General features: G+C 47.7%; 6 protein-coding genes and 1 long non-coding RNA gene across 12 annotated transcripts; 4 read left to right on the top strand and 3 right to left on the bottom strand.

Annotated features, from left to right (window-relative positions):
* Positions 1 to 7,139: 7,139 nt before the first annotated feature.
* On the bottom strand, positions 7,140 to 8,778 carry LOC120677830. Its single transcript, XM_039959035.1, has 3 exons — positions 8,461 to 8,778; positions 8,165 to 8,386; positions 7,140 to 8,060 (listed from the first exon to the last, which is right to left on the bottom strand). The coding sequence occupies exons 1-3, from the start codon at positions 8,608 to 8,610 to the stop codon at positions 7,140 to 7,142; spliced, it is 1,293 nt and encodes a 430-aa protein (XP_039814969.1). The 5' UTR covers positions 8,611 to 8,778.
* A 1,603-nt stretch (positions 8,779 to 10,381) lies between these two features.
* On the top strand, positions 10,382 to 12,110 carry LOC120677273 (tryptophan decarboxylase 1-like). The gene has a single exon (XM_039958422.1). The coding sequence runs from the start codon at positions 10,511 to 10,513 to the stop codon at positions 12,059 to 12,061; it is 1,551 nt and encodes a 516-aa protein (XP_039814356.1). The 5' UTR covers positions 10,382 to 10,510; the 3' UTR covers positions 12,062 to 12,110.
* Positions 12,111 to 34,823: 22,713 nt separating this feature from the next.
* LOC120679960 lies at positions 34,824 to 36,411 on the top strand. Its single transcript, XM_039961614.1, has 4 exons — positions 34,824 to 34,937; positions 35,013 to 35,269; positions 35,352 to 35,929; positions 36,023 to 36,411. The coding sequence occupies exons 2-4, from the start codon at positions 35,138 to 35,140 to the stop codon at positions 36,342 to 36,344; spliced, it is 1,032 nt and encodes a 343-aa protein (XP_039817548.1). The 5' UTR covers positions 34,824 to 34,937; positions 35,013 to 35,137; the 3' UTR covers positions 36,345 to 36,411.
* A 692-nt stretch (positions 36,412 to 37,103) lies between these two features.
* LOC120679961 lies at positions 37,104 to 37,608 on the top strand. The gene is made up of 2 exons (XR_005677400.1): positions 37,104 to 37,226; positions 37,301 to 37,608. It is a non-coding gene; the product is annotated as an uncharacterized LOC120679961 (long non-coding RNA).
* A 5,316-nt stretch (positions 37,609 to 42,924) lies between these two features.
* Positions 42,925 to 44,752, top strand: LOC120677426 (tryptophan decarboxylase 1-like). Its single transcript, XM_039958583.1, has one exon. The coding sequence runs from the start codon at positions 43,086 to 43,088 to the stop codon at positions 44,640 to 44,642; it is 1,557 nt and encodes a 518-aa protein (XP_039814517.1). The 5' UTR covers positions 42,925 to 43,085; the 3' UTR covers positions 44,643 to 44,752.
* Positions 44,753 to 47,828: 3,076 nt separating this feature from the next.
* On the bottom strand, positions 47,829 to 50,793 carry LOC120679055 (glycine-rich protein DOT1-like). Of its 6 annotated transcripts, none has more exons than XR_005676948.1 (4): positions 50,246 to 50,792; positions 49,831 to 49,873; positions 49,069 to 49,110; positions 47,829 to 48,205 (listed from the first exon to the last, which is right to left on the bottom strand). XR_005676948.1 is itself a non-coding variant. In XM_039960546.1 (4 exons), exons 1-4 carry the CDS (start codon positions 50,684 to 50,686, stop codon positions 48,181 to 48,183), a joined length of 525 nt encoding a protein of 174 aa, XP_039816480.1. In that variant the 5' UTR covers positions 50,687 to 50,793; the 3' UTR covers positions 47,829 to 48,180. The 6 variants fall into 6 exon arrangements, 2 of the variants coding, with proteins under 2 accessions (XP_039816480.1, XP_039816481.1); XR_005676945.1 differs by having other exon boundaries at positions 49,069 to 49,754; positions 50,246 to 50,777; XR_005676946.1 differs by having other exon boundaries at positions 49,069 to 49,743; positions 50,246 to 50,777.
* Positions 50,794 to 67,969: 17,176 nt separating this feature from the next.
* On the bottom strand, positions 67,970 to 70,093 carry LOC120677403 (tryptophan decarboxylase 1-like). The gene has a single exon (XM_039958554.1). The coding sequence runs from the start codon at positions 69,930 to 69,932 to the stop codon at positions 68,376 to 68,378; it is 1,557 nt and encodes a 518-aa protein (XP_039814488.1). The 5' UTR covers positions 69,933 to 70,093; the 3' UTR covers positions 67,970 to 68,375.
* Positions 70,094 to 70,510: the final 417 nt, after the last annotated feature.

The following is a 70,510-nucleotide window of genomic DNA, read 5'->3' as shown; positions in this document are numbered from 1 at the left end:
TCAAAGGTGATATGGATGAGGCGCAAGGTCGGGCTAGTGCAGACCACGGAACCGGTGACTTTGATGAGGACAAGAGCCAGAACCGTTGCTCCAAGTGCCATAGATTTTGTTCTCAGTGCAAGTGTAAGAAGAAAAAAAAATCTAAACGAAAAAGAACGTCCACAACAAGCGTTAGAAAGAGGACTAGGCATATCACACGGAGAGAGGTACAGTAGTTTGTGCTTAGCACAAATATTAATATATACATATAGTGTTTTGCTTATCATTATTAGTTGGGTTTGTCTTGGTCTTTATTTTTGTCTTATACTCATCAAGTTTTGATTCATCATTGTAGGATGGCGCACCCCACGTTCCCCCTACTGGAGACGTTCTACGACTCCAAGCACCGAGCACACGTCCTAGTGGACCGTGCCGAGGTTAGTGTCACTGTTTCTCAATAGTTCAATTTAACGACTCATTTGTTCCCATACTAGGAGTTGGCGCCCCTCCGCGCACGTACCCACTCCCCCCTTCGGTGGGATGAGCGGTATGTGCCATACCTTCACCGGGCTGGGATGCTTCCTCTTGCTCCAGTGGTGTGTGCGGGCCTCCCAGCGATGGATGCGCCTCTGCTAACTACTTTTGTGGACCGTTGGAGGCCGGAGACACATTCTTTTCATTTACCTTGCGGGGAGGTCAGCATCACTTTGCAAGATATGGCAATGATTCTTGTGCTGCCTTTAGAGGGAATTGCAGTGACCGGCATTATACAGACTGATGGCTGGAGAGATATGGTAGAAGCACTGATTGGGATTCGGCCTCCAGAACCACTTGAGGGGGTCAAGGACAGGAAGACCTCAGGGGTTAGCTCGGCTTGGTTGAGGCAGAATTTTAACCATTGTCCTCAAGGAGCACCGCAGGAGGCTGTAGAGCGGTATGCTCGCGTATGGTTGTGGCACCTGTTTGGAGGTTTTCTATTTCCTGATGGTTCGGGAAACACGATTTCATGGATGATACTTCCAATTATGGGCCAGCAGTGGGAGAACATTGCTCAGTATAGTTGGGGGTCGGCAACTTTAGCTTGGATGTACCGGCAGCTTTGTGACGCATGTCGGCGGATTGCTAATGATTCAAACCTAGGAGGTTGTGCATACCTCCTGCAAATCTGGATTTGGAAGCGCTTTCCAATAGGCCGGCCGTACTGAGGTGAACTAGAGGTATTAATTAGCGTTGCAATCTCACTTTTCGTTGGCGGGACATTAAATGATTTTTGGATAACCATAATTTTCCTCCTTTTGCAGCCGTGGCCACACCATGATGAGGAGTCTAGGCCCACCGTTGCTTACTGTTGGAAGAACGTGGGAGCTGTAAGAGGGGATCCGGCACGCTGCTACATGCATTACATGGACGACCTAGACTGCCTCACTCAAAATCAGGTTATAACCTTCATACCGTTAGATAAATAAATGCTTCTGTCTACATGATTTCTAATGCGTACGTGGTATGTAGATCTTCTGGACACCGTACAGTAGAGCCGAGCTAGACGAGTTGGAACTGAGTGATATTTGCACACACGATGCCGAACTGTGGAGGACTTGCGTGCCTTTGATTTTTTTCTTTGTAGTCGAGATGCACTTGCCGCACCGTGTCAAGAGATAGTTCGGCAGATTGCAAGACTTCCCTCCGGAGGGAATTTCGACGTCCCAAGCTTTGCATAGGTACATTTTATGCCTTCAAATTCATTTCTCTTTACCAATATTATTTCACTAATACACCGCTCTTATGTCAGTATTGACAGGAAAAAACGGTACACTGAGAATGATTGGCATGTCAAACACGCACAGCCTCTAGCACAGTGGGAACAAAGGCAAAGGATGCATCTGGAAAGTGGACCGGCACATAGGCACAACCATCACAAGGAGTACCTTCGGTGGCTTCATTCAGTGGCTAGAGTTTCAGTCAAGCCACCACAATCCACTGAACCTATAGAAGACCACGCGGACACTAACGATGATGATGACATCATCGATGCGTACGATGATATCACTCGTGGAGGAGTTCATCCCGAACGGGGCCCTTTGCAGAACTACATGGTACATCACACTCTTTGTTTGACATTTCCTTACATTTGCACATTTTCAATTATTTTTGGACTAACTGAATTGAAATAGGCACAACAACTCGGATGCCTCGCTAACGAGGTTGGCGTGGCAATGGCTCATGCAAACGAAGGAGACAATGCCGGGGGGCACTTTAGGGCATTTTTTGAGGTTTATATCTTTCCTTGAATCCGAATGTAACTGGTTATCTGAAATATAGTTCAACGGGTAATGACTCACATATTGCTCTTTGATACAGAGAGTCCGTCGGAGCTGCAGGCGGATGGCTGCTAGGCTCAATTGCGTGCCTCGGCCAGACGAGGTGTTTGGTCCACAGTCCTCTGGTGCGCAAACTTCAAGTGCACGTGGCCCCACTTCCAGCATATGGACACCGATTCACTACGGTGCCGCAACCGCTACAACTCCTGGGCATTCGGTTCGAGAAGCCGTTCAAGGACCACTTCCAGGACTGGTTCACGTGCCTTGTCAAGGGGTAAAGCTATCCACTCATCCGAAGGCAGTGAAAAGTCCGACCGCCAAGGCGACTCAGAAGATGAGGACCCAAGCTTTCAGGTGCTTAGGATGTCGCAGATGTTTGATGCTCCCCTAGGAACGCAGACTCAGGGTGAATCAAGTCAGGTAAGCATGTGTAATTCAAATGTTCTAACTTAGAGGTAATACTGCATCATTATAAAAGAAAACGTGATATTGTACACATTTTTGGTCTTCAACATGCCTCCATGTTATATATTTTTGTGCAGGCACCTCAGGATGCACCCGCTTCTCCTCCGCGTCGCCGACAAAGGCGTTCTCGTGACCACACCGACGTTGGTAGCGTGAACGTGCTCGCAACAGTTCCTGGAAGGCAAAGGCGGCCCACCGTCCCTTTCAGCCCTGCCGAGCGTGGACGGCGCCGTAGATGAAGGAGCACCGACACTTTGTGCTTGTCATGAACTATTTGTGCTTGTCATGGACTACTTTAGGTTGAGATGGACAAGATCCATGTAATGGACTACTGTAGGTTCGGATTGGTTGGTTTGAATTTATGTTCGTACAAGCCCCTGTTGCTGCAACAAGTTTTATTTTTATGGGGTGGGGCAGTTTTGGTTCGGTTATTGAACCATTAGCAGCTTGAGCACCAGCAGCAGAAGCAAGCAGCAGCGAGAGAGCAGCAAAAGCAAGCACCAGCAGCAGAAGGAAGGCAGAGCAGCAAGGTAGCTAGTTGGCGAATTCTGTGCTTGTCGCGCCACTCCGGGTGGCGCTACAAAGCTAATTTGTCGCGCCACTGGGAGTGGCGCGACCAAAAGGAAATGTCACGCCACCAAATGAAAAATGCAGTCCTTACTGGGCTTGGGCACACAATGGCGCGGCAGAGTAGGCTTGTCGCGCCAACACCACTGGCGCGATAGATGCCCTGCGGCCCGACAGTGTGGCCACGCTGGCGGCGACGTGGCCCTCCCTGTCGCGCCACATGCACTGGCGCGACAAGCCTGTCGCGCCATGCGGGCTGGCGCGACAAGGCCAATATCCTGGGCCCGCGCCGGCCTCTTCTCCCCCACCCTCCCTTTCTTTCCCTCACTCCTCCCCGACCAGAACAACAGCAGGTCGTCGTCGCCGGCCGCCCCAACCCCCAGATCCCTCCAAATCCGGTCTTTTGGGGGGGGGGGAGTTGGGGGAAATGTTCCCCGCCCTTCCCCGAAGGTATTGCTCCCATTTTTTCCTCCTTTAACCGTGCACATTTGTAGATATTAGGGATTCTTGGTGATTAGGGTTTGGTTCTTGATTTGAAAAATAATGTCGTAGTTGATAGTTTTCTCATGATTAGGGCTTTCTCATGATTAGGGCTTTCTCATGATTAGGGCTTTGGATGATTAATATGATTTCTAGGATTGAGTAGTGGGGATGTTAATATGTCTTTCACTCATGGATACGAGGCACCGTGAAGAATTGTTTTTGTAGTTCATCTAGATTGGTGTTACCAAAGCCATCTATTAGCATTGCTACGTGGTCCAAATCCTAGTATGAGGACAAGTAGAGTTTTGAGACAAAAACAATCCTAGTTCGTAAAAATCTGATCATCTTATTTTATGATTTCAATAACTGAATAATTGCATAACAAGGACAAAGGCAAAGCGCCACAAAGACACATTCAAGCACCGTAGGAAGCCCATGACACAATATAGCTAGGCAAACAAAAGTCCAGATCCAAGATGGAAGATTTAGAGGGTAAATGCAAAACAAATAAAATGACTAATCTCTGAATCGAGATATATTAGGAATTGTCCTTACAGATACGAGGAGGATAAAATATGGCAACAAATTAAGAAGATAGAAATGACTATATAGTCCCACAAGCAGTAAGCAAGGTGATCCTGAATCACTGAACTTGCTTCCACAAACAAAACCACATATTTAGACTTCGTAGCACACTGATTGAGAAGAAAGGGGGTGAAACAAATTAGTGAAATAGAACAGCAGGCTTCAGTATTTAATTTCATATTTTTCAAGTGTACAGGTGCTTTACCTAATAGGATTGCTTAGAAATTCAGCTTCTACATGCAGTTCTATTTTTTTTGAAAACTGTCATGCAGTTCCATTTCTTTTAAAACTGTCATGTAGTTCCATTATACAGAACTCCAATAATTAATTTGTGCCGGTTATTATCCCAACTCAGTTATTTTGTTCTTGGGACTCAGTTATCCTTGTCGGACCACTCATTTATTCTGGTATGCGGCCTACAACAATATCAGCAAACCCAGATCCACAGGTGAAATTTGTCTGTGTTTGCTTTGGTGGAGCCATTCAAATATCAAAGTTCTCACCAAATCCTATAACATTACGGAAGAAGTTCTCCTAGATGATTAGCTGGTTAGGTGGGTGTCTGCCCTGTAGCAACTGTGCGACCCATGTCAGCTGCTTCTCCAGCACGAACCACGACAACCCTGTCATCACCATCAACTACTATGGCAACTCCAAGGGAAGGAGAAAGTAGTGGTCACGGTAGCCAACTGGAAGGAGGAAGCCAAGGTCACGGTAGCCAGCAAGATGCTTTGCCGGATCTTATATCGATGTAATTGCTAGAAAGGTCTTGTGAGATGGATTTATGTTGCCTGATCTGTATGCATGTACATCTAGAGTATCGGTTTGCATGCTATAGAGTATGTGATTTGTTATGGACTTGTTTGGTGATACTTGTGAGCTTGGTGGTGGACTTGGTTTGATTTGTGGACTTGTGATTATATCTGTGTACTATATGTGTGATATGTGGACTTGTTTGGTGATATATGTGATATTTGAGACATTTGTGTGATATATGTGATATTTGAGCGATATGTGTGATATGTGAGGTGTTTGATTTGCAGGAGCTGAAACTAAAAACAAAAATAAAATTGAATTTTGGACAACTTTGCCGAGTGTTTTTGCCAAAACACTCGGCAAATCTGGGTGCCTAGTGCCATCACTTGGATTTTTTTTTATTTTAAACCTGGGCCCCAACCAGGACTACGTCGTGCGTCAAAATCTAGGCTCACGGCAAACCTCTCCCCTCGCAGCAGAAGCAAGCAGCAGCGAGAGAGCAGCAGAAGCAACCACCAGCAGCAGAAGGAAGGCAGAGCAGCAAGGTAGCTAGCTGGCGAATTCTGTGCTTGTCGCGCCACTGGGAGTGGCGCGACCAAAAGGACCTGCCACGCCACCAAATGAAAAATGTAGTCCTTACTGGGCTTGGGCACACAATTAAGGATGGATTCGAATGTTTATTCGAATGTCAGATTTTTGGTTATTTTTCTTCGATTATGGACAAATAAGATATAGAATTTACTATGTAAATTCATAGCCTTGTATTTAACATTGATTTTGTAAAGATTCATAAAAACTAAACCTCAAATTTATCGTATATATTCTCAAATAATAGATATAAAAATTCGAATACGGATCGGATACGGATTCGAATCTTTTTTCACCTTTTTAATTGTAGGGAGCAAATAATACATTAAAAATCTATACAAAATTTTATTCTTATGTGTAATAATATGCTTGATAATATAAAAAATATTAGCATAAAATTTTAAGCATATCTATTTTAAAATATCAAATTTCTTCTAAGAATTCGGATGTCTAGAGCCATCCCTACAATGGCGCGGCAGAGTAGGCTTGTCGCGCCAACACCACTGGCGCGACAGATGCCCGCTGTCGCGCCATTGTGTGCCCAAGCCCAGTAAGGACTGCATTTTTCACTTGGTGGCGTGGCAGCTCACTTTGGTCGCGTCACTCCCAATAGCGCGACAGAGTAGCTTTGGGAGTGGCGCGACAAGCACAGAATTCGGTCAGCTAACTACCTTGCTGCTATGCCTTGCTGCTCCCTCTCGCTGCATGCTATTTACAACAAGATTTCAAATTCAAAGTATTTTCGTAATTTGTTCGCATAAATGCTAATCGACATCTGTTGCACCTATGATTCGGACACCGAAACATATTCTAATTAAAAAACATTGAGCATGGACGTCGCTCAAAACTTCAAAACCAACAAATTCGCAATAGAGCAGTCTTGAACAAATGTTGCTCCAAATTCTGAAATCTATAACTTTCATACACAGCTAACACAATTCAATGCTATTTTCTAATTCTCTTGCATAATTTTTCAAATTTCAACAGAAGATATACTTAAAAAAAGTACTCAATATTCAAAAGATCTAAAATATTTCCACTTTCAAATTCAACGTGCTTTGGCATTCATTTAAAAATAATATTCATAAGATTACGGTGCACAATTGTTAAGTTTACACGCGGGTCATGCCACAACAATTTTTGCATCTGCAGTTGCGATTGTAATCTAAAACAGTTGTTCAATAATGGAGATGACCCATCATTAAATTGCACACGATACAAACTAAATAAATTCCTAATTTCATAACCATACAATGTTCGAACCTATAAATAAAGTCGCATACACATACGACAACCACATGAATAGGTAAAGCACATAAATAGTCAAGCAATAAAAAAAGTCCGTCACATAGATAGTCCAATCATATATAGAGTCCATACAATTATAAATAAAACAAGCTAATCAGATTCGCCTTCAATCAAAAGCTCTCCCCAACCATCATCATCATCATCTCCATCATCTTGGACTACAGCTTTCCCCTTTCTTACCACAATTTGGGACACTATGACTTCTACTTCATCTGCATTCATTGACCACCACTCGTCATCATCTCCATCATCAGAAACGTGGTCATGCTCAGAAGCACTCTTCCCTTTGTCCTGCACTGCACTATTCCCTTGGTTATCGACTACAGGTGTGTCCCCTGCTTTTCCTTTCCTGTCAGACGGGTGATCCTGGGCAGGTAAGTCTCCTACAAGTGCCTTCATTGCCTCCATTTGAGTAGCTCTAACACCCAAAACCTCTGTGCTCGCGGATGACACATCCTTCTCAACGTTGGGCACCTTGTGTGGCAGATCGGCAACTAGGGCCTGCATTGCCTCCATCTGAGCCTCCTGAGCTAAATCCTCCAACTTTTCCATTTCTTCCATCCTCTTGTTAGCCTCCAATTTCTGAAAATATTCTTCCCATGAACCCTTTGGGTATTTAGCTTCCGGATCAACAGTAAAACATTTCTTTGCTCTTTCCTCCCTTAACCTCTGCCTCTTCATCTCCTCCTCCTTCTCCTTCTTCTCATAATTTGCCAAAAGCTCCCTATCTGTGAGGGGCCGTGGGTACTTGCTTCGGTTCCTCCTCCAATAAACAATGCAATCATCAAGAGTCGCCTTTTCTGCTGCCTTCTTTCCATACTCACACCGTAGGTCTTGGAGTACAGGCCCTGACAGAAATGACTCAAGGGGCAAAGTAACTTGATAATCCTTCCTTATCTTCAGTTTTCTATTTAAAGTGTCTCGAGATTTCCAAGGCTCATTTGTTCTGCCCAATTGCAACATTAGCTCATACCGGCCTTCGAACCACTCCCAATCACATGTCATTCCCTCCTGAAAAATTATTGAGAGCCAAACATTCAGAAATGTTAATATACCAAATACTAGCACAATGACAGAATCATAAGGAGTTTCAACTTTGTGGTTAATATACGAACCCAATACTCTCCGTAGCTATTGCCACAGTAATATCCGTAGCCAAGCTCAGAAGGAACTACGCCTTTTGTAGCTAGAATACCACACTTGCATCGAAGACTAGGAGTAGTTGTACATGGCCATGGCTTCTTCTCACTCTCAAATTCTCGCACTTCCTCTTCTGTCGGCCAATGAGATCTAGGACCATAAATATACTCATTGAAGTCACATGCCGGCCATCCATCATGCATGACACATAACATTTGCCACATAATTACAGCAAAATTAAAGAATCAATGCTATGTTACATGACACTTACTCTAGTCTTTAGCGAGCATCTAAAAAAGGGAGTGAACTTTGGAGGGACACCAATATTAGGCCTTTGAAGTTTGGCACGAACACCGCAATGACATTTGGTAGGATTGTTCACACGATATATAGCAGCTTCTTGCTTCTCTTCCTTTGTCATAGGTGGTGGATTTGGTGGGGGAGGGACACATCGTCTAAACTCATTGTACGCCCACGACTCTGACCGATAATAAGGGAACAGCCGAATTCTAGGATCGAACTTATCCGGACCATCGATCCACTGAAAGAAAAAGCAGTGGTAAGAATTCAATGAATCATTCCACTTGCATATGTAGAATGCTCTACCGACCGTCTTGGGATGCCTCGATTGCTTCACCTCTGCCAGCTAATTGCCCGGTTCACAACGACAGAATGGAACTGGAATGGTAGGAGGGACTGGGGCATCCTCATCACACTCGGATGGGTACTGTCCACCACCAAGCAGCTTGTATCGGGCATCGCTCATTGCCATGTGCACTGCAGATACATAAATTCAATTGCCATGTGAAATAAAAAAACTTATAGAAACAAAAACAAAATAATTATGGAAACAAAGTATATACTAATTAAGCACAATATACCAGCACTCAAAATATAATATATACATTCCTAAAACTATGGAATAAAATTACATGTAACTCATATTAACATCCCCACCACTCAATCCTAAAAATCATATTAATCGATGCATGCACGTACTACCTCACGTCCAAATCGAGAGCAGAGTACCATCTAAGTATTATCTAAAATCCTAATCATGAGAAAACTATCAACGACACCACCATTTCTCATATCAAGAACCTAACCCTAATAAAAAAACCACCAATAACTACTAATGCACACGGTTAAACGATGAGATATTATGGGCAATACCTTCGGGGAAGGGTGGGGAACGATTCCCCATTCTTTTTCCCCTAAAAAAAATCCGATTTTGGGGGGGGGGGGATCTGGGTGGGTGGCGATGGCCGGCGGCGACCCTGGACGCGCTGTAGTCGGGGTGGAGCGAGGAAAGGAAAGGGAGAGTGGGGGAGAAGGGGCCGGCGGCCCAGGACATTGGCCTTGTCGCGCCAGACCGCATGGCGCGACAGGCTTGTTGCGCCAGTGTATGTGATGCGATAGGGAGGACCACGTCATCGCCGTCGTGGCGCAGCGCTGGCTCGGGCCGCCAGCGTGGCCACACTGTCGCGCCACATGCACTAGCGCGACAGATAACCTCTGTCGCGCCATGCGGGCTGGCGCGACCAAACAGACTACGCCCTGGAAATAAAAACCAATACCGGTTAAACTTAAAATATTATTAAAAAAGGTTAAAAATAAAAAAATTCAAATAGTACAAACGTAATTGGAAAAAAGGAAGCTCAGTTTGCCCTGTTTAGTTCTCTAAATTTTTCATGCGCTTTCGAACGTTTGATCACTAATTAAGAGTATTAAATGTGGATACATGACAAAACTCATTCCATAATCCCCGGGCAAAATCGCAATACCTAATTATGCAATGGTTAGACAATGCCGTGCTACAGTAAACAATATCTAATGATGGATTAATTAGGCTTAATAGATTCATCTCGCGATTTTCCGTCCATCCGTGTAATTAGTTTTATAATTAATCTATATTTAATACTCCTAATTAGTGTTTTACACGCCGGCCGTAGCGTGGTTTTCTTCCACGGGACTGGCACGGCGACGGCCTCCACCGCGCGTGCATACGCGTGGACACAAGGACACGGCGGCCAGCCCCCACCTACCCCCTTTTCACCGGTTAAACGCCCATCTCGCCACGCCGCTTCACAAGACAAAGACATGCTCCGTCGTCGTCGTCCCATTCCTCGATCACCGGTTCCCCCTATAAAAACCACCCGCCCCATGACACCGCAACGCACACCATCATCCAGCTTCCGAGTCCATCGATCTCACCGTTGGAGCTAGCAATAGCAGCAGCTAACTGCTTCTTCAATTCTTGCTCACAGCGTACAGCTCGATCGAGCTCAAGCTTGTCGATCTCATCTGCGATCTCTCAATCCATGGGCAGCATTGACGCCAACCCCGCCGCCTTCGAGGCGTTCGCCGTCGACGGCTTCCAGCCGCTCAACGCCGACGAGGTCCGCTCCTACCTCCACAAGTCCGTCGACTTCATCTACGACTACTACAAGTCCGTGGAGTCCCTGCCCGTGCTCCCGGCCGTCGAGCCGGGGTACCTGCGCCGCCAGCTGCAGCCCGCGCCGCCCACCTCATCGGCGCCCTTCGACGTCGTCATGAAGGAGGTCCGCGAGGCCGTGGTCCCGGGGATGACGCACTGGGCCAGCCCCAACTTCTTCGCCTTCTTCCCCTCCACCAACAGCGCAGCCGCCATCGCCGGGGAGCTCATCGCCTCCGCCATGAACACCGTCGGCTTCACCTGGCAGGCCAACCCCGCCGCCACCGAGATGGAGGTGCTCGCGCTCGACTGGCTCGCGCAGCTCCTGCGCCTGCCGGCGAGCTTCATGAACCGCAGCACCGGCGGCGCCGCCCGCGGCACCGGGGGCGGCGTCATCCTCGGCACCACCAGCGAGGCCATGCTCGTCACGCTCGTCTCGGCGCGCGACGCCGCCCTGCGCCGCGTCGGCTCCGATGGCGTCGCCGGGATCACCAGGCTCACCGTGTACGCCGCCGACCAGACGCACTCCACCTTCTTCAAGGCCTGCCGCCTCGCCGGCTTCGACCCGGCCAACATCAAGTCCATCCCGACCGGGCCAGACACCGACTACGCCCTCGATCCGGCGAAGCTGCTCGAGATCATGCAGGCCGACGTCGACGCCGGCCTCGTGCCGACCTACATCTGCGCCACGGTCGGCACTACCTCCTCCAACGCCGTCGACCCAGTGGGCGCCATTGCCGACGTCGCCGCCCGGTTCAGTGCGTGGGTGCACATCGACGCCGCCTACGCCGGCAGCGCGTGCATCTGTCCGGAGTTCCGGCACCACCTCGCCGGCGTCGAGCGCGTCGACTCCATCAGCATGAGCCCTCACAAGTGGCTCATGACGTGCCTCGACTGCACCTGCCTCTGGGTGCGCGACACGCACCGGCTCACCGGCTCGCTGGAGACGAACCCGGAGTACCTCAAGAACGACGCCAGCGAGTCCGGCACCGTCACCGACCTCAAGGACATGCAGGTCGGCGTCGGCCGCCGCTTCCGGGGCCTCAAGCTCTGGATGGTCATGCGCACCTACGGCGCCGCCAAGCTCCAGGAGCACATCCGGAGCGACGTCGCCATGGCCAAGATGTTCGAGGACAATGTCAGGTCCGACGACAGGTTCGAGGTCGTCGTGCCTAGGAACTTCGCGCTTGTCTGTTTCAGGATCAAGCCCCGTCACGGCATGACGGAGGAGGTCGCCGACGAGGCCAACCGCGAGCTCATGGAGCGCCTGAACAGGACCGGGAAGGCGTACCTAGCACACACGGTGGTCGGCGGCAAGTTCGTGCTGCGGTTCGCGGTGGGGTCGTCGCTGCAGGAGGAGAGGCACGTCCGGAGTGCGTGGGAGCTCATCAAGAAGACGACCACTGAGATCATGGAGGAGATCGTCGTTGTGGAGTAGCATATTCAAGTATATAATTAATTAAAACATACACATATATCTTAGTTGATTGCATTGAGATGCAAGTTTGATTCTTTGTTGTTTTGCTGAAATGCCCAAATATCTTTTTTTTTAATGGGAAATGCCCAAATGTCTTTGTTGAAGAGAAATGATTTTCTAAGGAGGGAGAATGTAATTCTTGGTATTATTGAAAGGGGTACGGTTAATAATGTTTCGAATAATGTGCATATATTTGCCCAATTCCTTGTCGAAGCACTAATTTTCATGCTCTTTCGCATGCGTGGACTATGCTATAGGTATTTTTAGATTATGGAAAAGTTTCGACCTTTGATCATTCGTAAGCGAATGACTATGTCCAAAAGAGTTACAAGAGTCTTGAATCCTAAATCTCAAATGAGGGGCTTCACAAATACAAGAAAGAAAACTATAAAACCAAGAAAGAAAACTACAAAAGACTAAGCTTTAATCTTCTTTTCATTCCCTCTTCAATCTTGCAACGTCTTTATGTCGCATTGAAATGCAGGTGTAGGCACACCGTGGCCGAGGCCGCCCCGACGCCTCACCAATCGAAGCTCAGCAGGGGTGAGCTGGCACTGGCAGTAGATAACGCGATGAGGGTGGGAGGGGTTAGGGGACATGATAGCCGCTGCAGCCCCATCCCGCTATCACACCGGCTCACGAGCGAGGCCGGATTCGGACTCACCGGCCCCGGATCCAGCGCCGAGCCCCTCCCCCATGCCTACGTGCCTGCAGGCGTGCGGCAGCTACCTAGCGGTCGTGCGGCCACCCACCGGGAGGGGGCGGCGGCGGGGTCATCCAGACGGGGGAGTGTCGTTATTGGCTTCCAGTCGCCGAGCATCCTTGTAAACCCGAGAAAACATGCGGAAGAGGAACTCGACGAGGATAAGCCCGTCGCCACCTTCATCGCGGCCACGCTGGCCTCCAGTGTCGAGCTCCAGCGGCAGCGTGGCAAGAAGAAGAGGGGAGGGGATGAGATAGATGGGTGGCAGCACCGTCCGAGTCGCCCTGGGGACGACACGGAGGCAAATGATAGATATACTCCCTCCATATTGGTAAAGGAAGTCGTTTAGGACAGCGACACGGTCTCCAAAACACAACTTTGACCTCTTATTTTTTTAAAATGTATTTATAGAAAAGTGATATATGTAAACTTTTATGAAAATATTTTCAAGACAAATCTATTCATATAATTTTCACATTTGTAAACTCAACAACTTAAAAGTTATTGATGATTTTTATTCCCAATATTTGACTCAAACCTTGTTCAAAACGACTTCCTGAAAGGATCGAGGCAGGCAAAAAAACATGCCCGCCGGACTCAAGATACAAGGTTTTACAGAATGCCAATATCTTTGTTGAAAAATAGAGTCAGTCAATACGGTCATTGAAACTGTAGTTTGTGATCCATTATTAGGCTGTTGGAACGGCAATGCAGTTTACCTTCAGAATGCCAATATATGCTTGTCTGATTCCTGCGTGAATTAAAATGTTTTCACGAAAGGACTTGTAGCTTGATGGTTCCAAGAGTTTCAGTAGCCTCAGGTACTATCCTGGATTCGACAATCTGTGGGAGCGAATATTTTAGGGTCTAATTACGTTATGCTTTCGGTGGTAGGAGACGTTCACATCAACAGCGAGTCACATGTGGTGACTTCATCAATCTCGAGTATTTGCTGACTCAGTGTTCGAAGATACTCATAGGAGTAGGGTTGCGTGTACATGCGTTGTGTCTGGGTTGTGCTGTGTATTCGTAAAAAAACTTAAAATGTACTACAAGATTTCTTTAACACATTTTCCTGCATTTAAATCAAGATGCTGATTATTGTTGCACTGGACCATCGGGTCAGTAGTTCTAAATCATGGTATCACAACATTGAGATGATGCACAATTGCACATCCATATAAAAGTATATATAATAGAAACAATTAAAAATATCAAATGGCACCCAAGGAACAAGTCTTGTGAGAAGTTTTGATATAACGCGTGCATGCATATAACGCCTTTTGTGAGCAGGAGCTATCACGTAGCTTCCGGCCTTACATGTGACCGTCAAAATTACCACGTTTAATGTAATCTGACACCTTTGGCTCACATATAGGCGTGCGTCATCCATCGATATTTACCGAGCACACGGCTAGTGAAATTCTCCCACCTACCAAGCATGCCGCGGTAAGAAATTTTCGCTGGCGACCGAGTAGTCAGCGTCTGCATCTAAGAGCAGGTAGAACAGTGCAGACGGTCGTTATCATTTTGTCATAGACAGCTGAACAGATAGTTTCTACAATGAGCTGTCTGTTTAGCTGTCTACAGGGTGATTATTTCATTTTTTGACACACAAACTCAAAATGATCTAGTATATAATTGATCTTTATAGCTATTTTATTGCCTACATGAGAGAATGCATAATATATTCAAATAATTCGTATGACTCTTAAAATAAGCATGTATAATATATCAATTCAGTTCACACATCATTAAAATAGATCAATTCAGTTCACACAACGTGAAAATATATCATATCGGATAGCACATCAATAGTCATTGGCTCAAAATGTATCACAATAACCACAACATATATATTGATGAAGCAATTTCAGACTTAAATTTTAGCCTTGATTGACATGCACAACTTCTTTCTTTCACACTCGAATTTCAGACTTCATTGACATATGAACAGCTTCTTCCTTTCACCATCTTCTTGAGAGCAACACATCAACCTGCATTATAACAGATCAACACATCAGCCTGAATTTCAGAAATGACACTTGTTGACAGAAGTATAACAGAGCAGCCTACAGTTCGCTAAGAGATAAGCCAACAATTTGCTAACGGATGAGCCTGCAATTTGTTGCAGACTTTAACAGAAGGAAGCCGACCTCAACTATCAGTAAAAAATTTCTTCTTCAAGCATTTGATAGTAGCAACATGATCTATCTTTTATTGAGGAATGTTGAGTACTCTATCCTACCTGTGATGAGTGAATTGTCAACCGTGCGGTGTGATCGTGCGCTTGGTCTTTGGATTGCAGGTACACGGGCGTCGAGTGTCGACGGAGAGTTGACGTGGAGGAGCTCAGGCCGGGCGGCAGCTGTGGCGTCCACTCCTGGATCGAGGGCGCAAGCGGCGACGGAAGGCGGGTTTCTTGGTTTGCGCCACAAAACCAAGCAGGCAAACAGCGGTTGAAGACGCCAAGTCGTGGAGGCACGGGCGTCGGTCTCGGGACTGGCGGAGGCGACGGGCGTTGACGGCGTCTAGGGCCTCGCTACGGGCGAGGAGGTGACGGGTGTCGGGCGGCGTCTAGGGCCGTCAGAAGGCCGAGGCGGGAACGGTGTATAGGGCCACGGCGTGGAGGCGGGAATCTTCCCGCGCGAGGAGTTTTGGCGGTTTTCTCAAAACCGGCCATCTACCCGGGTTTCACGGACCTTCCAAAACCGTGGACCAGATCTTCATCAAGATGGCGGCATCGTGGAGAAAACTTCGTTCCGAAGAAAGAACCTCAGCCGTCAGATGAGATCGTGTACAGGGGGATTCTGCAGACCAACCGGTCTGACCGGTCCCTGGCACCGGTCTGACCGGTCTAATCAACCGGTCTGACCGGTCCATGGAACCGGTTTGACCGGTCTCCGCGGGTATAAATACCCCTTCACTTGTATTAGGTCGTGTGGCTTTCGTATCTCGTTCGTGGATTGCTAGTTCCTCCAGGCCGCCGCCCCTGTATCTCTCTCCCCCCGTTCCTCTCTTTAGAATAGGATTTGCTTATGGATTCGTGAGACTTTGTATTTGATTTGATTGGGAAAGGGGGCCTATCCTCCTTGTGCCCTATGGGCTTTTGAATCAATCCAATCCCGTCCCTCTTGTGCTCTCTTGTGATGGATTTTTGTTTTGTTTTTGATGCACATGATTGCAACGGTTCGTAGAGCTCTTTGTAGTGATTCACATGCCCCTAGCTTCGTGCCAAACCCTCTGGAATCACGAGTTTCTACGAATTGAAGTTTTTGAGTTCTTGAGAAAACCCCAATCCTTCTTGATCTTCCCTCAAATTCTCAAGTATCATTGATCTTTTGCGAAAGATTTCTTGGGGATATGTTCGCAGGTTAATTGCGGAGGTATCCTCCAAGTTTCACTAGATTTGGACTTTGTTTTCTCGAGATTCCTCTTTTGAAGTCTTGTTCATGGGTTTTTCTGGGTGGCACCGGTCAGACCAAATGACAAGACCGGTCAGACCGGATAAGACCTGTTCAGGCCACGACCGGTCAGACCGGTCCGTTGCACCAGTCAGACCGCTCCAGGCAGTCGTGTTCTGCGATTTGCATCGTATTGATTCTTTTGCTTCCGCGCAGTTTCCTAGGGCTTTTCACTGGAGATAGCTTATCCATAGCTATTCTCTCATACCCTAGGTTCGAGGGCTTGTGGTGATTTTGGGATATAGGCCGACGGATTGTTTTTAGAAGAAATTTTGATCGGCTCTCATTCACCCCCCGCCCCTCTGGTCGCCAGTTTCGGTCCCTCAATTGGTATCAAAGCTTGGTTGAGGTTTTCAGTACCTTAACCGGTTCGAAAACCACTTGGCGACCATGACGAGTCTTGGTAAGATCCCCGTGTTTGCCGGCGAGGACTATGCTTATTGGAAGGTGCGTATGCGAGCCTTCTTGCAGAGCATGGGATCCGAGGTTAGGGAGATCACCAAGAACCAGGCTTACGAGGTGCTTGCCGTTCGGACCACACCACTTTAGGTATCTGAGCACGAGGCTAATGCCAAGGCTGTCAATGCCTTGTTCGCTGGCGTTTCTGGTGCGGAGTTCTCACGCGTCCAGGATTTTCAGGAGGCCCACAAAGTTTGGACGTGCCTTGAGAACTACCACGAGAGCACACCTCAGGTGAAGGCCAGACTGTTCGAGACTGACCAGCGTGAATACGAGAACTTCACACAGGGACCAGATGAGAGCATTGGCGACATGTTCAGTCGGTTTCAATCGATTCTGAACAAAGTCAATGCGAACAGATCTGCTGATGCCCTTGAGTACACAGAGCATGAGAAGGCCCTCAAGCTTTTCTACGCACTTGACTGCTCTGTGTGGGATCTCAAGGTGAACACGATCATTGAGTCTGCTGGCTATGAGACTCTGACCGTGAATGAGCTTTTCAGCAAGCTTAAGGCCACGGAGGTGGATAACCAGACACGTGCCAAGCTCAATGGTGCCCCTCCTTCCAAGAGCATCGCTCTTGTGACTGGCCCAGTGGATCGAGCTCTAACGCTAACTCTGCTCTTGGCTTTTCTCTTGCCTCTCCGCCTTCTATCACAGATGAGCAGCTGGAGACGCTGGGCGACGATGACTTGTGCCTCCTCATCAGCAAGTTCCAGCGCGTCTACCACAATAGGCAAAGGAAGAAGAACCCCGGGTACTACAACTGCGGCGATTTGAACCACTTCATCGCCGATTGCCCCAAGAAGTCCGGCGGTGGCCAGAACAACCACTTCGATTACTACCGCCACCGCGTCCATGATGAGGGAGGCTCCAACAAGGAGCGTCGGCGCCACAAGCGCCGCAGTCGTGACCGGGGAGGACGCTTCGACAAAGAGTCGCTCAAGAAGCGCTTCCGGTACAAGGCCAAGAAGCGGGAGAAGGCCTTCCTGGTGCAGCTCAGCGACCTCGACAAGAACTCTGACACCGTCCGCTCTTCTTCACCGACCTCCGACGACGACGGCAAGAAGGAGAAGAAGCGGGACAAGGAAGCCACCGGCTTCATTGGCCTGTGCTTGGCGGCCGGTCGGCGCAAGGGATTCTGCACCATGGCGGGCGAAGCCGATGGTGCTCGTGCGTCTTCAGGTGAACATGCTATACCAACGCACGCCGACTCTTCTCCTGGATCCGAGAGTGATTCAGAGGTAAACTCCACGATCGACCTGCTAGATACAGAGGTTAGGGAGTTGTACGCCGCTCTCGACAACCAGAAAAGGCTGCTTAAGGAAGCAGCTAGAGAGCGTAGAAAGCTTAGGGCTGAGCTGGCTTGTGCTAGGGAAAAATCTAGTGAGGATGAGTGCGCTGGCTGCTTATCTCACATGAACGATCTTGTTGCTCTCCATGCCAAGCATGATGAAAACATTGCGAACTTAGATGTTGCTAAGATTTCGCTTTCTGACGTGTCTCATGAGCTCGCTAAGGCCAAGCATGAACTTGAACTGGTTAAGAACGCTCCCATTGTTAGTGATGTGCTTGAATGTGATGAGTGTCCTATCTTTAAGGTTGATCTAGCTTCTTTACAGTCAAAGTTTGCTACTGTTGTGTGTGAACTAGAGGAGCTTAGATCTAGGCCTGTTCTGCTTGGTGCCTGTAAGCTTTGTCCCACGCTTAGGTCGGAGCTACATGAGAAGAACGCCTTGGTTAAGTCTTTAGGGAAGACTAAGGTCATGGAGTCTAGCCCACCTGTTGACTGCTCTGTTTGCCCTGGTTTGATCTCTGATTTAGATAATCTTGCGGTAGAGAAAGCCAACTTGGAGAATGAGAATACCTATCTTAAGGCGATTCTTAGTTGAGTTTCTGCTAGTGAGCCGCAGTTGGGCATGATGATCATGCACTTCAAGCGTGGTGATGGTTTTGGGGTCAGTTACACCTACACGAAGTCAGACTTTGACAGGTTGTATGGTAAGATCGGCAAGGCTATTGGAGTTCAGAGTGCTCTAAACACTGCTAGTTCGAGCACGCAGCCTTCACTTGTTGACCCCGTGGATGGTGTGCTAAAAGAACCTTCAAAAGCACCTCCACAGAAGCAGGTTTGCGTTCCAAAGCCCAATGAGCTGAGGAATCCCCTCGACACGCTCCCTGCTGCCGCAACTTAGGTTGCCCAGGAGAATAGGGCTGCTCCTCCCCGTCCGCAAGCTAGGCCTCCACCTCCCAAGTGTGAGGTGAGGTACCACTATGAGTTCTGTGACAGAGAAGGTCACCTGGAGGAGTTTTGCTTCAGAAGGAAGCGAGCTGTGAGGCGTGAGCAGGAGAGACGGAATGCGGACATGTACTCTGCTCGAGTGCATGGTGTCCTCCTCGGCGTGGTGGTAGGCAAGATGCTAAGGCGCGCCGTGTAGGTGGAGGTCAGGGAGACGGTGGTGGTTACCGTGCTCCAGCGGGTGGTCGCTTTGCCGGTCGTGCTCCTGGTCGTTTTCAGTACGGCTATGGACCACGGGACTAAGGCTTTGGAGGAGGTTTCGATGCTCCACGCTTTCCTCGCGGTGGTTTTCGTCAGTCACGCGGTAGACGGGACGGGGGATACGCTTTGCCTGTTTTTGCTAACCCTTTTGTAGAGCAAATGGCTCGACACTGGTTTGCTTCTCAATTTGCTAACCCCAGTGTTAAGACATTTGCTCACCCTTTGTCTCACTACTGATGTGCAGGTTGGAGGCTTGGAGAACAGGTGGATCATGGACTCCGGTTGTTCGCGCCACATGACCGGAAATGACAAATGGTTCTCCAGCCTCACCCCGATGCGCTCAAAGGAGTACATTGTGTACGGGGATAATGGAAGAGGAAAGGTACGTGGACTTGGCGCTGTTCGAGTTTCTGATCACTTTACCCTGAGAGAAGTTGCTTTGGTTTCGAATCTTGGCTTTAATTTACTCTCTGTTTCGCAACTTCTTGATGAGGGGTTTGAGGTTCGCTTCAAGGAGGGTTGTTCGCGTGTTTTGGATTCCAGAGGAGATTTGGTTTGTCGGATTACACCTCGCGATCGGGTTTCCTTGGTTGACTTTTCTGGAACTCCTCTTGGCCCTTCTCGTTGCTTGCTGGCTGGTCCTTCTTCCGATTTGAGGAAGTGGCATAGGAGAATTGGACATTTGAGCTTCGATTTGTTGTCGAGACTTAGCTCACTTGGCCTAATCCGAGGATTGCCCAAATTGAAGTTTGAAAAGGACCTTGTTTGCCATCCGTGTCGCCACGGGATGATGATTGCCGCTTCTCATCTGCCTGTTAATCAGGTGATGACCGCTCACCCTGGAGAGTTGCTACACATGGACACAGTAGGTCCTTCTCGGGTGATGTCAGTTGGTGGGAAGTGGTACGTTCTTGTGATCGTGGATGATTTTTCTCGCTATTCTTGGGTCTTTTTCATGAGAACCAAGGATGAGGCTTTCGAGTTTGTTCGAGACTTGATCTTGAGGTTGAAAAACGAGCTACCCCAGGCCATGCGAGCGATTCGCAGTGATAATGGCACAGAATTCAAAAATGCTCGTTTTGACGCCTTTTGCATTGATCAAGAGCTTGAACACCAGTATTTTTCTCCCTACACTCCACAGCAGAATGGAGTTGTAGAGCGGAAGAATCGAACTCTGGTTGAGATGGCGAGGATGATGCTCGATGAGCATAGGACTCCTCGCAAATACTGGGCTGAGGCGGTTAATACAGCTTGTTACGTGTCCAACCGTATTTTCTTGCGTGCTTTCATGCACAGAACCTCTTATGAGTTGCGATTTGGACGCCAGCCCCATGTTGACCATCTCAGAGTTTTCGGTTGCCGGTGCTTTGTGCTGAAAGAGGGAAATCTTGATAAGTTTGAGTCTCGCTCGTCGGACAACATTTTTCTCGGTTATGCTTCTCACTCCAGAGCTTACCGTGTGTTGATTATTGATACTAACATCGTCAGAGAGACTTGTGAGGTCACTTTCGACGAGACTGCACCGTGCAATTCTTCTGTCTTTGAAGTTGCAGGAGATGATGAGCTCGGCACCTCCATCTTTGAAGATGAGGAGAAAGAAGATGCGGAGGGCAACGCTGAGGCTACCACGCGTGTTGTGGACCCAGCCGTCTGTGCCACGAGCTCGGACGATGACGACGGCCCCGACCCGACTACGTCTACTTCCCGGGGGCCGATCGAGCAGGTGACTCAGGCTTCACCAGCTGCACCTGAGGAGACACCAGATTTGGTTGAGGAGGAGTCGACTTCGACGCGGGAAGCACCTCGACACATTCAGCGTCGTCATCCACCTCAACAGATGCTAGGTGATCTCAACGAGCGAGTCACCAGGTCCAAGGTAACAAGTATCACTGGCTTTCCTCATTCAGCATTTGTTGCCTCTTTTGAGCCCAAGAATATTGGACACACTCTTTCTGATTCTAACTGGGTCAATGCCATGTATGAGGAACTTGAAAATTTTGAAAGAAACCAAGTTTGAGTTTTACACGAGCCTCCACCTGCTTATAATCCCATCGGAATGAATTGGGTTTTCAAAAACAAGTAGGGAGAGAATGGGTTGGTTGTTCGAAACAAAGCTCGACTTGTTGCCTAGGGGTTTTGCCAAAAAGAGGGTATTGATTTTGAGGTGACTTTTGCCCCTGTTCTCGTTTGGAAGCTATTCGAATCTTTCTTGCATTTGCTGCTTCCAAGGGTTTTAAAGTCTTCCAAATTGATGTGAAATCTGCCTTCTTAAATGGTTTTATCGAAGAAGAGGTTTATGTGAAACAACCTCCTGGTTTCGAAAATCCCAAGTTTCCAAACCGTGTTTATAAACTTCAGAAAACTCTTTACGGTTTGAAACAGGCGCCTAGAGCTTGGTATGATAGACTGAAAACCTTTTTGCTGGCTTAGGGCTTTAAAATGGGATGTGTGGATAAAACTTTGTTCCTCATGCGGTCTGGCAATGACTTTCTATTAGTTCAGATATACGTGGATGATATTATCTTTGGTGACTCTTCTCACGCTCTTGTCTCCAAGTTATCTGAGCAGATGTCTAGGGAGTTCGAGATGAGCATGATGGGTGAGATGCAGTTCTTCCTCGGGCTGCAGATCAAGCAAACTTCCTAGGGCACGTTCGTTCATCAAGCCAAGTACATCAGAGACTTGCTACGGAAGTTCGACATGAGCGACTTGTCTCCTCAGCCGACTCCGATCAGCACTTTGACGGCGCTTGATGAGGACTTTGACGGCGAGGCGGTGGACCAGAAAGAGTACAGGAGCAAGATCGGCTCCCTCCTGTACCTAACGGCGACGCGGCCGGACATTCAGTTCGGTGTTTGCCTCTGTGCGCGGTATCAGGCTTCTCCGCGCACCTCCCACAGGCATGTGGTGAAACGTATTTTCAGGTATATGAAATTCACCCCTGAATTTGGTCTTTGGTACTCTGCGGATTCTTCTCTGGTTTTGGTGAGCTTTTCTGATGCCGATTTCGGTGGGTGTCGGTTGGCTCGCAAGTCAACATCCGGCACTTGTCAATTTCTCGGTAAATCTTTGGTGTCTTGGTCCTCTCGCAAGCAGGCTAGCGTAGCGCTTTCTTCCACAGAAGCTGAGTATGTTGCCGCTGCTAGCTGCTGCTCCCAAATACTTTAGATGAAACAAACCTTCCAGGATTATGGATTGAGTTTTGGTAGGGTTCCCATCTTTGTAGACAACATGTCCGCTATTAGCATTGCAAAGAACTCTGTCCTACACTCCAGAACCAAACACATAGGTATCCGGTTCCATTTCCTGCGAGACAATCATGAGAGAGGCCACATAGACTTGATCCATATCCCTTCAGAGAGGCAAACTGCAAATATCCTAACCAAACCGCTTGAGCAGGACACTTTTGCTCGCTTGCGAGGGGAGCTTGGGGTTTATTACCCCATTTGATCGCTGACTTTTCTTTGATTAGCTTTGTAGGTTGTATTTGCTTCTCTTCGATTTCTAGCTTTGGTAGTTGCATTGTGCATATGCATTGTACATGTTTGTATTTTGCATTGCCTCACTTGCACTAGCATTCTTGTATACATTGCTATGATCTTCTAGTGCTTTCTAGTGTGAGTTGATAAATTTGATCATGTATAGCTTGCTCCACTGTGTATATGACATCATCTGAGTTAAGCTATTTTGATTTGAAAATCTGAAAACATGATCACCCTGTCTTGGCTACTAGCATGTTAGGGCGTGTTGAAATGCTTTGCTATCTTACTCATGCTAGTGTAGCCTTTCGTTCAGTAATTTATACTTGAAATGATCTAAATTTGATAAAATTGCTTGAACTATTCTTGAAATGGATTGAAAAAATTCAGGTGGGATTGCTTGTCGCACTGATCGAGTTTTCGGTACGGCTCACTTTGCACTTGTGAGAATCCAGGCAAGGCTGTGCATGACTGAAACGAGTGTCTTAAGCTTCTGATTGTCTTTGGCATAGGCTTGGTCTTGTTGCTAAGTAAAGCATGACAAGCTTTCAACCCCTGGCATTAAGAATTGCTTGATATAATTTGATTGAAAAATGAATGTTTGCAACATGTTTTGGCTGGTTTGGCTCACCTGTATGAGTATGATTAGCACTGCTTTCCTTTCCCTACTTGTTAGTGCTAGATCATGGGTGATGCTTTTATTTCTCCTAAACTGAACTTCCCCAGCTCTAGACTGATCTGATATACCCTGTTGAGCTAGATGCAGATCTTGTTTATGGATGCACACATGCTTGTGACTAGATGTTGCTCATATCCTTGTATCCCTGAATGCTTTCACTTACACCTCCTGCATTACATTCATTGCATAGCATCTGTTCAGCGGGAGTCACAGTTTCAGGGGGAGGTTTAGGCATATTTTAGGCTTGATGTGTGCATGTGCCAACAAGGGGGAGAATTTTGGGGAGAAGTGATCGAACAAGGGGGAGACATGTTTGATTTTTGAAAAACTTGTTGTGCACAGGGCTTTGATAGTGCATCATTTTGTGAGAGGGAAAAGCTTTGCTTGGGGAGTGTCTGTTTTGTTTCTGGTTCCTGGTTTTCCTCGCTTTCCCTCCACTTCCAGCATGACTGCGTCGAGCGTTACCTCTGTATTTGAGGAGTCATGTTTTGGCTTTTGATCGATTGCGTCAAGTCGTTGCCCTTGTCTTAGGGGATCGATCTCTGCTTGGGTAAGTGACTGTTTCCGCTTTTTTGAGCTTTTTGTCACTTGCTTGAGTTCTTCGCTTTCTTGCTTCTATTTTATCACTTCTCTGGTTACAGGTGGTGTGTTGACAATGCACTCATCAAGGGGTGATTGAGGAATGTTGAGTACTCTATCCTGCCTGTGATGAGTGAATTGTCAACCGTGCGGTGTGATCATGCGCTTGGTCTTTGGATTGCAGGTACACGGGCGTCGAGTGTCGACGGAGAGTTGCTGTGGAGGAGCTCAGGCCGGGCGGCAGCTGTGGCGTCCACTCCTGGATCAAGGGCGCAAGCGGAGATGGAAGGCGGGTTTCTTGGTTTGCGCCACAAAACCAAGCAGGCGGACGGCGGTTGAAGATGCCAAGTCGTGGAGGCACGGGCGTCGGTCTCGGAACTGGCGGAGGCGACGGGCGTCGACGGTGTCTAGGGCCTCGCTGCGGGCGAGGAGGTGACGGGCGTCGGGCGGCGTCTAGGGCCGTCAGAAGGCCGAGGCGGGAACGGCATATAGGGCCATGGCGTGGAGGCGGGAATCTTCCCGCGCGAGGAGTTTTGGCGGTTTTCTCAAAACCGGCCATCTACCCGGGTTTCACGGACCTTCCAAAACCGTAGACCAGATCTTCATCAAGATGGCGGCATCGTGGAGAAGACTTTGTTCCGAAGAAAGAACCTCAGCCGTCAGATGAGATCGTGTACACGGGGATTCTGCAGACCAACCGGTCTGACCGGTCCCTGGCACCGGTCTGACCGGTCTAATCAACTGGTCTGACCGGTCTCCGCGGGTATAAATACCCCTTCACTTGTATTAGATCGTGTGGTTTTTGTATATCGTCCGTGGATTGCTTGTTCCTCCAGGGCACCGCCCCTGTGTCTCTCTCCCCCGTTCATCTCTTTAATAGGATTTGCTTATGGATTCGTGAGACTTTGTATTGGATTTGATTGGGAAAGGGGGTCCTATCCTCCTTGTGCCCTCTGGGCTTTTGAATCAATACAATCCCGTCCCTCTTGTGCTCTCTTGTGATGGATTTTTGTTTCGTTTTTGATGCACATGATTGCAACGGTTCGTAGAGCTCTTTGTAGTGATTCCCATGCCCCTAGCTTCGTGCCAAACCCTCTGGAATCACGAGTTTCTACGAATTGAAGTTTTTGAGTTCTTGAGAAAACCCCAATCCTTCTTGATCTTCCCTCAAATTCTCAAGTATCATTGATATTTTGGGAAAGATTTCTTGGGGATATGTTCGCAGGTTAGTTGCGGAGGTATCCTCCAAGTTTCACTAGATTTGGACTTCGTTTTCTCGAGATTCCTCTTTTGAAGTCTTGTTCACGGGGTTTTTTCTGGGTGGCACCGGTCAGACCGGACGACAAGACCGGTCAGACTGGACAAGACCTGTTCAGGACACGACCGGTCAGACCGGTCCATTGCACCAGTCAGACCGGTCCAGGCAGTCGTGTTCTGCGATTTGCATCGTATTGATTCTTTTGCTTCCGCACAGCTTTCTAGGGCTTTTCGCTGGAGATAGCTTATCCATAGCTATTCTCTCATATCCTAGGTTCGAGGACTTGTGGTGATTTTGGGATATAGGCCGACGGATTGTTTTCAGAAGAAATTTTGATCGGCTCTAATTCACCTCCCCTCTAGTCGCCGGTTTCGGTCCCTCATTTCTTCGGAAAAGGTCTTCACAGAAAAGCTGATTTTGTGTCGAATATACTGATGACAAGAACAGATAGCATCATAGCAAGAAGACAAGAGGGTACCTACACAATCGTCCCAACCCCACCCAAATAGAAGTTAAAGTGGTAGTGACCCTAATGATCTGCTCATGTACTACTTCATCGGCATCAGGTCTCATTTGTATTTTATAACATCACCAAATTATATTAAATTGGTCATCAATATTCAGGACCAATTTCAGCTCGTGAGATACGATGCCGGATGGGCGCGCGGAGGGAATGGGGGAGGGGATTCTATCGGGCAAGATGGCGCGAACCTGGCGGCAAACGGAATCCGCGAGCGCGCGCAGCGGATCCTTGCCGCTGTCGCCGATCCGCATCGCTCCCTACAACGCTTGCGCTGCTCGTCGATTCGCCTTGGAGCGCGCGCTCGGCCCGGCGACGAACGAGACGACGACGGGGCTCTCTCTCCTCACTAATTGCTCACCGCGGGGGTTGTTTTGGCAAAAAAGCTGTGCATGTCGACGGGTCCGGCTGTGCGTTGTACGTGCCCTAACAACGCTGACCGGCCGACTAGTAATAATAAAGACGTGTTTACACTGATTAAGTAAATCAAAGTAGTAATAAGAAACAGTGATGAAGCAGAGATGTCTTTTGAGGTTCTAGCTAGAGCTTCAACGTATATCTTAAGAATTTTCTTCAAAAAATCTGTTCGCTTTTGACTTGAATTAGCTATAGGGGTTTCACTCCGTGGTAGAAAAGTAAGAATTTTCTTTAGATGGATGCTGGTGAAAAGTGAAACACACATTGTCACTTGAATTAGATGGGCTCTGAACTGTCACCCTGTGAACATCGATTGTTCGATGGAGTCAACAGCTTACATATATACTGCACCCTATTACCACAAATATAAGCAGTTAGGTTTATAAGGTGAAATTTTGACTACTGATTCTTTTTTTTTGTAAAACAATAAAAGTTGTATATAAGAAGGTATTTTTACAATCTGTTCCCCTTCTACTTGCAACAATACTGGCCTTCTTTGGTTACTGTAGCATAACTGTAGTCAACTAATGAGACATTTGACCGTATGGTTAGAGAATGGTTACTATAGCATCGCTGTAGTCAATCATCGATTAATTACCGTCATTAGATTCGTTGCAAAAAGTTACACCCATCTGTGAAGAGATTTTGTAAATAGACTTCATTTAGTACTCTATGCATGTAAGATTTTTTTCTTGAATTGGGGTTTCTAAAAGTAACCAAACTGGGCCACTACAAGCTGCAATCCACAACCTGAAGGCTAAAAGGCAGACTAATTTTTTTTCAACTCAAGGACCGAGTCTGATGATATGGCCCAACAGTAAATAATGATATTGCCGTACGCTTTATTCACCTATATTTTTTTTCCCAGCTGCTGCTCGTGCATGCATACGCCCTTGTGAACAGGAGCACACAAATTTTCTCCGGTCTTGCATGTAACCGTCAAAGTTATCATGGTTAGTATTATCTGAAAATGCAATTTCTGCTCACATATGTGCTTGCATCATCCATAGATCGTCTTTGCCGGTCTTCTGTTAGGTGATTTTTGTGTTGGTAGGTAGTAAGAGCTTTCGCTGCTGGCCACCGAACAGTCAGCATTTGCATCTATCTGATGAACTTACTGCATCCTGGCTTGAAATTACTGTCGTCCCACGCGTGCAGCTAGTTAATAACGCTGACCAGCCGGCTTATGAAGAAATGTCGTTTATGTAAACCTTGATTAACTAATAAGTAAATCAATGTAGTAGCAACTAACAGATGGTCGTCGACAACGTCGTAGGGCTGCAGCTACCTCTTCGGTCAGAGATTGGAGCTAGCTAGATAGCTTCAACTCTTTTGACTTGAATTGTTAGCTACAGGGGCTAAACTCCTCCATGGTTAGAAAGTAGTAACATTTTGTCTTTGGATGACGCTGCTTGTAAAAATTGAAGTCATTGACAAGGACAAACTCTTTTGCTGAATATATAGATTGATACATGCATGCATGTACTCTTCCTGTCACACAAAGAATGCAAATTGTATTTTTTTTAGATAATGAAATTTTTCGGCCTCTACGGTTTAGCGTACACAGCCTTCAATTATTATATTTTCCAGCTTCAATAGCTAAACTAGCAGGAGAATCAAAAAGCAAAATTAAGCCTGGCAAAGTCTATTATTATGCTTCCATTCATGACTCGCAAACATTTCTAAGGCTATTATCTCCAAAGAAGTGTTGACCTTCATGAACAGATCCTTTGTCGTCTCCTTATGCTGCAACATTGACCAAAATCGCAGCCAGTAGATCCCCTGAAAATAACCTGCATAAAGGATGAATGTTTAACGTTATTAAAAATAATATCATCATTTCGATAACGTCATATTACCCAACACAGAGCCGCTGTCCCTATTAGAATAATAAAGGCCTCTTGTGCAAATTGTATAGCATTCGTTAGAATATGTCACGTGAAGCATGCGACTATGGGTATGTTTGGATCCAAAGGCTAGAGTGAAGTACGTATACTCAGAGTGAAGTTTCTCTGTCGCTCTCATCCGGTCAACCCATGATCTGACCAAATCCAGCACTGTTTCGTGGAGTCCGAGTGCATGCTTTCCGCTGCTTGCTCGATCAGAGAAAAAAAATGTCTATTTAAGTCACGCGGCTGATGGCCAACGCAACCAACGTGTAGCTCGTTTTACTTGTCGAAAGCAGCCGGCACCGGCCGTCGTCAGGCGGTCAAGGCAAACGCATGACACATGACCTCGCTCGCTGCTCTGGTTGACTGGATGAAATATGTGTATTGAACAAAAACTTGCCTGTGAACAAAAATGTAGCTGCCTGCTCATCTTTTATACCCTGGATGACCCTAGCTAACCTAACTCGATCAAGACAAAAACTTCGCCAGAAAAACTCTGGTCTACTTCTCAACTCTTTGGATCTTTTACGAAGATGCTTCGATTTCTGAGGAGTGTACGTGATAACTTGTTCGAAACCTTCTCAAATTTTTACCTTAGCCTCCGCGTATGAAATCATGATATCATGACAAATCTTATGATTTTTAGACTCCATTTGCTTTTTACAGAATTTTAAAACGATCTAGCCAGACATTCGTGGTCAATGTTCGTGAGGAAGATGTTCTAAATTTCCTTTCATTTCATGAATATGGCCTAACATTGGACTCAATAATGTAAATATCAATTTTTGACTCATTATATTCAATTATTCAAAATACTTGTAATTCAATTTTGATTTATCCGCAAAAAACCGTTTAATAAAATAAAATAATTAAATATAGTAGACAGATCGAGAAAAATGCCAAAACTTAACATATAATACCACATATAGTATAGATCATAGAAAAAGTTAGGAGTGCTGAATCAAACTTTTTTAAAGACTTTATTGTGTGCCTCAGATAAAACATACAACATTTTTTTTATTTGCCGAGTGCCCCCCTGGCACACGGCAAACGTGAGGGTTAGCCAACCGTCGTCATTGAATCCATTTTGTGCCGTGCGCCAGACATTAGCCACACGACAAACATGAGCTGTTTGCCATGTGTTTGAGTTGGCACTTGGCACACGGCAAACTTGGCTAATTTGCCGTGTGCTTCTTTACCTAGGCACACGGCAAATGGAGGCTTCACCGTGTGTCAGGTTTGTGCCTTGCCTTGTGCTTTCCGGTAGGCACATGGAAAAAAGGGGCTTTGCCGTGTGTCCGAAATTTGGCTCACAGCAAAGATTTGGGCACACGGCAAATTAGCTGTTTCCGGTAGGGGTCCGAGTGCATGATTTCAGCCGGCACTGTTACTTGCCGAAAGCAGCCGGCACCGGCCGTCGTCAGGCGGTCAAGGCAAACGCATTACACATGACCTCACTGCTCTGGTTGACTGGATGAAATATGTGTATCGAACAAAAACTTGGGCATGCGTGTGAACAAAAATGTAGCTGTTTGCTCATCTTTTATACCCTGGATGGCCCTTCTAGCTAACTCGATCAAGACAAAAACTTCGCCAGAAAAACTCCGGTCCACCATGGTGCTATATAGTGTGTGAACGATAGCAAGCCTGAAGATCGATTTATTTTGTGTTATATATAGCGTCCCGGACGTCTTCAAAGAACTAGCAAACACATGATAGTGCATCTCGAAGCTCTACTGTGACCATATAGGTGTGCAGAGTTCTGCAGCTAACATCTGGTTTTAGTTAACATTTGTGGAAGAAGAAACCCAGCGAGATTGAAGATGAGAAAAGCATATGCATGAAGCAGGAATTCAAGGCTGACATAGTACATGGTGGGTTCACACATGAAATGAAGATATATTCAAGCTGCCTCGATAAGACATTGTGGTGGTGGTAGTGATCTGCATGGACTGACCCCCCTACCGCTTGGTCGACGGCCTCGCGGAGCCGTTGGTCAAGTTGGCCGGGGAGGCCCAGGTACCTCCTGGCGTTCACCGCAGGGAGGTCGATCGGTGGTGATCTCAGCCAGTCGTGGACCAGGGACACGATGGCGATCCAAGACGAATCACGTCGAGAACGAAGCACCGTACCGCATGCAGCACTCGCTGCCGCGAAGGGCTTGCTGAGAGGCAACAAAGTGCACGCGCCAGATCGGATGGAAGCATCTAGGCGTGTTTTAGACAATAACCTCGCAGCTCAACCGTCTCTACAAATTCTATTTTTAAGGGCGGACACCCCATCCGCCCCTATAAATAATTTTCAGGAAGGTACAAATAATTTTTATTTTAGAATTTTGTTTAAAGGTAAACATATAGCAAAATATATAAAAATTGAAATTTTTACCATAAGTTTATTATGACATATAGAACTTAAATAAATATCAAAATTATATTTCAGCGTATATGATGATTAAGAGTGTGAAACCATAATTTATAACTCACTCTGTTGTGGTTTGTGGAGACCCACAACCGGGTGGCATAGTGCGCCCGCCTAATCCCAGAGGGTGAGTACTCGGGGAAGCGCTAAGCGATTCGGCAGGTCTACCTAGGAAGCAAGAACACAAGAACACTCGAGGATTTAGAGTGGTTCGGGCCGCCGGAGCGTAATACTCTACATCCACTGTAAGTTGTATTGCTCTTGCTTATGAATGAATCTATCCTCTGCCCAGGCCGGGTACTGGCCTTTGCCGGGACTTCTTCGGCCCACTTTCTCTAACGGGCGTCTCCCTTTTATAGCCCAAGGGGACGCGTAGACAGGCGTTGAGACCCCGACAGGTGGGTCCAACGCGGATGTATAGTATACTGCGCAGAAGGTATTAATGGTGCTACAGTGGTTGAGAATCTCTCCCCGGATATGTTTCATCGCCCTGTGGACTCTCTGACCAAGGAGTGGATTCACCTGTCTCGTCGGCGAGGCGCCCGTTGAGGTAGTGTAGGTTGCGGCGTAGACTGTTGGGTCTACCGCGTAGGCGTCATGATGGGCGAAGGCGAGCCGTCGTGTCCAACTGGCGTAGCAGACTGACATGCGTGGCGTGGGTGGCGCCAACGGCTGCACTGTGTGCCTTGGTAATGCGCGATCAACAGTGCAGCCTGGCAAAAGTCGCCTCGGGCTCTGCTGTGGCAGAGCACACCTACGTCTCCCGTATTGAATGCGGTAGGTGGGCGAGTCTTCCCGAGGAAGCTTCGCGGCCGCGCGCGTGCCTGCGCCTGCGAACACGTGGCGGCTCCGGACCCCCCCTAGGCGGGGTGTCTGATCCCTCCCCGCTGAGGGGTCCGGATAGTATATGGGGGTCCGGGACCCCGTGGGAGGTCCGGGGCCCCGGCTGTTTTGGCTGAGCGCTCCCTTCTCCGGGACACGCGGCGTCACCGGACCCTTCCCTAGCAAGGAATGGGTCTGGGGCTACTGACCGGGTGAGAAGGGCTTCGGACCGCGGGGATCCGGCTGCTCAGACCGTCAGCGCGTAGTCAAGGATAACTACGAGGCTCTCGCCTAGACACAGCAAAACCTCTGGGACACATGGTGACACCGGACCCGTCCCCGAGCGGGAAACGGGTCCGAGACCGTTGGTCCGGTGAGATGGAGTCGGACCCCAGGGGTCCGGCTGCTCAGCTCCTTAGGGCGTAGTTACGGATAACTACGCGAGTCTTGACACAGCAAGAAGGGGTACCCTAGTCCAGAGGTACCGTCACACTCACTCTACTCTCTCATACAACTCAACGCTCATTTTAGGGTTTCCAAACTCATAATCACTATATATGCATTGAAATATGCATTTAATATTTTTTTTATAGTTCTATAGATCACAATAGATTTATGGTACAAATTTCATTTTTTTAATGTGCTTTGCTATTTTTAATTAAATTAATTTCTAAAATAAATTTAAAAATTATTTGTAGGGGCGGGTGAGAGGATGATCTGCCCATAAAACTGCATTTACAGGGCGTGTGGGTTGCTATAGTAAACCCCCCTCCATTTGGAGAAACATTTTCAGGGCGTGTGGGTTGCTATAGTAAACCCCACTCCATTTGGAGAAACAGGTCATATTTTGATCCGCTTCTAAAAAAATCAGGACATTCCTACAAAATATTTTTGTAGTAGTATTTATTTACAAAAACTATAGTTGGAGGCCTGGACGTGACCACGAAGGTAGCTGATGAGCCCGTCGTGGACCGGGGACACACAACGGTGATCAAAGACGAAGCACGTCGTGAACGAAGGACCGCATCAGGCTGTCCGCACCGGGTACGCAAGCGCGTACGCCATCCCACCCAGCAGTATGCTTTGGCGTACAAAAGCGCTGCAGTGGGGACGTTATCGCGCGGATGCGGAGTGGTCCGCCAAATCAAATGGGGCTAGCGGCCTCCCGCTACGCCGCCACGGTGGCGATGGGCCCGCCCCGCCCAACAACCTCGCGCCCCACAGCCGCCGCCGCCGCCGCCGCCAGTCTTCCGCGCCGCGAGAGCGAGAGAGAGAGACAGAGAGAGAGGGTGGGGGAGCTCCAGGGAGCCGCGGCAGTGGCGGCGCCGAGCTCACCCGCCCGCGGATGGGGGAGTGCCGGGGAGGGAGGAGCTTCGGCGGCCGGTCGAGAGGAGGGAGAGAAAGGAGAGAGGCCGGATCCGGCATGGCCTTGCGCCGCCGCCGAGCTGCAGCTCTCCTCGGCGGCTGAGGGGCGCGGAGAGACCTCCGCCGCCGCGCCGCAGCTCGCCGCGCAGGTTGCCCCGACGCCCCTGCTCCGCGGTAGGCCTCCGCCGAGCCGCTCGCCGCGAGGGCCGCACGCAGGCCTCCCCGACGCGCCTGCTCCGCGGCAGGCCTCCGCCGCGCCGCACGCCGCGCGCGGGCCGCCCCACCGCGTCTGCTCCGCCATAGGCCTCCTCCGCGCCTGCTCGCCTCCGCAGGCCCCAGATCTAGCCCGTCGGGGGCAAAAACGCCGGAGAAGGGGCAGACAGCCGGCTCGGGTACGCGATCCCGGCGGCATGGAGCTCGGCGAGCGCGGACACCACCTCGGCGGCATAGAACCTGATGGCCGCGGACGAGAAAACAGGGTCGGACTGCGCGTGCCGGAGCTCGTTACGGGTGCGCCAGACGCCAGACGCTCTCCTCGCTGCCCCGCGGCCGGCTGAGCTCCGCCGCCTGCAGACCCGCTCGAGACCGGCCGTAGCTCGAAGCCGACGAGGGGGTGCAGACCCGTGAGGAGTGCCGCACCAGAGGGAGGAGCGAGGGGGTGCCGGGCCGTCAGGAGCTCGAGCTTTCACGGCACAGAGAGGAGAACGAGCGAGAGGGAGAGGGGCTGGTGGAGGCAGGGTTTTCCTTACCGATCGGTAACCGGCGGTTACCGCCGATTTTTACCGATACCGGTGAAAGGCGATAACACAAACCGGAGGTAAATTATGAAAAATTTCGCCAAAGTTTAAAATTTTCAAAAAATTTTGAAATAAATTACGCAAAGAAAGTAGAGATCACATACATCATTCTGATATAGAACACGTTCAAATATTTGACCATTTGGGCACCGAAAAAAATAAAAAAACATTCGGAACCCGTTAAGACCCATTAACCCGTTAACCCATTAGCTTTTTTTCTACCCCACCGACACCCCCATGGCCCCATCTAACCCGTGAGTCACTTTCCCCTCCCCCTCCACCCCTTTCGCCCGAGCTCCGGCGATATCAAGGCGATCCCCGTCGATTTCGTCTTCAAGACGATTTTTATCGCCGGTAAGGCGGCGGAAGCCGGGAGGTAGGAGCGGGAATCGCTCGCTCGGCCGCCGGCCTGCCGCGGACGCCGGTAAACGTCAGTAAATCGGTGGTTTCCGGCGGTAGGGCGGCGATTACCGACAGTACGGTGTCGGTAGAGACACCGGTGTGGCCGTCGTGGAGCGGGATCCGCTAATACCGAGCGGTATTTGGAGATTCCCGAGCGGTTTTCGTCGCTTTTGGACCGGTAAGCAATGGTTTGCCGAGTATTTATTGATTTAACATTGATTTTTAGATGTTTATTATGTAGATATGTGTTTGTGCGTTGGTTTAGTGGGGGCTAATAACTGTGTTATGCATATATATGTAGATGTTATTTTATACATGTTATTTAGATGTTAATTTGTTCATGGTAGCTATAATAAAAAAGATGTGTGTTCATGTTTGCAATATGTACATATATTTTCATGTTAGTTTTATATATGTAGTTGTGTTAATATTTGTTGTATCGTGGTTGTAGGCAAATGGTGGATCCGGTGTGGGAGCATGGAGAGAAGAGAGGTAATGGATGGAAGTGCAACTATTGCCATCAACAGAGGAATGGGGGAGGAGCAACAAGGCTTAAGGAGCATTTGGCGCAACGTGGGAAGGATGCGAAGGACTGTCCTTTGGTCCCTCTTGAAGTGAAGACGTTTTTTAACCATGAGCTTGACAGGATCAGAGGCAAAAGGATGGAAAGGGAGCGGTCAAAGATGAGGGCCGATGAGGCAGCTAGAAGTAGTTATGTGCACTTGGAAGATGAGGAAGATGATCCAGATATGCAAGAGGCCCTACATCAATCACGTCAGGAGTTTCAATTTCAGCAGAAGGCCGGTCCACGGTATGAGAGGGGTGGTGGCTCTGGTTCAGGAGGTGGCCCAAGATTAACGAGGAGTCAGACACAGATCCCTCAAAGACTTAGAGATTTCCACCTAGCGACTGTCTCTGGACCGCGGCAATCAAGGATAGATACTGGACCATGGACCAACAAGGGTAGGAGTGCGAAGGAAAGGGTGGGAAAAGCTTGGGCAAAGGTACTGCATGCACTTGGTATACCTGGTAGGAAAGTGGATGACCCCTATTTCAGGGCAGCCATCATAGAGACACAAAACCAAGGTGAGCTAATGTGTTGTTGTAATGCAGGAGTATACATAAATCAAAATATTGAGCTAATACGTTGTTCTAATGCAGGAGTTGGTGTCCAGCTGCCAACTGGCAAGGAGATAGATGGCAAGTACTTGGACGCTACTATAACTGAGATTGAAAAGGAGATAGAGAAGTGGAAGGAAGAGTGGCCACAACATGGTCTGACAATTATGTGTGATTCTTGGACCGGTGTAAGTCGTAACAGTGTCGTCAACTTCTTAATTTATAGCAATGGGATGATGTACTTTTGGAAGTCTGTCGATGCTACTGGTGTGGTTCAAGACCATGCATTCTTGCTAACGGTATGTTCACAACTCACAAGACCATGGGATGATGTACATTTCTTCATAATGCTTGAATCTTATATTTTGCTATCACATGCAGGAGATCAAAAAAATTGTACGTGATGTTGGGCCCGAAAATGTTGTGCAGATTGTCACAGATAATGGCTCAAACTTCAAGAAGGCATGTGCGTTGTTGCATGAGGAGTACAACCATATCGTGTGGCAGCCATGTCTTGCACACACCATCAACCTCATGTTGAAGGATATAGGGAAATGGCCTGAGCACGATGCAATGATCAAAAGTGCCCAGAGGATATGCAGCTGGATGTACAATTCGAACAGTCTACATGCCATGATGAGTAAAGCCATAGGAGGTGAGTTGGTTAAATGGAATGCAACTAGATTTGGCACCAATTACATGTTTCTAGAGGCCTTTTTGAGGAAGAAGGATCAATTCATGGCATGGATGGTGTCTCCAGAATTCAGAAATTCACGCCATTTCAAGTCACCTGAAGGTCAGTATGCATTTCGGTCTCTCACAGCACTTGACTGGTGGAATGCCATACAGAGTGTTATTGATGATGTTGAGCCTCTATACATTTTTTTTAGATTTGCTGATCATGACAAGACTCCAACTTTGGGAGAAGTGCTCATGGAATATCAAAACACAAGGCAAACATATGCAAGCAAATTTGCTCATGATGAGGCCCATTTTCGAAAGATCACAAATGATATCATCGCTCGAAGGCTGGTTACTGTGATGATGGGCACATATGTGCAAGCTGCTTGTACACTCCATCCATATGTCAATTATGTAAGTGGAGTGACGGACGGTGTACTGGGAGATATGAAGAGGGGGATGGAAATGATGTTTGACACAACCAGAGCGACCAAAGCACTTCAGGAGTATGAGTACTTCAGGAGGAAGTATGGAGAATTTGGGAGCGACTTAGCTATTAGGATGGCAATGGATCGCTCCACCTCGCCAGCTAGTTGGTGGTCTATGTTTGGATCAGATACACCAACACTTCAGAGGGCAGCGATGCGTCTACTCTCACAATGTGTGTCCTCAAGTGGATGTGAAAGAAATTAGAGTACGTTTGCCTTCATCCATACAAAGCTACGCAATAGGATGGGTCACAAGAAGCTCCACAAATTGGTGTTTGTCAACTACAACCTTCGGCTTGGTATCCAGCGTGCTAAAGCCACACCTGAGCCAAGTGACTTCGATCCTATTGCCGGTATGATGGACCTCTCATTGTATAGGCAACAATCAGCTATTCGCAAGTGGATGGAGCTAGGGAGGTCCAATGCAGCGCCAGCTTTGGATGAGGATTCTGATTTAAGTGACACCCCAGTTCCTAGCACCATCGTTACAGATATTGCACTTGATATTCCAGAGCTACGGGATTTGGATGTACGTGAATGGGCAGAAGAGACTGTTGGTGACACACATGTTGGTAAGAGGAAGACACGTGTTGGACCATCGGATCGGCAAAGGAAGAAAGGAAAAAGACAGGATGACATTGAAGAGGAAGAATTTAGAACAAATGACAGCACACCTGATCCTAGTGTCGGTGGTGATGATGATCATGATGATGGGGGTGACGACAGCAGCACCGATGCTAGTGATGATGGGATTGGCAGTGGGGGATATGTAGGCGGAGGTGGCGGGGGTGATGATGTAGTTGGAGGTGGAGAGGGTATGAGGTTTACCGGGGAGAGCCAGTTCACTCATGCCACACAAGATACGGATCATGGTGCACCTAGCTCACAATGACAGACTAGAAGCAGTGCACGTCATTCTATTCCCCATGATGATGATAGATCTAGCTCAGTGAACACAAACTATATTTATCCACACTATCCATATGACCAACCATATGCATATCCATCATCACATCGAGTACCCTATTTGCCACCCCCCTATGTTGGCTATACAAGCACCAACATGCAAGATGCTTACAATGTGCAGGTAAATGGCGATTTAGCAACTAGTTTGTATTAGTTTTATTGTTTCATCAAAATTTCATCACGTTCAATATGCAGGCTCAAGGATATGCGACATATGGTGCCTATGGCGCATATGGGGCCTATGGAGCCTATGGCAATAGCTCATATCAACAGGATGAGACTGAAGAATAAACTCCATGTGGTATGTATCGTGTGAACTACTATGTATTATGTATATTGACGATGATGGTTTGTAAGGACTACGGTTGTGATGATTTGTATGGACTATGATTGTGATGACTTGTATAGACTGTAGTTGTGATGATTTGCATGGACTATTGTTGTGATGATCTATATGGACTATGGATGTGAATTTCTATTTTTATGGATATGAACTTCTATTCTATGTATGTGTAAATGTTATATAATTGTTTAATATATACCATCAGCAATGATATTTACAAAATTACGGTGAAATGCTGCCAAAATTTTTAATTTTCCAAAGTCATACGGTGTTTACCAGTTAAAACTGACGGTTACCGGTCAGTAAACATCGATTACCGGTCGGTACACAACGGTTACCGGTTTTTTGAATTTGAAGTGTCATTTCGAGCGGTTTCTAGCGGTTTCCGGTGATTTACCGCCGGTTTACCGATACCGCTAGTTGGCGAAAATCGCTTTACCGTCGGTAAGGTGAACCCTGGGTGGAGGCCAGAAGAAGGGAGGAGAGAGGGATTGGGTGGGGGAAAATAGAAATAGAGAATGAGATGTGGGATCCATGAGGGGTAGTTGGTATAGAGGATGGACAAGTACAGAGAAATTGGATGTAGAGTAGAGAATCTCAATGACCAGATAAAAATATTCTTTTTAGAAGATGAATTTAGAGTACGACGAGTGCAGACAGCCTCAACACGGTACGTGGTGCTGTTCGCTGCCGCGGAGGGTTTGCTTGTCAACTGCTAGGCGTGTTTCGTTTGCTACCGTGGATGGCACAAGGACATGGAGTCCTGGACGTTAACGAATAATGACGACTTGTTTGCGGCCGGAGACGACAACGAACGAACTCAAGAAAGAATTGGTCCTGGACGTGAAGGACTTGTTTGCTTCTTGATGGATGTTCCAAATTGCTAACGCCGTGAATGCATGGCATAAGGATTCGGGAGTCCTGCTGGATGTGAAGGAGTCTCCACACACGTGGTGAAGGACTTGTTTGTTCGTACGATCCAACACCGCACACCTACGTGGAACTCAAGCACAAAAATATCAGTCTAATCATCAGCATCACGTCACACCCTTATTGCACAATTGGATCCACTTGGTGGTTGGCTGATGATACGGGTAGGCGAGGAGGCACACTACCGAAGAAAATTTTGATTTCTTTTTTTTTAAAACCATTTTTATACCGTCTCCCTACTGTCACACACAACACCTTAGGACTGGTAAGTGGGTCTGTCAAAAGGGGTATGCCTAATATTGGCCAAAAGATTTCCGATCGTAATCGCACTACAACAAAAACTGATTAACAACAATCTTTTTTTAGCAGCTTTGAGGTGGGCATAAATAATAACCGCCTCTGTTAATGTCCAGCATTAACCGAGATGATTATTTCTTATTAACCAATGCGGTTAAGAAAACTGTCTCGCAAACTAGATTAACAGTGTCGGTCAATGTCAACATAGCCGTCTCTGTTAATACTCATATTTTCAGAGGGGGCACTTTATAAAGGTCTGTCTCAGTTAATGGACCGGCCCAATAGAAGCTCGAATAAGCCTGATTGCTGAGAGGAGTACATAACCCAAGGTCTCCCGCACTTCTCCCTCTCTCTCTCTCCCTCTCTCTCCATCCATCCCTCCCCTCCCACGGCGGCGGTGGGCACGCGGCCTTGGGTCGCGACTGTGCGGTTGTGGGTGGCGGCGGAGGGGGCGGCGAGGGCGTACACACGGCCATGGCGTTCGCGGGCTGGCGTCGCGGATCCGGCCGGTGGCAACCCCTGCGGCGCGGATCTGGCTGGCGACGGCCCCAGCGACGCGGATTCGAACGATGGCGGCCCCGGCGTCCCGAGCGGTGGTGCAAGCGATGGCAGCGGCGGCATAGATGGGCTATGCGGGCCCGTGATGGGCTCGGTGGGCTCTTCTCCATATTTTTTGTTTTTCCTTTTTGATTAACAGAGGTGGGCAGGCAACCATGTCTGAAAATGCTTTATTTACAGAGGTGGTTGCTTAGAGGCGGTTGCCTTTGCCCACCTCTGAAAATGTATTTCAACCACCTTAGAAAGATTATTGTAGTAATGTTTGTATGTTCCCGATCGAAATATTCTGTTCTCGAAACGTTCCGTTCTCGAGAAAGCCTCCATCGGCCACGCCACCATGGCAACGCAGACACACCGCTGCACAGACTCGGTGGATTCCGTGGACCACCGTGCCAACCGCGATGCTAGTGCCGACTGTGACGCCGCTGCGGCGAGCTCGCCACCAAGACACCGTTGCTATGCTGTGACTGGCGTAGCGCCCCGCCCCTACCCCACAGTGCCAAACCCGCCACCCCGCCAAGCCGCCCCCGGGCTGGGCCGCTGCCACAGATCCATCCCCGTGGCCCCCGGCCGCCGCAGTTCCGTGACAGGCTTAGGGCTGGATCGTCGCCGGCATGCTGAGTTCGCTGCAGGGTTGTGCCTTTGCACCGCCGAGCACGGGCCGCCTAGGAGCCCGACAAGATGTGCCTACTTGCCCTCCCGCTGCCGTCTCAGATGCCGGAACCGACCAACGTTGGTACCATCTTGGAAGGGCCAGCTGGGTGCGGATCCAGCCACCAACTCACGAATCTGGCCACTCCGAGCGGATCTGGCCATCTGTCATGTCAAGGGCGTAGGAGAGAAGAAGAGCGAGGGGAGGAAGAAGGGAGAGGGAGGTGGGGAAAGAAGAGAAAACGAGGGCGAAGGTCCAGCCGCCGCCCTCTTCGCAGCTCACGGGACTTCCAGCGGGCTGCTCCGGTGGAGGTGGAGGCAAGGAGCGGCGGCAGAGGTGAGGTTGGGTGGGGTGGCGGGGAGCCGCCCGAGTCACCTAGAGAGGACAACGAGGGGGCACTGTATGTAATAGGGTTGGTTCAAGGGCAACACCCAGACCCATTTTCAGTTGCAGCTGCTGCAAGAATCAAAGTTCAAACAAACATGAATTTGTCTTACTTATGGATACATCAAAAAAGAGTTACATTCCCTAATAATAGAAGAGAGTCGTCGTCAGGTCGCCTAGGATAAGCTGATTCTTGATTTTTTTTTCTTTTTTCTTCTATAACATCTTAGACCTTTTAATTTATTTTTAAAATATATTTATAGCGGTGCCCCTGGCCCTCTTATTTCTTCAAAAAAAAAGTGTAGATTCGTTTATTTTGGGGAGAAGTGTTAAACACGCTTTTAATATATAGATCCGTACAAGAAATAAAGAGTTCTCCAGGCAACAAAAGAGTGTCAAAGATGAATCCCAACTACCACGAAAGCGACATTCTTTAATTTCTTGGTCATGGCTTGACTTTCCTTGGCGTTGAGCACATATTCATCTGATGTGAATCGTCATGTGTGCATATTGTTTACTTCAAACGTGAGCTCTGACCATTACAAGAGAAAACTTACATGGATTTGAGATGTAGGCATTCAGTCAAAATTTACATGGTTGTAGGCATTCAGTCAAAATAGTCAAACGCCGCAAGTGTTCCAACGTTGGCCTAGCTAGGAACATTGTCTTGCATTCCACGAAAGTATATGCTTGGGACATTCCTATATGGGCATCAGATCAGGTCAGTAGTATGATGAGTTAAGTCTTCCCAGACCAAAAGGCATCATTTTTTTATCTGAGGAATAAAAAGGCATCATTCATTCAAGTCTACACTGATGTCCAAACTAGCAGCATTTGTGGGGAACCTATCTAGTGCATGAAGATCCATATTGCAGAAAAAAAAAACTTTTGGAGAAGAAATGCTGTGATACGATATAGATGATATTTTCTCGCATAGAAAGTTGCTATGATCTTAATGGGAATGAGATATCGGAAATGTTATGATCTTAGGGAGATATGGTACAATTTGATGCTGATGTTAAATAGTTTCTATTGTATTCGCTCGCTCTTGTTACAATGGCATAATTGCCGTTTCAACTTGCCCTGTGTACTGCTTGAGATGCATGTTAAATTTCTCTGTCAAAGAACTGTGATAGTAGTTGTCGTATTTTCTCTAGAAAAATAGAGTGCTTGCTAAACTAGCAATTTAAAATGCTGGGGGCATTTGTGTTCCTGGTCTTAGCTTACTTTGAAGTACAATTTTTAATTTTGCTTTGTACTATTCACACGGTCAAAGCAGGGGAAAATGTGCAAAGGTAAGGGCAAAACCACCAAGTTAAAAAAATGAGGGTACAATCACAATTGCACTTCAAAGTAATCAAATATAATAAATTTATCTATAGTAGACACTTATATTTTTTTGTCGTTGAGTGTTAATATAATCAAAATTAAAATTTTATTTTCATTGGTACATGACTCATTAGGGAAATATCTTTCATGATTTGTAAACCTTATAAACTGATATGCTAATGCATTGCTCTATACATCTATGTCCATGTGGGTCTGTTCTCTGAGTTAATTTTTTCGTATAATAATAGCAAATGAGTAAATTAGAAACATATATATGAGAACTTATATGCTTGTGTTTAGTAATGACATATGTGGGTAATTAGATGTAGACTTAGGAGGCTATTTTAATTTAGTAACAATATCAAAGATGAGTAATTTAGATGATGACTTATATATGGATAGTTTACGTACAGGCAAATAGGTGGGCAACTCAAAAGCACAGTAATAGATCCATGGACTCCATGGACTCAAAAGTGGGTGCTCATTTCCCCTTCTTCTTTCTCCTCCTCCTCCTTTTCTTCTTCACATCTTCCTCTATATTATTGCTGAAAATTGTTGGAGGCGAGGCTTTGGGGGCTCGATATGGACTCCATCTAACCAAACAGATCGATCAACAGCCTAGATGGCCATTTTTTCTACCATGGGGTCTCCCCCGAATTTCATTGCGTAGCGCAACGAAATTATAGAGTTTTCAGGTATGATCACCAGTTTTCAGAAAATTCAGAAAGATAAAAGCGCAGGAGTGGTACAACAACCGTCACAAAGGGGCCAGCTCATTGCACCCCCAAAATAGTACAAACATAACTGAAAACAAGGAAGCTCAGTTTGCCCTGTTTAGTTCTCAAAAAATTTCATACGCTTTCGAACGTTTGACCACTAATTAGGAGTATTAAATGTGGATAACTGACAAAACTCATTCCATATATAACCCCCGGGCAAAATCGTAAACCTAATTATGCAAAAGTTAGACAATGCTGTGCTACAGTAAATAATATCTAATGATGGATTAATTAGGCTTAATAGATTCATCTCGCGGTTTTCCGTCCATCCGTGTAATTAGTTTTATAATTAATCTATATTTAATACTCCTAATTAGTGTTTTACACGCCGGCCGTAGCGTGGTTTTCTTCCACGGGACTGGCACGGCGACGGCCTCCACCGCGCGTGCATACGCGTGGACAAGGACACGGCGGCCAGCCCCCACCTACCCCCTTTTCACCGGTTAAACGCCCATCTCGCCACGCCGCTTCACAAGACAAAGACATGCTCCGTCGTCGTCGTCGTCCCCTTCCTCGATCACCGGTTCCCCCTATAAAAACCACCCGCCCCATGACACCGCAACGCACACCATCATCCAGCTTCCGAGTCGATCGATCTCACCGTTGGAGCTAGCAATAGCAGCAGCTAACTGCTTCTTCAATTCTTGCTCACAGCGTACAGCTCGATCGAGCTCAAGCTTGTCGATCTCATCTGCGATCTCTCAATCCATGGGCAGCATTGACGCCAACCCCGCCGCCTTCGAGGCGTTCGCCGTCGACGGCTTCCAGCCGCTCAACGCCGACGACGTCCGCTCCTACCTCCACAAGTCCGTCGACTTCATCTACGACTACTACAAGTCCGTGGAGTCCCTGCCCGTGCTCCCGGCCGTCGAGCCGGGGTACCTGCGCCGCCAGCTGCAGCCCGCGCCGCCCACCTCATCGGCGCCCTTCGACGTCGTCATGAAGGAGGTCCGCGAGGCCGTGGTCCCGGGGATGACGCACTGGGCCAGCCCCAACTTCTTCGCCTTCTTCCCCTCCACCAACAGCGCAGCCGCCATCGCCGGGGAGCTCATCGCCTCCGCCATGAACACCGTCGGCTTCACCTGGCAGGCCAACCCCGCCGCCACCGAGATGGAGGTGCTCGCGCTCGACTGGCTCGCGCAGCTCCTGCGCCTGCCGGCGAGCTTCATGAACCGCAGCACCGGCGGCGCCGCCCGCGGCACCGGGGGCGGCGTCATCCTCGGCACCACCAGCGAGGCCATGCTCGTCACGCTCGTCTCGGCGCGCGACGCCGCCCTGCGCCGCGTCGGCTCCGACGGCGTCGCCGGGATCACCAGGCTCACCGTGTACGCCGCCGACCAGACGCACTCCACCTTCTTCAAGGCCTGCCGCCTCGCCGGCTTCGACCCGGCCAACATCAAGTCCATCCCGACCGGGGCAGACACCGACTACGCCCTCGATCCGACGAAGCTGCTCGAGATCATGCAGGCCGACGTCGACGCCGGCCTCGTGCCGACCTACATCTGCGCCACGGTCGGCACTACCTCCTCCAACGCCGTCGACCCAGTGGGCGCCATTGCCGACGTCGCCGCCCGGTTCAGTGCGTGGGTGCACATCGACGCCGCCTACGCCGGCAGCGCGTGCATCTGTCCGGAGTTCCGGCACCACCTCGCCGGCGTCGAGCGCGTCGACTCCATCAGCATGAGCCCTCACAAGTGGCTCATGACGTGCCTCGACTGCACCTGCCTCTGGGTGCGCGACACGCACCGGCTCACCGGCTCGCTGGAGACGAACCCGGAGTACCTCAAGAACGACGCCAGCGAGTCCGGCACCGTCACCGACCTCAAGGACATGCAGGTCGGCGTCGGCCGCCGCTTCCGGGGCCTCAAGCTCTGGATGGTCATGCGCACCTACGGCGCCGCCAAGCTCCAGGAGCACATCCGGAGCGACGTCGCCATGGCCAAGATGTTCGAGGACGCCGTGCGCGCCGACGACCGGTTCGAGGTCGTGGTGCCGAGGAACTTCGCGCTTGTCTGCTTCAGGATCAAGCCCCAGGGCGCCATGACGGAGGAGGACGCCGACGCGGCCAACCGCGAGCTCATGGAGCGCCTTAACAGGACCGGGAAGGCGTACCTGGCGCACACGGCGATCGGCGGCAAGTTTGTGCTGCGGTTCGCGGTGGGGTCGTCGCTGCAGGAGGAGAGGCACGTCCGGAGCGCGTGGGAGCTCATCAAGAAGACGACCGCCGAGATCATCAACAAGGGAGAGGTCGATAGTCGATACTGAGTAGAACATATATATACAAGTCTTTTGTATTGGTGATGATATTTGATTCATTGCTGTTTTCCCGATACGAGATTTTTGTCAAATAAAGCCGTTTGTGCATTGTTCTCAGAGTTGTGTACATCCGATCCATCCTCTTTTGCACATGGAAAAATGGATTCATGATTCCTTGAGAAAACCTAGGACGGCAGTTGTTGTTCTGCGCCAGCGCGCCTGTTTGGTGGCCTTGCCAACACAAAATATTATTTACAATTCTTTTCTCAAATTAAAGAAGTTATTTACATGACTTCTGTGCACGAGTTCCTCAAATAATTTACCAAAAAGATTATCATATAATTTATGGAAAACATATCTAACTAATTTTATAGACAACTATTGTGAAAAAGTTCCTGAAATAATTTTAATACAATCTTGATGGACAATATTTTTTCTCAGACTTTTTTCTATAATTTGTAAAGAAAAGGATTTTTAGGCGCAATATTTAATGATTTTATTTTGGAATCTTATCTAATACTTTTTATTTGAAAATATTTTCCACAAATGTCTAAAAAATAATATAGGCAAAATATATAATTCTACAAATAGAAGCAGTTTGATCTAAACTTCCTGAAAATGCCTTTAATACTACTTGGCGAAATTTTTTAGTTGCATAATGTAAAGGAAAAAGCAAGAAAATCATATTCAATATTGTTTCTTAACAATCAAACTTAAAATTTCTGAAAATAGTTATTTAATAAACTTTCCTATAAAAGAACAGCCCTATTTTAGTAGAAATTAGAAAAATGGAAAAAAAAAACCCGGGAAGAATGGGCGACGACTCGCCGGAGGCAGAGACCACTAGGGCGGAACGTGTACCAAACACGCAACCCTAAAACCCTTATCCCCGAACCCAAACCACTAAAGCTCGTCGGAGCTATAGAGAAGAAGTAGGGTAGAGATCGGGCAAGGAAATTCAAATGTGAGGACTGAGGGACAAATTATAATGTAGCATAGAAAGCATGCACCACACCACGATTTTCCTGTGCATGATCTACGAGTTATATAAATGCACATGCTACGGAGTAGGGTTTTAAATCTCTGATAATAGTTGCAGTTGTGTATGTGTGTGTGGGTAACCTCCATCTATAGTATTTCTAAAACAAGTAATGATTACTTGGTCCATCAATTCGAATTCTATCCGAAGTCTTAATGCATAGTTTCACAGCATGGTTATCTAGAGCAAAAACTAGGTAACCGAGCCGGATGAGTTTCATGAGGATGAAACTCCTCTCACATTTCATGAAACTCTCCCTTCTCTCTCCTCATAAATATCATGTCACATCAGCAAAATTAAATGTCAATGAAACTCCACTGAGACTGGCCTAGCAACAAGCAATAATGTACGCACTAATCTTCGCCCATAGCAATGCACATGCAAATTTATTGTACTCGTTGAAGGCAGGGTGTCGCTATTTGTGTCCGAAAGGAATCAGTGGTCGTAGGCTAAGAGGGGGTGAATTAGGCTAACTCAAAACTTTAACCTATGCTCCAACTACAATGGCATAAAACATAATCTAGATATCATGCTATCTAGATGTGCAACTACGATTCTTCTAATGTGCACCTTAAAAGAGTTTTGCAACATATAGCCAATCCTAGCAAGATACTAGACTATGAATGTAAAGGCACTCAAGTTGCAAGAATAAAATGCAGAAACCTAAAGAGAGGATGAAGGGAAGCGAACTATTGAGACAAGGATGTATCCCGTGGTATCGGTAGGCACTATGCCCCCTAGTCCATGTTGTTGAAGCACTCAATCAAGAGTATTACTTCTTAGCCACCAAGTCTCTTCCGGGAACCCTTGACTTGCCACAAAGTCTAGGTCACCAAGGCTCACGCCAAGTTCTCCAGTCACCTTGATCCCGCTTTTCACTAAGGAGCTTCTCCATGAAGGATGGGGGTCTCCACGTCCCTTGCACAAAGTTGTCGACGTCACTCCACACTAAGCCGGAGGGTCATAGACATACCGGCGGTTCAATACTCCAAGGGGCCGGCTCACCGAGATACAAGCTTGAGGTTCACTCAAGCGCAACATACAAGGCACAACACCTTGCTCTCTTTCTCTCTCTCACGAGCTAACTTAGCAGTAACAATCTCAAAGATGTGCTAAGGATTAAAGATGTGATCACTTGGCACTTAGAGGGCTTGGAGACGTTCTTCAATGTCTGTGTAGCTTCTCTGGATTCCAACAACTTCAAATGACCCGAGGTGAGGCATATACATAGGCGTTGGGGCAGCACATAGTCGTTACTAGCAGTTTGCCAAAACTGCACTAAGCATCGGTTAAACCGGTCATAGGTGTCAATTTAACCGATCACACAGTCTGTAGCTACCCGTTACCCTTCTGACAGCTACCTGCTGCTGGCGTGGATGCACCAACAGTTGCATCGATAGGGTGTCGGTTTAACCGGTCCTGAAGGCTTGTTGCCCTACAGCTTGACATGCTCTCTGGACTATGCTCAGACCAATGCACCGAATGCCACCTGTTGCACCATTGGTTTTACCGATCGCACTGAATCTGCCTCCTAGTCGTTGAACCCAACGTTTTCTTCTGCTGACGTCATTGCACCGATGATCTCATTGTGCATGCTGTCGGTTTAACCGGTCGCATTGGCTTGTCTTGAGTTGATCATCATGGCCACTAATCATTGCACCAATGCCCTTCTTTTAGTGTAGTCGGTTCAATCGATGCTACTGGGCTTCTCCCACTTGAACTCTATTTGCACTATCCAATGCACTGACCTGTTGATTCTTGATAGTGTCAGTTCAACTAGTACTTTAGTTTATGCTGAACTCATCCAATTCGACATTTTGAGTTGTTTCTTCATTTCACTACAACCATGTGGGCTTCTGTGACGTTCCATTTATGTCGCTGAAAGTGCTATTTTCATTATGCTTCATAATCTGTGACGCTTGCGTGACGAAAATCGCTTCATCGCCTATACCATGTAATAAAAGATCTTCTGCAATGAAAACAGTTTTTTTCGTCATAGATTTTATGACGATTATTCTATCGTCACTAATTTGTGACGCTCATTTTTTGTCATAATCAATACCAAAAAACATCACAAAACTATGTGCCTGGATGACTGTACATATGCCATGTGGCATCTCCATTATGACGATTTGATTCATCATAAAATATTAAAATTATCAATTTCAATCTATTTTTTCAATCTTATTATTTGTTTTGGACTGAGATCAATTCAAAACAACATATTCATTCAAAACACTGGCCGCTTCACATAATATTTATTAGAACCCGATACCACTTGTCCAAAAACTATCAGATCCCTATGCATATCATAACCAACATCACTTGTCAAGTCACTATAAATAGCCCAAAAGCAAAAAGATAGCAGACAAGACATCCCTATGACCTCACAGCCAAAAAGTCTCTCCTCTAGCTTCAATCTGTCCCCTATGATTCTCCCTTGCTGCTTCAGATTCCTGGAACTTCAGCTTCAAATCTTCTAGCTCACTTTGCTGGTCATCCATTTTCTCACTTTGCTGCTGAACCCTGCTCACTGGTAAGAAAGGCAACAATTATAAGTACCATAACACAACCATTAACCAAATATGAGACATACATATTCAGCAAACAGGACTAGGATTTAAGTATATGTGCAATCATTTAAGAACTGCACAGGAGTGTAGAACAGCTAAGGATGCCTACCCACCATAAAGTAATTCAGCAAACAGGACTAGGACTTAAGTACAAAGAAAAGCATCAGCTAAGGCAAAAATTGTATTTACCACGGGCAGAGCACATTACGAGTACCTTTGGGTCCAAATGTTGAAATAGCATACGCATAAGACTCATTTAAGTTAACTACTCAAATCGGAATGAGCAGATCAGATTGCAGTTCAAAATACTACAAATTATTGTACCTATCTAGGCAATTCCTTCTCTACTCTCTTTTAACTACTCAGCTCACACTTGTATGTATGTATTTTATTGCCCTGAAGATTTCTAAACATTTTTTAAGCAGGTCTAGACAGACACATTGCAAGGAGGCCTTATCAGTATTAGTAAAAGGAAAGAACTGGTTTATCAATGTAGCAAAAGCATAGATTTCAGAACTATTACTGATTAGTGTACCAAATATCTTGATCAGAGCAAAGATTCCTAGTTATGCTGCAATTGCTAGAATCATGAACTCCTTGAGTGGTAATCATATCAACAAAAAAAAACACTAAACAAATGGATGTGCACTTGTGCAGTAAAGTAACCAATCTAATCCAAAGGGACTCAGCTACTAATTTAAAGGAAGTTGGCTACTAATCCAAAAGGGGATCATATATATAGGGAAACACTAAGCCAAAGGACAATGGTGGTAATCATATCAACAGGTTTCAACTACTAATCCAAACGGGGTTGGCTGCTCACCTCAGATCCTGTCTCCCTGAAATTATAACCGAATTCAACAACCTGAGCCAAAAATGAACATCATAATAATTTTCATTTGGAATGCACAAACTCGTGGCTGTCGATATGCAACCAACAGAAGTTTAAAAAACTATTATTTAAGGAGGCAAACACGGTACAGAGTCTCCCTGATTCAAAATATTGTTATTACCTAAACTGAAGTTATTCATATGGCTAAAATATGAACCACTCGATAGCATAAATCCTCTAGTACAAACACCAGCTGGCCATCAAACATAAACTAGCATAAAGCTTACAACATCATCTCATCTAGTGATATTTTCATTAAATAATCCAATTACCATTTAAACATTCAGATGCCAAGAATCAGCCCGGCACAACTGTTATTTGTGGCATAGGCCAAACTCTGAAATTTAATCTTTGCTTTGGATAATAAGCTAAGGGAAAAGTTGTGTGGTTACTTCACAAAAGGCAACAGACAATAACCTGATGTAAAAATGAATTAACATAAAATTTTTCTATTGTACAGCGCTCAGGATGATGAAATACAGTAGTTAAATCAGATGATTGGAATCAAGATGGGTCAGTACTTATCTGAATTCATATTGGAAGCTTGTCTTCAGTTCCATTACGTGACTGAAACTTTTTGTCCATGGATGCTAGATATGAGATTCTCTAATTGTTTGCTAAACATTGAGTCACAAAATAGTACTTGCAAATTGAGTAACATTATTATGAGCACTTGCTGTGCAAATAACTTACAAACAAGGGCAATATACTCGTCGTTCCAATCCATTGAGTCACTCTGGCCAATAATGTTATGGAACGGATTTGCAAAACAAGCAAAGCATAAATATTAATCACCCTAATCAATGGCATGACAAAATACATGGATTTCAGAAGCTTTGGAGAAACAGAATGACTTGCTAAACACTTCTGAATGATATCATATGACCTGAATTACTTGTTAGTTGCATTCACTGACAGATAAAATATGTCAAGGTTTCTCATGTTCACATTCCAGAGAGAGAGAAAAAAAACAATGATAATCTACGAAAACTACACTACACTGAAAGCTAGATTTCACAATGTCTAAGATTTCACAATGTCTAAGAATTCACAAGCTAGATTTCACAATGTCAAAGCAGTGTATCAATTCTGTATAGTGGAAGAGTACCTCATTCATTTTCTTTTTGGTTTGATTGGTCGTTGCAGGACGCGATGCGCGGAACGGATGGTTTGGGTCGCCGGCGGCGGCGTGCTGGGCATCGTCCCCATGGCCGGAAGGCTGGCCAGCGCGGCTGCTACCCAACGGAGGGCCGTCGCCTTGAACGTCACCAGGGACAGGGCGTCCCCTACCCAGCGGCTGCCCATCCCCTTGGCCAGGGCCGCCTCCCTGGGCTCGCCCGCGTCCGGTGCCATGGCTGCCCCTGCCTCTGGTAGATCCACGGCCGCCGTCGCCCAAACCGAGGGTGGACCCACGGGCGCCGCCTCCATGGCCGCCATGGCCGGCCGCGGGAAGGGAGGAAACGAACTGGAGCTGCGCGGCGTGGGCTTCGGCGACGAGGTCGGGCAAATCGTCGGCGGCGCTTGGCGGAGGACCATCTCGCCCGGCCATCTGGCCGGCCGCAGCGCGCGCTAGCAGCAGGCGCAGCGCAGGATGCAGGCGGCGCGCTAGGGTTGGGGGGGCGGGGTCTGGGGAGGGGAGCGACGGTCAGCCCGTTTTTTTGACCAAGTGAATCTGTTTTTTCTCTGTAATGGATAGTATGGTAGGTAACTTTTGCGAACTCCACCATCTCCTACCATCTCCTGTTGAGGAGCTCTCAAAAAAAGAGTGGAGTGGAGCCAATATCCGATGGAGTAGAGTAGAGCTAGTTGGGATGTTTGAACATTTTTTCATGGAGTGGAGGTGAGCTCTCCCAAACAAGCCATTAGTTACAAATTCCATCAAATTGAAAGACTTTTTTTTGTAAAATTGCCAGAGTTTGCAGGGATCGACACCTGCCCTATCTTTTAATCAAGCTTATTTGCTAGGTCTTTGCCTTATTGGTATATTTATCCGTATTCTACTATTGAATAAATTTATGTACAAATATCCACTGGTAAAATTTAATAACATACATTTATCTATGAGTTATCAAACATGTTGGTACCTAGTTGAAAAGCTAAACACCTGAGTCACGTGTCAGACCCGGGGCAGCGGGACTGCTTATAGGCATAGAATGTTCTAGAGTAAATGATAGCTCATGGATATACCTTACCTCTCTTGTAACTACTCGAATAGGCGTAGGACTAGCTGCAGTACAAAGAAAACTACCCGATCGTGCTGTAGTAGGACTCCAACTATACTCAGCTATGACTTTCCATATAAACATGTCCCCCCAGATATATAAGGGCGGGCAGGTACCACCTCAAAACACATCAACACCTACGGCAATATAAATCACCACACAGAATGTAGGGTATTACGCAACTCGCGGCCCGAATCTGTCTAAATTTTTGTGTTCCTTGCACCATCGAGTTCCAGAGCCGTCGATCCATACCTACAAACCCTACTGCTAAGGACATCCCTGAGCAGGTTTGGCGGTAAACATTGACAGCTGGCGCGCCAGGTAGGGGAGTCGGCGAGTTCATCGGCGAGTTTGATGGCCACCTTCGCTTTCAGCACCATGGCGCTCCTCAAGACGCCACCTTCGTCTTCGGCTCGTGGGTCTGCATCGCCAACGGTTCGGGCGGCTTCGACAGCCACCTAACCAACTCACCCGCACTGAAGATCATCAGGTCAGAAGACTCCAACAAACTCGCCGGATCTGATGATCACGGCAACAAGTTGCTTCCCGACCTCGCCAAGGAGATCGAGGCAAAACTCGAAGATAACTCGAGTTCTACTCGGACTCAAACTAACCCCAAACCGAAACCTACTCGGGTTGGGACTCTTCTTGCTCAACCCATCTTCGGTTTGCGCAATTTATCATCTACTTACAAACAGATGATCAGATCCATCTATGAAAATAGCTTGGATCATCTACTCCACATCGAAAACCACTCCGTCACTGCTAGCCGGGAGGCACCCGTTTTCGACGTATACCTAGATCTAGTCGAGTCACCTCAAGATAGCTTGGATTTCATCACCAATGCGCTGGCAAAGATACAACTCAAATCTTGCCAAATCCATACTCTCGCGGAACTACTTGACGACCTTCAGGAAGTTGCTAGCATTGATGACCTTCCGTTCCAACACGGTACTCCCCTCGCAACCGAGAAGGAAACTGGGTCCGGAGACACCGTCCTAACTGATTATGACTCAGACCTGGAAAGCTTCTCTCCTGAACGTTTGGTTTCAGTGATCATCCAACAACCTGAAGCTAGTCAGCATGATCCAAACGAAGTCTTGGATCAGATTTCAGCAGACAATCTGACCCAAGACGCTTCACAAGATGAAGATGAAGCTACTTGCACAGCCCGTAGGGCAAGAAATCGACGTAAAGAGGAGTGCAGGGTTCATGCGGCCGAACGTGCTCGTCTTCCTCTACGCAACCTCAACAATGAATTCAACAACGTCGCGGACCCTGTCTTCAGAACGCCAATCGCCGCGATGACAGAAGCAACCCTGCGACTCATGTAGATGCCTCAAAACCCGGAGATGGAGCGTGTCATACACCTTGCCAAGAACGTGGTCGAACAACTCGAGAGACAAAACCCGTTGTCCTCACAGGCACACGGTCGAGGGCCACCGCAGCAGTCATACCTCAAGCAAGTCGCACTCCTGGAGGCCATCATCGCCAACAACAGTTGGAGCAGCAAAATCAAAGAAACCAGGAGGATCAGGAAGTTGCAAGTAACCATCGACCCAGGGGTGGCCAACCACCGGCAAACCAAGCTCCTGGGCCTCAGCCAAATCGCAACAACAACAACCGTGGGCACAACAGGGACGAAGTAGCCGATTCCATAGTGGACGCACGGGACATTATCAACGCAAGACACAGATCGCAGCTTGCAGACAACTCCGACCGCTCCAAGCCCTTGGCAGAGTCTTTGACAACGCCGAGTACCCAAAGGATTTCAAGCCCACAAATATTCAAAAGTACGATGGTAAGCAAGACCCTGCCCAATGGTTACGTTTATACTCGACCGCTGTTAGTGTTGCAGGGGGGAGACACCAACACCAAGGTCCTCTACTTCCCGATGGCCCTGGAACCCGCACCCCTCATGTGGCTCGAAAGCTTGGCGCGCGAGTCCATACACTCGTGGGATGACCTCAAGAAGGCCTTCATCGACAACTTCCAGGGGTCGCTACATCGAGTAGCTTTTCGACACGCCCTATCCCTGTGCAAGCAGGAGCAAGGCGAGACGATCAGATCCTACGTCAAGCGCTTCTTCGACACAAGAGCCACCATCCGTAACATCGCCGATGATGACATCATCGATTACTTCCAGAGCGGCATCACCGTCCAGTCTCTATACCGTGACTTTGGGCATAATCGCCCCAAAACGGTAGTGGAGCTACGAGACATGATGCAACGCTGGGCGGACGAAGAAGAGCAAGAATGCAGTCGCTTCCCACGCCGTAACAACGACAACAACGGGAAGCGCCACAACGACCGTGGAGGGCCTAGAAACCAGCGGGATCCTGCGCGTAAACGCAAGCCTGATGACACTGTCGGCACTATGGATCGCACCCCGCGTGGTAAAAAGGGCGACAAGCCGCAGGACCAGTTCGACAAGATTCTTCAAAACAAGAGATGTCCAATCCACCCCAAGAGCAACCACTCGATGTGGGAGTGCACGATCCTGCGCAAATCCTTCCAATCGGCACCTGCAGTCGCTCCTAAGAAAGAACAAGACAAAGATGACGAAGACGATAATAAAGACCATGATGGTTTCCAACAGTAACAAAACGTCGTTAACGTCATATTCGGAGGAGATCCCAGCTTCTCCAAGCGAGCCTAGAAGCTCCTGCTCAGAGAGATCCTTTCAGTCGAACCAGCAATTCAGAGGCCACTGAAATACAGCGAGGTCCCCATTACCTTCTCCAGGGAAGATCAATGGTCCAGCTTCTCTGAACCTGGAAAGTTCCCACTGGTGCTCGACCCAGTCGTCCAAGGCTCCAAGCTTACTCGAGTGCTCATCGACGGCGGAAGTGGGCTCAACTTGATCTTTGTAAGCACATTGACAAAAATGGGCCTCAACTACATGAGTTTGCTCACTCCAAGCAAGGCCCCATTCTACGGCATTGTCCTCGGGAACTCCTCTACACCGATTGGCTCGGTTACTCTCCCAGTCACATTTGGTACAAAACAGAACTTTCGGACAGAGTACATCAAATTCGAAGTAGCCGACTTCGAATCTTCCTACCATGCTATCTTGGGAAGACCAGCACTAGCTAAGTTCATGGCAGTACCATATTACGTCTACCTGCTCCTCAAGATGCCAGGCAACACAAGAGTACTTTCATTACATGGAGACCTCCTCAAGTCCTTCGAGTGCGACAAGGAAGCAATAGATCATGCTGCCACAATCCGGGTCCCTAGTTCTGTCAGCGAGATACTTACTGCTGCCAAGGAACTCTCCCTCAAGGAGTCAATGCCTTCTAAGAAACTAAGCCAGCCATCGGTTAAACCTACTGGTGACGTGGGCACCAAGACGATCCAGCTACAAGAGGGTGACGACTCCAAAACCGCCATCATTGGAGCAGGACTGGGCGACAAATAGGAACTCGAGCTTGTCAACTTCCTTAGGGCCAACCGAGACGTATTCATGTAAAAACCAGTGGATATGCCAGGGGTGCCCAAGGAGTTGATCGAGCATGCCTTGAAGGTCGATCCTAAAGCTACACCAAAAAAGAAACGGTTGCGGCGTTTTTCACCGGACAAGCGAGAAGCCATCAAGAAAGAGCTGGCAAAACTACTCGCAGCAGGGTTTATCAAGGAAGTCTACCATCCTGAATGGTTGGCTAACCCTGTGCTCGTCCAGAAGAAAAACAACAACGAGTGGAGGATGTGCGTCGACTACACCGATCTAAACAAGCATTGCCCAAAGAATCCTTTCGGGCTACCACGTATCGATCAAGTAATCGACTCTGCAGCAGGATGTGTCCTACTATCCTTCCTCGACTGCTACTCAGGGTATCATCAGATTGCCCTGAAAGAAAAAGACCAAATCAAGACGGCCTTCATCACCCCTTACGGGGCATACGCCTACAAGACCATGTCCTTCGGGTTGAAGAACGCTAGCGCTACCTACCAGCGTGCGATATAGTTGTGCTTCGCTGACCAGCTACATCGCAATGTTGAAGCCTATGTTGATGACGTCGTTGTCAAAACCAAGACCCAGGATCAATTCATTACTAACTTGGAAGAGACCTTCAACAGCCTCCAAAAATTTCACTGGAAACTCAACCCAACCAAGTGCGTCTTTGGCGTACCCTCTGGTAAACTACTCGGATTCATCGTCAGCAACCAAGGAATCAAGGCCAACCCAGAGAAAATAAACGCCATCATGGTTATGGATGCCCCAGCCACTATCAAGGACGTCCAAAAGCTTACAGGCTGCTTGGATGCTCTGAATCGATTCTTGTCTAGGCTTGGCGAATGGGGCTTACCCTTCTTCAAGCTCCTAAAGCGACATGATAAATTCGAATGGACTACAGAAGCCACGGAAGCACTCGAGAACCTCAAGCATCATCTCTAGTCACCGCCGATTCTAACAGGCCCACTACCTAGTGAGGAACTGCTCCTCTACATTGCGGCGACTACTCATGTAGTCAGCACAGTGATAGTAGTCGAACGCTCAGAGGAAGGCCACGCTTACGGCGTTCAAAGACCAGTCTACTTCTTCAGTGAAGTACTCTCTGAATCAAAGGTTAGATATCCATCAATTCAGAAACTTATGTACGGAATTCTAATCACCTCTAGAAAGCTTTGACATTACTTCGACGAGTACAAGATCTCAGTAATAACTGACTTCTCATTGGGGGATATACTCCACAATCGGGATGCCACTGGACGAATCTCAAAGTGGGCAGTTGAACTGAGAGCCTTGGAAATCAACTTCAAGCCAAGAACAGCAATCAAGTCACAGGCACTAGTCGACTTCTTAGCTGAATGGTAGGAAAATCAAATTCTAGCACCTCATAATGTTCCAGAGCATTGGGTAATGTACTTTGATGGCTCACTCAAGCTCGACGGAGGCGGTGCGGGAGTTTTGTTCACCTCCCCCAAGGGAGAGCAATTGAAGTATGTGTTCCAAATCTTGTTCAAGGTCTCCAACAATAAAGCTGAATACGAGGCACTGCTACACGGCCTTCGACTAGCAATTTCTCTCGGCATCAAGCGACTACTTGTTTACGGCGATTCTCTACTCGTCGTCCAGCAAGTCAATAAAGAATAGGACATCAACAAGGATACAATGGACGCATACGTTGAAGAAATCAGAAAGCTCGAAAACAAGTTCTCAGGGCTGGAAATCCACCACGTAGACCGTGACAACAACGTGGGAGCTGACATCCTCTCCAAGCTTGGATCTACTCGAGCAGCCGTTCCACCAGGAGTTTTCGTCCATGAACTTCATCACCCATCAGTCAAGGTACAAAACCAACAAGCCACTGACACGGAGGCCTCGGCCACAGTCAGAGAAGTACTGATGATTGAAGAAGATTGGCGGACTCAGTTTATCGACTTCATCAAGGAGTTCAAACTTCCACCACATATTGATCCTAAAAGCGCTGAAGCTGCCCGCATCATCAGGCGTAGCAAGGGTTTCGTCCTAGTCGGCGACAACCTATACAAGCGCTCTACTTCTGGCATTCTCATGAAGTGCATTACCCTTGAAGAAGGCAAAGACATCCTCAGAGAGATACACGAAGGAGTTTGTGGCAACCACGCCGCATCAACGACACTAGTCGGCAAGGCCTATAGGTCAGGATTTTTCTGGCCAACAGCCATGTCAGATGCAGAAGACCTTATCAGACGATGCCCTGGCTGCCAATTCTTCAGCAAAAAGACTCATGTCTTAGCACACAATTTGATAACAATCCCTCCATCATGGTTGTTTGCCTGTTGGAGTCTGGACATGATTGGACCATTAACCGTAGCTCCAGGAGGATTCAATCATGTGTGGTAGCAGTCGACAAGTTCACCAAGTGGATCGAGTACAAGCCCATTGTCAAGATCTCATCTGATAGAGCAGTGGATTTCATCTCTGACATTATCCACCAATTTGGCTTTCCTCACACCATTATTACGTATCTTGGCTCTAATTTCACATCACAATCTTTTTGAGATTTCTGTGACAACTCCTGTATCGAGATCAAATATGCTTTAGTAGCTCATCCTCGGGCAAACGGTCAAGTAGAGTGCATCAATAGTTTAGTACTCGACAGCTTGAAGAAAAGACTCTACAACGCCAACACTAAGAAAGGTGGCAAGTGGATTCAAGAATTACCCCATGTGGTCTAGGGGCTGCGAACGCAGCCTAGCAAAGCAACTGGACAATCTCCTTTTTTCCTCACTTACGGGTCAGAGGCTATACTACCTGCAGATATCATGTGGAGATCTCCAAGAGTAGAAGTCTGTCAAGAAGAAGAAGCAGATGAAGCTCGACAACTTGAGTTAGATTCAATCGAAGAGGCCAGAGTCAATGCTTTAACTCAATCGGCTAGATATCTTCAAGGAGTCAGGCGCTATCATGATCGCAATGTTCAGCAAAGATCTTTCAATGTTGGAGATCTAGTACTACGAAGGATCCAAGATGAGACGGGACTGCACAAGTTAAATTCCAGATGGAAAGGTCCTTTCATCGTAACCAAGGTTACAAGACCAGGATCATACAGAATCACAGATGCAGATGGCAATGAGGTACCGAATTCCTTGAATATTGAGCACTTGCGCAAGTTCTATCCTTGATCCAAGCAACATGGTGATATCAGTTGATTTCTTTAATAAGCAAGGATTTTTTACTAGCTCCTTGACTACATTAAAGGCAGTTTTTCAATCTGACAGCATCACCTGTTCAGGATAGCTTACGCGGTTTTCCATCAGGATAACTACACAAGCCACTTCCTTGTCCTTAATATAAGGGCACAACCTACTCGCCTAGCTCGAGAAGGTGTATGGATACCTGCACTAGTTGTCCATCTTGGGTAACTCGATGGAGTTCATCCTAATAGGTCAACTACAAGGAACTCCAGCCTTGCCTTAAAGTCAAAACTACTCGCTCGCTCGAGTATGTTATGGATACTACTATATTTTGTCCATCTTGGGTAACCCGACGGGGTTCATCCTAACAGGTCAATCTTAGTAGTTACTCCAGTCTACAAGATAGGCACCCTATTCACAAGCTCGAATAGGTATTGGATATCTTTAAGATGGTTTCATCTTGGATAACTCGACGGAGTTCATCCTAACAGATCTATCTTAAAATTTACTCTAGTCCCTGGTCAGGACACCCTATTCGCTCGCTCGAGTAGTTTATGGATATCTTTACAGCTTTTTCCACTTGGGTAGTCCGACGGGACTCACCCTAACTGATCAACTTTAAAGATTACTCCATATGAGCATTCTACTTGATTGATCGAGTAGTTTGCACTTATCCTACGGTATCAGATCATGCTTCTGAAGACTCACCAATAGGATACAAGCTACGAACAACAACAAAATTCCACTGAAGATTACAAGAGTTGTTACAAGCAGTTTACTCTGCTAAGTTCTTCAGAATTTCCTCAGCAATAACCTCTGATTCTCTACAATAGTCCCGGAATTTTTCATCAGAACAATTGGGAGCTATTCCTTTAGCTATGGGAGCTAAGTTGAACTGAGGCAAGTAAGACTTGACAACTCCTATCATGTGGGTCAGACAATTCTTGGAGGTCGCCGTCATGACATCAAAGATCTTCTTGGGAGCCTCTTCTAAGCGCTCTACCAAGGACTTGCTGTTCATCGACCCCTCTACAGAATCAACCATATCCGCAAGGACACGAGCTGCTGCTACTAGTCGACTATGATCATCTGGAGAACCTGACGGAAGGATATTTCAGTAATTATTATTGACAAAGCAATATCAAGACAAAAGATCGAATACTCCCAAGCTCGAGCAATCTGTAACTGCTCTTGAAGCTTTGTATTCTTTTCTTGGAGCTTTGATCTTTCTTCTTCAAGGCTCTTAATCTGCCGCTTCATATCGCAAAGTTCTAGATGATGTTGTCAGTTTGCTTCATACAGCTTGTTCCGAGTAGCAAGAGATTCATCCAGTCATTTGACAATCATGGCATTCTGTTGCTCCATGGTTTTTCGATTATCCACAGTCTTATACAAAGCTTGAGACTTCAGGAAAGACCGATTGGCAACGTCCTGTAACCTATAAGGCAAGACTAGTCAGACATCGCCAACTACTCGAAGGAGACAAATAGCAGCAGCAGACTCACCTTGGTATATTTGAAGCTCTATTGCATATAGTCAGCAAGCTTCTTCATGTTGTCTATGGACAACAAGGGATCATCAAACAGTTCCTTTCCCAACTCATGCTGAGTTGACTGTGGCATAGATTGAAAAGGCACCAGTCGAACAATAGGACATCTCGATCCTTAAGCTCCACTATTGCCGGTTCCATCAGCATTGGAAGCACCCTCAGCAGCTGCAGGAGTATGTTCGGTCGCTTGAGGATTTGGCTCAGTTGATATCCTAGCCGTGTCTGCATTTGGCAAACTGGCGGATGAGTTCTCAATCAACCCAATTACTAGTGACTCGGGGGCTGATCGACTAGTTCCTTCTGAATTGTTTTGCACCCAGTTACGAAAGTCTTGGATTTGATCTTTCTCATGAGCTGGTAGATATTGGATCCTAAGCCAAGCAAGAGTTGAAATAAGAAAGCTGAGGCAAATAGGATGAAATCAAAAGAATATCGGATTCTTACTGGCCAGCATCAATGCGAGGAATCTTTCTCTACAATAGAGATCCAGGAGTTGTTTTCCATTTCTTGCTGCCATCAGAAGCAGCATCTGCTGAAGTTGGAGACATACAATACCAAGACTTATAATTCTTCTGCAAAAGAAGCAAAGAATTTGTCAGAAGATCAAAGATTTTAGTTACAAGTACTCGACACTGTTTCTCAAAACACATACCCATGCATTCTCGGGAGGATTTTGTGCCCAGAAAAGTGTTGGAAGCTTCAAAGACTTGTCGAAGTTGTCGGGTACTTTGCAGCATCTTTTGACTATTTCAGACTGAGCCATTGGTTCTGGAGACATCCTGGTAGGATCTTGTGTGCTTTCATATCTGAAGGCAGGATGTTTTCGAAGCTGGAGAGGCTAGACCCGACGGCTTACAAAGGAAAAGACTATGTGATCACTAGTAACTCCTTTATTTTTCATATGAGCAATGGCTCTCAGGATGCAGTCAACTTGCTGGCCATCAGGTCCATTACTCGACTAGCTTTCTTGGACTTGGGGGGCACTAGGAATTCTTTCAGGAAGTGGAGATTCAAAGTTCCCGACATGAAACTAGAATTTTTTCCACTCGACTCCTTTACCCACTGAATCATAAGCCAAGTACTTGTCTCGGGTCTCAGGACGGAGTACTAATTCACAACCCCCGACAACGGGGGGTTTGACAGAATTTGGAACGGGAACAAGAGTGAAAAATGTTGAAAAAGGTGAAAGTGGGGAAGAATACCAAGAAATGCTTCGTAGAAATGAGTGAAAATGGAAAGATGCAAAATGAATTGAGGAGTCAAATGATGTAGTTGGATTCCCCAAAACTACAGAAGAGCATAGAAAAATTCCGATACGGGAAGTGCAAGACCACGTTTCACGAAATCACGGAATACAACAGTCTCAAGGGTACCTTCCATGGGGTAATCTTCACCTTCTTCTGCACGCCATTGGATCACACCCTGAGATTGGAGGAGACCCAAATTCTCCAATTCTTGCACTGCTGCTTTAGATATTTTGCTTTTGCGCCAACCTGTTGACATATTGGCGACCGCTTCCTTTTCAACCTTGGATTTGTCCTTCTTGGGAGCCATCTCAAAGTCACGAGTTTAGGCTCAGGGGCTACGAGAGGGGCTGTGGATCTCACTAAGAGAGGAAAAGTGTGAAATCTGAGTTTGACGGCGGCTAGGAGTTCAAGGGGTAAAACCCTCACAAGATTCCAGATGGATTTATATGGTCTCTGGTGGCAATTTCGTAAATATTTGGGAAATCAACGGATTCTTTCCTTTTTAGGGAAGTCTTCATTGCTTCTTTTGTCACGAGTTTGCTTTGATTCTTAAATCTAAATATGGAGATTTAAATTCAAGACTCGGGGGCTGCGGGATATGTGTATCAGAGATTTATTTTTCAATTTTTTTAGAAAATAAAGAAGAAAAAAGACTGAAGTGACCCCCAGCCTGATTCTGCGATTCAACCTAAGGCTTGGGGGCTACTCCATATGGAGCGCGAGTACTTCGCGCACCATATATGATCAAGATTTAGGGGCTTGAGCACCTCACAGTCTCGAGGTAACCAGAAGTACTTGGAGGACTACTCGACGTTTCTGAAGGAAGACCCAGAGGATGTTCTGGCTACTTGAAGTACTCGAGGACGACCAGCCAAGTATTCGATGTTTGCAGGACTCGGCTACGAAGAGCTCGGGGGCTTGTTAGACCCTTGGCAGCGGGACTACTTATAGGCATAGATTGTTCTAGAGTAAGGGATAGCTCATGGATATACCTTAACTCTCTTGTAACTACCCGAATAGACGTAGGACTAGCTGCAGTACAAAGGAAACTACCCGATCGTGCTGTAGTAGGACTCCAACTGTACTCAGCTAGGACTTTCCATGTAAACCTGTCCCCCCGGATATATAAGGGCGGACAGGTACTCTCTCAAAACACATCAACACCTAAGGCAATACAAACCACCACACAGGACGTAGGGTATTACGCAACTCGCGGCCCGAACCTGTCTAAATCTTTGTGTTCCTTGCACCATCGAGTTTCAGAGCCGTCGATCCATACCTACAAACCCTACTGCTAAGGACATCCCTGAGCAGGCTTGGCGGTAAACACCGACAACACGTGAAAAAGAAAAAATAGGGTTTGGATGAAATGAAGAAAAGGAAAAATAAAAGAAAATTTATGATTGTGGAATCCATATTGATAAGTGGCGAATCAACATTATGATGAATTTGTGATATTTTCTAGTTGACCTCTTATGAAAAATTAAAATTCATCACCATATATAATTTATGACATTTTCTACTTGATTGTAGCGATGAACAAATTATTTTCGTCACTAAGTCATATTGTCTCCTATAAAACGTCATAGAATGAAATGAGTAACGACATTTTGACCAATTGTCGTGAGGTATTCGTCACAGAAGGTCATATGTGTTGTAGTGTTTCTTGCTTTGCTAGGGCTTTGTACTTCATCCTTGGGACCCAATATTATTCACTTGAGATATTTGTTGGTCCTATGATTATGTTGTCACCCAATCGCCAAAATCACGAACTATGGCCTAATGGGACCATGTTCCTTATAGTGTTCATGTGTAAAATTTAGCGATCATAGCCTTATTATTTAGCTTCTGGGGAGTCCTCCTGCTGCTATGGAGATATGTACATGTATAGCCATCGCGAATGACTTCATAACAAACTTAGGTGGTCCTATGGAATGGATGAGACTTGATTTATGTTTGGTTCCCTTATGCTTCACAATCCTTATTCAAATTTTTTTATTTGATTAATCTGTGTTAAAATCTTTTATTATTCCTATCTAGTTCTATGTTTTTGAACCAATTCCTCATCCAAAGAGGCTCTTATGCATGTACAAATTAAACATATCCAGAGGTTTAATTTGAACTAATTCATTCCCAACTAACATTGTTTCCACTGTGGCTTAATTAATATATCATCTTTCATTCTATTATTTTTTTATTTACATCAAAATTTATTGAAATCAGGATCTCGGAGGCCATTTTCAATTTTTGTAGTTCATGACACTATCATCTTTGCAAGCCATTTGTTTGTGGGAAAGAAATGCCATTTTAGGTAACCAAGCCCAACGAATTGAATGTAAAGATATAGAACTCGATTTTTAGAGGAAAGGGCCCCCTGCTTTATTCCTCGAAACAAAGCAACACAAGGTTCAAGCATTCTTTAAGTTCAGTTCACGTATTCTAAGCGCGTCCGCTGACCAAACTCGAAGGACTAGAGCACGCAGATACAAAAACGTTAAGTACAACGGTTACAAACTCAGTAATAATGACTCTAGAGACTACTGTCGATGCTCCCAACTCTGACGACTACTGAATTGATGTTGATATAGCATCCACCAAGGTCCCCCAACTTCCACCTGTCAACAACAGAGGTTGAAGGCTTCTGTTCTTCACCTTGTCGATTGCCCATTTGAGTTTTCCTCGCCCTCCATCTTGCACAGATGTTGCCAATTGCACCATCCTGCTCAGCACCACTCGCTCATCCTTACAACTTTTTTTTCCTGAAAAGACAGATCATTTCTTAGCTTCCATAAGGTCCACAATAAAATAGCCCCACAGGTGTTTAGAGTACTATTTTTATTGTTGCTCACCCACCAATGGGCCACAAATTCAAAGTTTGCACCAATCTGTATCTCAAAGATTTCAGAAAGGTGGTTCTATAAGGCACTAGCAACACAACATTCAAAGAACAGGTGATGCACCGTTTCTATCTCCGAACAGAATAGACAAGACTGATCTTCTTGAATCCTCCTCTTGGCTAGGTAAGTTCTAGTATTGTTGGAGAGCAACCATAGAAAGATATGAACTATAGGAGGCACTTGTAAATTTCAAACCACAGGAATATAGATGGGTTGAATACCTCTAAAGCTCACTGTGTTGTACATGGATTGCACAGAAAATTTACTACTATTATCAAAAGACCAAATAATAGCATCACGGTCATCTGTGTAGGTAATGGACTCTACAATAGCAACTAGGTTCATCCATTCTTGCATCAAATTGCATTAACACCCCTCCTGAAGAAGATTTTCAGGTTCACACCATCCCAAATATCACCTATATAAGCATTTTTTATTAGCAATAACATAGAGCCCCCAAAACTGAGTAGCAAGACTACAGTTTCCAAACCACCAGTCTTCCCAAAATATCACAATTTTACCATCCCCAATTTTCCATTTCACACCAACCTGTGCAGCCTTACAAGCCCAGAGTACCCCTTTCTAAAAAGGGGAGGAACCAATATTAGGGCAACAAAAATATTTGGATTATTATTATATTTGTAGTCAATAATTTTCTTCCAGATCACATTATCACTTAAGTGATATCTATTGATCCAGGAGGCCAGCAAACAGAGATTCAGAGTACTAATTTCAGGGATACCCCAACCACCATATTGTTTTTTCTGGGCTAGGCTGTGCCAGTTTGAAAGGTAGTATCTGTGTTTGCCATCAACATCATGCCACAAAATGTTGGCCATTTGAGAATTGATGTTCTCTACAGCCCACATGGGGAACATTATAACTGAAAGGAGGTAAATAGGAATGCTTACCATACATAATTTGAGAAGGGTCAGCTTGCCTACACTAGACAGCAGCTACCTTTTCCACCCTGATATTCTTTTAATCAGATAGTCAACCACAGGTTGAATATCTTCCCTTTTTTGCTTGGTGTAGTGCTGTAGGAAGGATAGAATTGGTATAATTGATGGATTATATTAGCTTGAGGCCTCGGCCGGTATATATAAGAGTACAAGACTTAGGGTGCAAGGCAACCCCACCGGATATGTATGGCAGTCCGGATACAATATCTAAACTACCAAATATACTCTAACATTCCCCCCGCAGTCACAGCGGGAGCACTGCAGACGGTGAGACTGGAGGAGAAGCCGAAGGTAGGAACCGACGGACTGACATCCCCCTGCAGTTGTAGCGTCGGCGCAATGTGGATGCTGCGACTGGAGAGAACCGGGGAGAAACTCATGCGGATGGTAGCCCTTTGTGCCGATGTCGAAGAAGCCAAACTGGCGCAAGTAGCCGTGGTCGAGGAAGTCGTGCGTAGGGTAGCCGTGGTCGATGGTGAACTGTCGAGGTCGCCGATGGTAAGGAGCCGCACAGGAATCCGCGGGCGCACGAGGAAGCGCCATGGTGGAGGCGTAACGGAGACGACGCCGGAGATGAAGACGGCGACGCATCGAGGCAGTCGAAGAGAGAGTCAATGCCGCAGTCGACGCAGACACGCCATCGTGCGACACATCCCCGGATTTGCCAGACTCGTGAATGCATCGGGGGCGATGGCACGCACCGGTGTTGCCAAGACCAGACGTGCGAGGGAGAGTGCACCACCAAGACGCTGTTGTCTGAGGGACCAGCAGAGAAGGCCTCCACAATGGTCGCAGGTGCAGAAGAACGGCGAGGAAGAAGATGCCGATGCAGCCCGCAGTTGCTGGAGTAGACGAAGGGGTAGAAGTGGACGGCGACGATGGCGACGAGGCGGTGCTGGACGAAGCGACGAGGTAACCCCGGATGATCTGGCGCAAGGCCTGATGAACCGGAGGACGCGGCGGCGGAGCTCGAAGAAGGCAATGAAGAACTCGAATAGCTCGGTGAAGACCATGTGCGCGCATGGCGCGCACTGACGTAGTCGTAGACGATGTCGAAGATGCGGTCGAAGTGACCGACATGGACGAAGTCGAGGACGTAATCAGCGGCGGTGAAGATGCAACGACGAGGAACACCACGGACGGTACCGCTGCTGCCCGAAGAGGCGAAGCAGCAACCACCCTCCATACTCGGGGAAGAGGCGCGCAATATGATGACGGACGTCACGGGAGCCAGGTGGATCGGGCACGTCGGCTGATCAGACCGAGTATGTGCGAGGCGAGACGACGATGGGAATTTGGTGGAGGCATCCCGATCGGTGGAGGCGACGATGAGCCGGCGAAGATCGACGTGCGGACGTGGCGACGAGGTGGGCAGCACAGATGGGTGTCCCCTAGGGCACCGTCCATGTCGCTATGCCGCACAGTCAAAGGCGAAGAAGAGGCCGGTGAAGCCGATGCTGATGTCGAAGTAGAGGTGTGCGGTCGACGGGCGGTGGGCGACTCAATCTCGAGCAGTGCTCGAGTAAAAAATAGAGGAATTACTAAAAAAAACAAATCAGCAGCAGCTCGTGTAGCACCTCTGGGTGCGCGTAGCGCAATCCTCTCAATCTCCTCTTTTTCTTTCTCTCCCGTCACGGTCAATGACTGCATCTGAAGCGGAAGAAACAGAGTGAGAGAGAGGGACGGCGGACGACGATGAGGGAGGCGGGCGGCCGGCTCCCTGCGGCGGCGCTGGAGGTCCTGCGCCGGGCGGATCCCCGCCGGGAGGGGCCGCGGAGGGGCGGTTGAAGCCGAGCGGCTCCCTCCCTTGCGGCGGCTGGAGCCCGCGCGGGGAGAGGCGGCTGGAGCCCACGCGGTGAAGGGGCGGCGCCGTCATGCATGCCGCCGGCGACGAAGTCGACGCGCTGTGTCGGGGCCCCTGCTGCCACCACGGGAGCACGGGGTAGGGCACAGACGCCGGAGGAGACTGCGGCTGCCACCACGGCAGCGCAGATCGGGGTCGTCGACGACAACTTTCATGGCGGCGGTGCGCGAGGTACGTCACGATCTGCTGCTGCTAGACGGGAGGACGGCGGCGGATTAACTCGATCCGCCGCGATGGAGGGCGCTGCCCCCGGCGGAGGTCATGGGGGACCTCCCCGGGGGCGCGCTAGGAGGCCGTCGAGGGGGCGCCCTGGATGGGAGCCGTGGGGGACGGCCGGCGGCGCGCAGGAGGCAGGAGGGGCACCGGCCGCTAGGGTTAGGGCAGCGGAAGATAGCCTAGGATCTCAAACCCTAATCTCGTGATACCATGTAGGAAGGATAGAATTGGTATAATTGATGGATTGTATTAGCTTGAGGCCTCGGCCGGTATATATAATAGTACAAGACTTGGGGTGCAAGGCAACCCCACCGGATATGTATGGCAGTCCGGATACAATATCTAAACTACCAAATATACTCTAACAAGTGCAGAGGTACAACAAGGTACTTAATAGGAAAAGAACTTATGTTACAACAGAAGAGCCTAGCTAGGATATTCTGTTCCTCTTCAGAAGTGTTCAGGGTCAGCAGGTCACTTTTATGATAGTTAATTTGCATCCCCTAGAGATGTTCAAAACAAGCAAGCAGGAATTTGCAGTGTCTAGCTTGATGGATATCATTTTTGAGGAATAGGAGGGTATCATACGCCCTCCTGTACATCTGGCAGCATGCCTTCAATTAAATTGTGCCTTGCTGCTTTGATGAGTATTTTTCTGAGAAGGATCTCCTTGTCTAAGTCCTTTGCCAATCATAAATTGGTTACTATTTGTGTCATTCATTCTCACACAGACAGAGCCTTTTTAATCCAGGTTGACCATTTTTCTGAAAACCCTCTGAGAACTTCCTCAAGGAAGCCCCAGTTCACTCTGTCATATGCTTTTTCATATAGTCTAATTTTAAAATGATACCAGGATCATGAATAATTTCATGGGCTGCCACCATACTTTCTAAAATATATCTCCCTTTAATAAAGGCAAATTGGTTTGTGGCCATCAATCTATCACTAATTTTCACTAGTCTATTGTTTAGGGCCTTGCTGAAGATCTTGAAGCTACAGTTGATTAGAGCAATAGGTCTAAATTTTTTAAGATCTAGCTTCAGCTTCCTTAGGAATTAGAGTTAGCATAGCATAGTTAAGCCTAGCTATGTCTAATTCATTCCTCTCAAAGGCTCAACCAAATCTGTAAATTCTGATTCAATCAAACTCCAAAACTTCTGGTAGAAAGTAAAGGGGAAACCATCGGAAACATTATCAACAACCCCTGTGTTCTTCAGAAAACTGGGTCATCAAATCAAACATTATTGGATATGAAGAGAGAGAAAAACTAACTCGGTATATATTTGAAACCCGTACATCATATTCAATTGTTCATACCCTACATCTCCTAGAATACATGAGTCCCGAAAGGCTTTATTCGATATATGCCACCTTTCGACATAATAATATAATAGCAACAACAAAAGTAATTAATCCAACATTTTGTGTTGGCAAGGCCACCAAACAGGCGCGCTGGCGCAGAACAACAACTGCCGTCCTAGGTTTTCTCAAGGAATCATGAATCCATTTTTCCATGTGCAAAAGAGGATGGATCGGATGTACACAACTCTGAGAACAATGCACAAACGGCTTTATTTGACAAAAATCTCGTATCGGGAAAACAGCAATGAATCAAATATCATCACCAATACAAAAGACTTGTATATATATGTTCTACTCAGTATCGACTATCGACCTCTCCCTTGTTGATGATCTCGGCGGTCGTCTTCTTGATGAGCTCCCACGCGCTCCGGACGTGCCTCTCCTCCTGCAGCGACGACCCCACCGCGAACCGCAGCACAAACTTGCCGCCGATCGCCGTGTGCGCCAGGTACGCCTTCCCGGTCCTGTTAAGGCGCTCCATGAGCTCGCGGTTGGCCGCGTCGGCGTCCTCCTCCGTCATGGCGCCCTGGGGCTTGATCCTGAAGCAGACAAGCGCGAAGTTCCTCGGCACCACGACCTCGAACCGGTCGTCGGCGCGCACGGCGTCCTCGAACATCTTGGCCATGGCGACGTCGCTCCGGATGTGCTCCTGGAGCTTGGCGGCGCCGTAGGTGCGCATGACCATCCAGAGCTTGAGGCCCCGGAAGCGGCGGCCGACGCCGACCTGCATGTCCTTGAGGTCGGTGACGGTGCCGGACTCGCTGGCGTCGTTCTTGAGGTACTCCGGGTTCGTCTCCAGCGAGCCGGTGAGCCGGTGCGTGTCGCGCACCCAGAGGCAGGTGCAGTCGAGGCACGTCATGAGCCACTTGTGAGGGCTCATGCTGATGGAGTCGACGCGCTCGACGCCGGCGAGGTGGTGCCGGAACTCCGGACAGATGCACGCGCTGCCGGCGTAGGCGGCGTCGATGTGCACCCACGCACTGAACCGGGCGGCGACGTCGGCAATGGCGCCCACTGGGTCGACGGCGTTGGAGGAGGTAGTGCCGACCGTGGCGCAGATGTAGGTCGGCACGAGGCCGGCGTCGACGTCGGCCTGCATGATCTCGAGCAGCTTCGTCGGATCGAGGGCGTAGTCGGTGTCTGCCCCGGTCGGGATGGACTTGATGTTGGCCGGGTCGAAGCCGGCGAGGCGGCAGGCCTTGAAGAAGGTGGAGTGCGTCTGGTCGGCGGCGTACACGGTGAGCCTGGTGATCCCGGCGACGCCGTCGGAGCCGACGCGGCGCAGGGCGGCGTCGCGCGCCGAGACGAGCGTGACGAGCATGGCCTCGCTGGTGGTGCCGAGGATGACGCCGCCCCCGGTGCCGCGGGCGGCGCCGCCGGTGCTGCGGTTCATGAAGCTCGCCGGCAGGCGCAGGAGCTGCGCGAGCCAGTCGAGCGCGAGCACCTCCATCTCGGTGGCGGCGGGGTTGGCCTGCCAGGTGAAGCCGACGGTGTTCATGGCGGAGGCGATGAGCTCCCCGGCGATGGCGGCTGCGCTGTTGGTGGAGGGGAAGAAGGCGAAGAAGTTGGGGCTGGCCCAGTGCGTCATCCCCGGGACCACGGCCTCGCGGACCTCCTTCATGACGACGTCGAAGGGCGCCGATGAGGTGGGCGGCGCGGGCTGCAGCTGGCGGCGCAGGTACCCCGGCTCGACGGCCGGGAGCACGGGCAGGGACTCCACGGACTTGTAGTAGTCGTAGATGAAGTCGACGGACTTGTGGAGGTAGGAGCGGACGTCGTCGGCGTTGAGCGGCTGGAAGCCGTCGACGGCGAACGCCTCGAAGGCGGCGGGGTTGGCGTCAATGCTGCCCATGGATTGAGAGATCGCAGATGAGATCGACAAGCTTGAGCTCGATCGAGCTGTACGCTGTGAGCAAGAATTGAAGAAGCAGTTAGCTGCTGCTATTGCTAGCTCCAACGGTGAGATCGATCGACTCGGAAGCTGGATGATGGTGTGCGTTGCGGTGTCATGGGGCGGGTGGTTTTTATAGGGGGAACCGGTGATCGAGGAATGGGACGACGACGACGGAGCATGTCTCTGTCTTGTGAAGCGGCGTGGCGAGATGGGCGTTTAACCGGTGAAAAGGGGGTAGGTGGGAGCTGGCCGCCGTGTCCTTGTCCACGCGTATGCACGCGCGGCGGAGGCGTCGCCGTGCCAGTCCCGTGGAAGAAAACAACTCTACGGCCGGCGTGGAACATCGTACGGTAGTTGGGGTGATCCATTCGTATCGTTTAGCCGATGCAAGTCAACGACCAAGCTTCAGTGTGTTTGCTTTCACTTCAGATAAGATGCCATGAAACATGCATATATGGCCATCTATATTATAAAACTAATTAGGAGTATTAAATATAGATTAATTATAAAACTAACTACACGGATGGACGGAAAAT

The sequence above is a fragment of the Panicum virgatum genome, chromosome 6N, assembly GCF_016808335.1.
Source record: "Panicum virgatum strain AP13 chromosome 6N, P.virgatum_v5, whole genome shotgun sequence".
In the NCBI taxonomy this organism is placed as follows: domain Eukaryota; kingdom Viridiplantae; phylum Streptophyta; class Magnoliopsida; order Poales; family Poaceae; genus Panicum; species Panicum virgatum.
This window is presented reverse-complemented; position numbering and strand designations above follow the sequence as displayed.

Coding starts and splice junctions, on each gene's coding strand:
- LOC120677830 (XM_039959035.1), bottom strand. CDS start 8,610: ATGACAAAGGAAGAGAAGCAAGAAGCTGCTATATATCGTGTGAACAAT. Junction 8,387..8,460: donor GATGCTCGCTAAAGACTAGA/GTAAGTGTCATG, acceptor TGTGTCATGCAT/GATGGATGGCCGGCATGTGA. Junction 8,061..8,164: donor ATAGCTACGGAGAGTATTGG/GTTCGTATATTA, acceptor ATAATTTTTCAG/GAGGGAATGACATGTGATTG.
- LOC120677273 (XM_039958422.1), top strand. CDS start 10,511: ATGGGCAGCATTGACGCCAACCCCGCCGCCTTCGAGGCGTTCGCCGTC.
- LOC120679960 (XM_039961614.1), top strand. CDS start 35,138: ATGTGTGATTCTTGGACCGGTGTAAGTCGTAACAGTGTCGTCAACTTC. Junction 35,270..35,351: donor ACCATGCATTCTTGCTAACG/GTATGTTCACAA, acceptor TATCACATGCAG/GAGATCAAAAAAATTGTACG. Junction 35,930..36,022: donor TATCAAAACACAAGGCAAAC/ATATGCAAGCAA, acceptor GATGATGGGCAC/ATATGTGCAAGCTGCTTGTA.
- LOC120677426 (XM_039958583.1), top strand. CDS start 43,086: ATGGGCAGCATTGACGCCAACCCCGCCGCCTTCGAGGCGTTCGCCGTC.
- LOC120679055 (XM_039960546.1), bottom strand. CDS start 50,686: ATGGCCGGGCGAGATGGTCCTCCGCCAAGCGCCGCCGACGATTTGCCC. Junction 49,874..50,245: donor CCAAAAAGAAAATGAATGAG/GTACTCTTCCAC, acceptor ATTATTGGCCAG/AGTGACTCAATGGATTGGAA.
- LOC120677403 (XM_039958554.1), bottom strand. CDS start 69,932: ATGGGCAGCATTGACGCCAACCCCGCCGCCTTCGAGGCGTTCGCCGTC.